Here is a 72,089-nt window from a genome sequence, read left to right on the forward strand (position 1 = left end):
GGAGAAAGGAGTGACATATGTATAAATCAAAGCTGAAAACAAACAATTTTGTTAGCTCCCCAAAGGAACAATGATACATCTGCGAACTTACAACTCGTACAATTGAATTTCGATACCAGTGGTCAGCAGAGCATACAGAGCCCTATGTGTAGCTTTGTGCTTAGTTACAAACAACAACCAGTTTGTTAATACTTCAGATAAATATTTACAATTGTTTTTATTCGTTTTCAAGTTTTTCTTCAGAAAAGAACTAATTGAAAATATCGGGTAGAAAATGTGAAAAACATGTTAACAGACTGTTTTTTCAAAATACGGTAGAGAATAATTTCATATTTTCGCCACCAGTCTTCGCTACTAACAGAATCATCTACTCACAGAACACCCTTTTCATACTTCATCAAAAACAAAGAAAATGGCCCGGCATGGTCAAGTGTGTTAAGGCGTTCGACTCGTAATCCGAGGGTCGGGGGTTCGAATCCCGGCCGCACCAAACGTGCTCGCCCTTTCAACCGTGGGGGCATTATAATATGACGATCAATCCCACTATTCGTTGGTAAAAGAGTAGCCTAAGAGTTGGCGGTGGGTGGTGATAACTAGCTGCCTTCCCTCTAGTCTTACACTGCTAAATTAGAGATGGCAAGCGCAGATAGCCCTCGAGTAGCTTTGCGCGAAATTCAAAAACAAAAACATAGAAACCTAAATACAAATCTCTGATGAGTAGGGATATTTTTTTACCAATAAGATAAAAATAAAATTTTGAACCTCGATCGTTTACTGTCTCACGATGACATTTGATGTTACATCATTAATATTTTCCATGAACCACTAAAGGTTCGTCATCTAAAAACGACACATTATCTACTTTATTTTATATTTCCAGCCCCAGTGACTCTCTTGTAAATCTGAGAGATTATTACGTTAAATATCGGGGTTTGATACCTTCATTAGTCATAGCACTGATAGGCCATTTGTGTAACTTTACGCTAAACAAATAGAAACCAAGAAAATTTGCATGAAAGGTTTTAGTTTTTCTCAGGCATCGTTTATTCTATGGATATCTTCCAGAGAATGTAGATGTCAGATACAGAATGTCTCATAATAATAAAGAAACATTACAAATATTTAAGCCTGACTTAAGCTTCAGAGGACAGAAAATAACAAGTTTATTAATTTTACTTTGAACATTGGATAAAGTTGACTCTAATCAAACAGCAATTTTAATATTAAATATTTTAACAAATCTAATACATGTATTTCGACAAGTGAACATTATAATATTTGTTTCGGTGAGCCTTAACAAAACTTTTGAGTTACAATATACGGTACGTATGGTAAGGAATTCATATAAAACATTCCATAACTGGATTTGTCGCTACAGGTTTTTGTCTACAAATTTTTAATGAGTCCACTCACAGTCAAACTGTAAGTATTTACTTCACAAATATTACAAACTGAATAATCATTACAAAACTTAATGATATATTTCGTGTTTTACATAAAAAGTATGTTATGGAACGTTCTTGATATGAGTGGAGAATCATTTTATATATTAAAAAAGATAGATTCTTGCTTTCAACTCTAACTTAATGTTTAACTTTTATTGTTGTTTTTTTTAATTAAACCCAAAGTAACACAACGGTCTAAATGTGTTCTGCCCACTAGGGGTTTCAAAACCCGGTTTTGAGCGTTGTAAGTCCGCAGACATACCGCTGAGCCACTGGGAGGTTAGTTTTATTGTATTTCGATAATAATATAGAATAAGATTATCCAGTTTTCTGCTTCAGAATATTAAATAACATTTTCTGTTTTAACGAGGAGGATGCTATTTCAAGAAGCTATTTTATGATGTCTTTCAAAGAAATATTACAATTCATACGCTTACTAAAACAATCACCGAACACTTTGCAGATACTGTATATATATAAATATATATATATTCAGAAAAGTGGACAGTTTTATAATCTCTTTTATGAACTCTCAGTTCATCGTAAACAGGAAATATATGAAACAAGTAATAATATAGTTCAAAAAGCGCTAGGGATACTGCGCAGGAATGAACATACGAGGCTCGTGACGTTAATAAAAGATATTCGTTTGTATTTATAGCACGTAATTCAGACGCGTTGTGCAGAATTTCTGTGATAAATATCAGCGTACTATATTTAAACGTTGCAAAATATTTTGCGCTTCGACTTTTATATTTCAATAACAGTAGACATTTGTAGGTCCTCGTGTCTTTCAACTTCAAGAAAATACTTACAAAATGCATACACAAAATATATTAAATTCAATTAATTTTGTTAATGCTCCAATGTATGTGTTTACAAAAAATATTAATTGTTTATTTTTGTTTGTTTATTTTCTGAATTTCGTGTAAAGCTACTCGAAGGCTGGCGAGGTGGTTAAAGCACTGGACTCGTAACCAGAGGGTCGAGGGTTCGAAGCCCCGTCACGCTAAACATACTAGCACTTTCAGCCGTGGGGGCTCTATAATGTTACAGTAAATCCCACTATTCGGTGGTAAAAGAGTAGCCCAAGTTGGCTGTGGGTGGTGATGACTAGCTGCCTTCCCTCTTGTCTTACACTGCTAATTTAGGAACGGCTAGCGTAGATAGCCCTCGTGTAGCTTTGCGCGAAATTCAAAACAAACCAAAATAATAAAAATGATCCATCAAATCTTATTTCAGTCTTTATGTGCTTCCTGGCTTATATTTTGTATAAAATAATACAATGCGATTTAGTTTTAAAGTGTTGTTTTACCGTACAATTATTGCATATTAAAAATGACTTTTGACATTAATAGATGTAGCAATGTTTAATATGTTTATTTTTACCCCTAAAACCAAGATATTAAAGATATTATATGAAGGTCAATTTATTATACTTTTTTTTTTAAACTTGAATCCTGAAAAAAGATATACATAAGAAATGTTAAAATATAAGTCAACACCAACGTATTTATATAAATAAAACAAAAACTAGGAAACAGATAACACCTCAATTATGACATTATGTAAGGTTACGTTGACCATATAAAAACGGCTACGTTTAAAATAATCAAAACTTGTTCGAAAATATACAATATTCAATCGACGTTTTTCTGGCATAAAGTGTTAAATTTTAATTATTTTATTCCACTTTAGCTGTTTATATATTTTATATTTTTGGAAAGTGGTCGTTTCCAAACAATTTGCATTTTGTTCATTCCAAAGATAATACTTTCACACAAAACGTATTTCCCTCTTTTGAAAATGACAACACATATTCTCAGCCTTAAAGGCGAAACACATTGGTTAATGTTTAAGCTTGGTTGAAGTAGTTTAATATATAAAGACTGCGAAACACACCGGTTCACGTTCAGACTCGGTTAAAGTAGCATAATATATATATATACATTACTTCTCACTAAACGTTTGTTCTTTCTGGCTACTTCCCCATTATATCAGAGTACTGGTTGTTTATTGTCTACGCCCAAACATTAAATAGAATACGGTCTACTTTTCTGCAGTTCTATATCCTTTATATTTGAGATTATATAACTACCCTCATCAATATATACGACCAATTATAGAATACGTTTGTTCAGCACAGATCAATATTGCATCTAAGAAAATTAAACTTAGGCTATAAAAACAACAAAATGCAATACTCATTAGGTTCCCGCTCAACAAACTCAAATTTCCCACGTAAATACGTAAACATAAGACCTCTCCATGACAGACTTATAAGCAGATAATTCACGTAATTTACGAAAAACTTATAAAAACGAAATTTTAGCGTATTAGATGACATGTTATCGGCTTAGAGCGGAAATTTTGTTTCTAAAAAAATCTCTTAAAAATTCTATTTGTGACTTAACATTTCATTTGGTTAATTAAAGGTAACGTAAAGTTGGTGGAAACTCGTTTGACGAAGTTAAATAATTTAAGAACTCTGAAAGGAAAACAGAACACCTTTACTAACTTTGTGGGTGAACTGGATAAAGTAATTCACAACGTTTCACTACCTGTAAATCACTCTGTGAAAAGACAGTTAGCTAAAGACCTAAAGTTTTCAATATCCACCAACCAACAAACCAAAACACATCATTAATGCTGTTCATCCATTGAACAAAGTTTTATAAACTTCCTATACTTTCCATTTGCAATTCTAGGCCTAACACACACACAAGAATAATGAATTATTCATTTTGTTCATACACTAAACAATTTTTTTTTTTAAAAGAAACTTTCCATTTACAATTTTTCCGATACTTATACGATCACGTATGGTAATTTCAATTGTTTCCAAGAGTACAATGAAACCTAAACCCCATAATATTACTTGAAGTGAAAAGTGAGTTTTGATAAAATAATAAAGTGAAAAGAAAAATGTAGTTTTTCTGAAAACCTGATAATGGTGCTGTCATACTGAAAAATGATAATAATATTAGAACGGAATTAAATATTTTGAATGATCGAGTTCGTTTAGAATTTCGCGCAAAGCTACACGAGGGCATTGATTGATCGAAGAGATGTTTGTTTGTTTCGAATTTCGCGCAAAGCTACTCGAGGGCTATCTGCGCTAGCTGTCCATAATTTAGCAGGGTAAGACCAGAGGGAAGGCAGATATTCATCATCACTCACCGCCAACTCTTGGGCTACTCTTTTACCAACGAATAGTGGGATTGATCGTTACATTATAACGCCCCCAAGCTGAAAGGGCGAACACGTTTGGCGCGATGGGGATGCGAACCCGCGACCCTCAGATTACAAGTCACACGCCTTAACACACTTGGCCATGCCGGGCCTTCTTTTTATGATCAAGTTGATGATTCTTACCAAGAAGTCAAGATAAGCCACCATTTTGGTTAACTTGTTCCAATGTGAAAATGATAGCATTTGGTTAGAGAACAGTCCGAGCGAATACAAGTCTTTGTTTTACAAAGATTAGTTTATGATACTTTAATACCAGTTAAAAAGCCGTTCTGCGCTAAGTTGATTTTGGGCGATAAGCAACAGCAAATATATTAACAATTTATTTTTTAGACACTAAGATGAGAAACAGAGATATTTTAAGCTAACTGTTATCACGAATTACTTTAATCGGTTTATATTTTAATTTTGAAAGTTTATTTCTCGTAAATTTAAGAACTCAAATTCATTCTAATTCAAAGGGGTTTTCAGTTACTTCCTATCAAAGTTAACTACTGAATAATGCCTTTTCGCTGAACGTTGTAAACAGAGTAATAAGGAAGCGCACCGAGCGAAACAACGTCGCCAATGCTGTCGTTTATGACATCCTATCGCCATCTGCTGGTCCTCATTTCATAACGTTTAGCAAAGATAGACAAATATAGCTCAAAGGAAAAAGAAAGAAATGCTGAAACAAAGTATTATCCACAGAGTGAGGCGATAATTATTTTTAAACCATGACTGAGTATTCCGAGTCGCACTTTTAAACTGAAGGACATAATTACATCTTCAAAACAATCCTATATATGCTTAATTGTCCTCTACTGAACGACACTATGTGGGTACAACAGTTACAAAATTTTCTGTCCAACGTTATTTTTGGGAATGTAGCATACCGCTACATAATCAACAATAGTAAACAATTAGATGTGGTTCCAATGAGGAAGCACTTCGGATTAGAGTCTTTACATTAAACTACTTCCACCAAGCTTGTACACTAATCAGTATCTCTTCGTTGTTATGACTATTAATTAATTATACATTGCTCTAATAAATTATAAATTCAGACAACCCATTAGTTCTGAAAACAGAATAATTTAGTTTTACGGTCGTTCTAAACGTATAAAACAAACAACATTTATGTAAAATTAAAAACACTGGTAACAATCTCAAATAAATCATATAAACATTCACCAACACCCTAAGAATGTTAACTTTTAATTCATAATTGAGTTTGCAACTGTATTTATACACAAATAAAAAAACAACACTATCACACTTCGTAAATATGACAACATGAGAAGCACTTTCTATACTCTTTATAAATCCAAAAAGAAAATAAATCTATTTAATTAGAATCCGATTTTAATCTTTTATCCATGATCTTAGAAAATATTGTTATTTACAGGAATTCGACAAATGTGAAAATATTAAAATAAAAAAAAAGTTTATGAAAATTACATTAAGTTTTTTTCAAACAAGATACTTCTTCGTATACCAGGTTTAAGAACTGTTAACGTGTTAACACCAAAGTATTGACTAGAATCTTAATATACTTAGTTTCACGTGACAAATGTCAGTTGCTAGTTTAGTGTTAACGTTAGTACATATTATGTATTTTCACGAATAACGATATAGGATACTAAAATTCAATGTAATTATGCATTTTAAATAGTCATACCACAAAACGTTTCTTCTCCAAATGTTCACATATACATATACGCTTCCAACACTAAACATTATTTTTTTAAATTTCATAACTCGAGGAAAACTGACAACAAAGTTGATGTCAATGGTTTAATATAATGGATACGTTAAATTTATCTCATGGCATCTTCACACAATGCGCTCATGGGTACCGCGAGAACTGATGCTTACCAAACTCTTCGAAACTGCAGTTGTCACAGGAATCACATTAAACGTTCGAATCACGAAACTATGTGGTTATACACAGAATAAGGTTTTGTTACACTCATTTATTATATTCATCGATTCGTTATTATTTTGAGCTCACCGTTCATAAATTATCCTGGTCTTCATTGTGCCATAACTTATTGTTTCGATTATCGGGTTCTTCAGAGACAATTGTAACAATAAGAGGGTCTTCGTCATTTGCAGAAGCGTTGCTAGTTGCATCACTAGCACATCCAGCCTCCATTTCGTCTTTTTCAATAGCTTCCAAGTCACTAACGCTACCACTGTTACAACTATGGAATTCCTCGACTGGTGAAACGTCCTTCGAGTGAACGTTATCTATAATTGTTGTACTCGCAGCTTCTTCGATCTTTGAAGGCAAAAGTTCTGTTACGACCATGGGTTTTTCGGGTGCATTTTTGACAAAAATAATACGGTTGTAAGATCTCCAACGTTGAAAGAGTTGTGCATACATCTTACATTGTACATACATGAAGAGAACACCACCGGTAAACCCGATAGCTACAACGATCAGCTTGGTCCAAAATGGCCACTCCAGGACACCAGATTTCATTTCTTCTGCAGTTCTATCTAGAAGAACGTAAAGCGACCACACAACACATGTAATGGCAATACCATGAAAAGTAATGGAACATAAGATTTTTCGTCGCTCTACTGGAGACATTCGCAATTTTTCCCACTGAAAAGAAACAATTAACACATTTTCGGTTAACCACACCACTTTCCCTTCAATTCTTAAAAAAGTTACAATATCAATATAAAAATAACTTTCTTATGTATACTTAAAAATAACCCATAATCGACTGTCTCAACACTAGATACATTATCCCTCAGCTAAGATTTCTCAAATGCATTTCTTAAAATGTGGGCCTTTTACATTTTTCAAAATTGCTAAAATACTTAATATAATTAACATTAATCTTTAAAATAGTCCACACATACACGCAACTGGGGATTATTAATAAGAAATAAAAGATGCACAAATATATCATAGAAAATTAACATGTTTAAAGTACATGTTTTGCTGTTGAACATGAAAAACTTGTTAAATGATAAATTAACCAACGTAATAAAACAAAAATCACCCTACAAGGTAGACTACAGACTTTTAACGTTACCTTCAATAAATAAATCAAATCATAGATGGCTGATTGTTTTTGTTAGTTTGTTTTTGAATTTCGCACAAAGCTACACGAGGGCTGTCTGCGCTAGCCATCCCTAATTTAGCAGTGTAAGACTACAGGGAAGGCAGCTAGTTATCACCACTCACCGCCAACTCTTGGACTACTCTTTTACCAACGAATAGTGGAATTGACGGTCACATTATAAAGTCCCCACGGCTGTAATGGAGAGCATATTTGGGGCGACGGAGATTTGAACCTGCGACCCTCAGATTACAAGTCGAACGTCTTAACCACCTGGCCATGCAGAGATGGGTGAAAATAGTATTTCAGAACTATGTTGTGTCTGCCACAAATTATTCTCCAGAGGGTATTTCTTTCAGTACCATAATTCGTCATCTAAGCGGCGGCGAAAAAACGTAACGTTGTGATGTCAGTGTTTAAACAACAACAACAAAAAGTAAGCAATGGAACCCTTAAGCCTGATGTTCGTGATTTGTTTTTTTTTTAAGATTTTTTCACATTAAATACGAATGAGTGTAAGTACATAACCGTTTCTAATTTTGAACCGATCGACTAGAAGAAAAATAGTTAGCCAACAGCATCTACCGTCAATCATTTGGGTACTTTTGCTGAATGACTAGGACATAATCTTCAACGTTACAACACACCCACGGCCATAAACTGCAGTGTACGTTTATACATTGGGATAATTTAAGGACCATGAAACCTTGCATTCACAGTTTGCGCACGCTAACCGCGAGATCACGCTCGACATAATTATTCGTGATGATTATTGTTGGAAAACTTAAGAAAAAAGACATACTAGTCTGCAACTGTGTATATGTACAACCCTTTCGTTACTAGTGTTTAGACCTATAGCTGATAAGGCACCCGACTCGTAATCTGAGGGTCGTAGGTTTGAATCCCCGATACACCAAACATGCTTGCCCTTTCAGCCGAGGAGACGTTATAATGTGACGATCAATCCTATTATTCGCTGATAAAAGAGTAGCCCAAGAGTTAGCGGTGGGTGGCGATGACTAGCTACCTTCCCTCTAGTCTTACACTGCAAAATTAGGGACAACTAGCGCAGATAGCTCTCGTGTAGCTTTGCGCGAAATTCAAACCAAACCAAACCTATAGTTTTAAGGTTCACATTTTTTTTTCAACTAAGCAGTTTACACTGTGGTGTTCTCATGTTCACTGATAACCTCACAGATAAAAGTAGCGCTTGTAATAGAGGTTCGGCAGAAAATGCCTAGTTAAATGTTAAATTTTCTACCCGTCTTAATTGAAAATAAGCACAAGATAATTTGACAGTGAATACAATTTTTTTATTGAGCAAAATAGGTACAAAATACAGTTTAAACATATGTATTTACAGCAAGGTAGATAGCTATTTTCTCTGGTGCTGGAGACAGAGAACTTTGCTAGTTCATAAACTGGAAAAACATCAGAAACCAACTCGCCTTAAAATTTTTGGTAATAATAATATTAACTACAGATGTTTCCCACACGTTTCGCTTAACGTTTCCGTTCTGGATTCAAACCATAGAGTGCGTAAAAATTTGTCTCCTACAAGTCATCACTGCTAAATAAGCGTTTTGTTTATATATCAGAATTTGTCAGTTGGACTGTAAAAACTGTCTACAGTTAATGTAGTTTTTTTTTTTTTTTTTATAACAAACCTTTAGTAAGATACAATTCACTTATATATCAGTAACAGCATTTGACAAAACACAGCAAAAAACCTTTAACAGTAACAGTTTGCAAGACTAGTTGAATTGAAATGTTAGTGGTTGAACGATTGATAAATAAGCCGTTTATCACACTAATGGTCATAAAAACATCAAGAATAGATAGTAAAGACATCAGAAAAAAGAACGGTAAATGTCAAATATGTCACAGATGGACATTCATACACAGTAAATTTAAAACAAAGATGATTATCTCTATTCAAGTCATTAAAAGCAGAAGACAGAAGTATACATCATGTCAAAAGTTTGAAGAAATAATGAGACTGTTACAGATATCTGATGATGAATGGTGAAGTTATTACACACTTTAAAGTAACAAACAAACATTCACAGATTATTTATATTTCTCTCATAAAGTTCTTCTTAATCTTGAACAGATATTCCTAGATTTGGTGACGTTTTACTTATTATACCTGGACTTGATGAGTTTTTCTATCACCTTAAACTCACTGATGTGAAGGGATGACTGATCCTAACTAGATGCTGAAATCCCTGTTAGACATCTATGGCTGCAGTTGTATGTGGCACAGTGACTGACTTGATGTCCCAAGAATTCTCTATTTTTCGTGGTTGTGATTCAGCTCCAGAAAAACAATGCCCTTCATTCTCATATCAAATGCATGTGACTGTGCATATCATTCATGTATTATAGAATTTCCTTGCATTCTCTGATGGAGCACAGAGTGTAACAGCTACATTCCCTCCTCTTTTTGCCTGCTGTTTTGCCCTGATTGACTCCATTGGAATTGAATTCACTATGGTCGACCCCATGGGCTGTGTTGATTGATAAAGTACTATAAAGTGGTGGTGTGACCTTTAGAGAAAGCACCGATGGGACACGCAGAAAAAACAGCTGATGTTATTGGTGTTCCTTCAACCTCTATTGATGTGACTTATTAAACTAACCAGTTGTCTGGTATCTTATCAAAATATTTTGAGAATATGAACAAATACAATAAGTTCACGACATCCCCTAATTCTACTAAAAAGTTATCTTCCTAGAAAAATTATAACATTAAATAAAGTAAGATTTCCCTTCAGAGAATCCATTTTAGTTTTCATTTGTAGTATCGTATTTCACTAAATGATTTTGTAAAACTTCTTTTATCACACTCTCTAGAATATTTTCTCCTACCCAAGGTACGTTAAACAGCTCTATAATTTTTAGGAATAACATTTTTCTACGCTCACCTTTCGGAACGGTTTAACATGAGTTTCCATAATAAATTCGAACTTGCAGAGCTCACAGCATCTTGTATTAGAGCTTTTGATCCACTGTTGAAGACAGGTTTGGTGGACATATCTTAAAGTACCAGAGCAGGGGCAAGGTGAGATTAGGGGCGTATTCACGTCACTCTCACAGTGGCAGATACGACAGATGTCTCGCTCGCTGCTTCCTGACCCAGAAATAATGGACGGTAGAGAAGATGGTCTACGGTCCATCAGAGATATTGCAGGAGATCCTGGAATAAAGACTCCTTCCTAAAAGCAAACAAAGAAAGTACAGTGGTTAAACTGTGCGCTAGTAAGTATTTGTTGAGAATATAAACATTTCTAGTAGTGACATTTGACTCCATAAAAGAAAGAAAAAACAGTTGCCGCTAATTTTCTACAAGGAACACTGCCATATGAATTATATAACGTAAGTAAGGTTGATTTATAGTCTGAAGTATGATTTAGGAATAAAAAATGGTCTGCGTATAACATTAATAAAATAAGTTAGCGTGTGATAATTGAAACTACTTTTAATGTTTACAGAAGAAATGTATTGAATATTTCACAGTAAAACGTATGGAACTGGTTCTGTGATAAAGATTTGATTTTTGGTGCTGACGAGTTTGGTTTTAAGTTCGTGCGACACCATTACTACCTACAATTCCACATTATTCATTCTGCGGAGTGTTATAATAGTGGAAATTTATCAGTAAATCTTTATGGTAAAATAGTGCTAACTGACTAATTTATCTCTGGTCAGTAGTTAAAAGTTAAAAACGGCAGCAGGTGGTATTAGCACCCATGCCAGAAAATACAAAACACGGTGAAGCGTACAATAATTATCAAATAACCTTGGTAATAAATAAAAATTTCATTTTCTAATTTTAAAATCCAAAATGCGTTTTCTCTAGTACTGAAGAAGGTTGAAAGACTACAGTTTTCTCAGGTTGTAGACCTGCAATAAGGAAAATAGACCTAAAACAGTAGGAGCTAATATTTAAAAGCAACTCTTATAGAATCAGTTACAAACTAAAATATTCTGTTCCAGATGATGAAGCCATTCACAAAAATGTGGGGGTTGATGCTATGATAAATAAAACAAAAATCCTAACTTTCACAAAATATAACATATTATTACAGTGTATTTTATTACCTGACCAAACTTTTTGTATAAGCTTTAAGGATTCAGTATGAACACACTTAAAACATGGTATATATACACTGTGTGATGGTCAGGGTGAATTTGTAGAAGATGTAATGGTCAAAGTTAAAGCACAACCAGTGTTTTCCGTTACCCGTTTTCATTGTCTACAGTATATCACATGATTAATTAATTGAGGTCACTGGCCCCAAAATTGTATTCTTGGTCAAAGTTTAAAGGTCACGTGTTAATGTGGAAAGTGGGTATAACTAAAAAAACGATTCTTCATATTAGTCTTTTGGTAGCTGTTGAAGTAGAGACTTCAAAATAATTCATGCATTATTACAACAGTGGTGGTTAATTATTAACACACGCTCTGAAATATGCACAAAAAGTTTAACAAATTTTTAATAGGACGTAGCGCCATCTATGAATGTAGATAACGTTATTTTACGATCAAATATATAAAATGCTTTGGCCCGGCATGGCCAGGTAGATTAAGGCTTTGCACTCAAAATCTGAAAGTCGCGGGTTCGAATCCCCGTCACATCACACATGCTCGAACTTACAGGCCTGGGGGCGTTAAAATATGACGGTCAATCCCAGTATTCGTTGGCAAAAGAGTAGCCCAAGAGTTGGCGGTGGATGGTGATGACTAGCTGCCTTCTCTCTAGACTTACACTGCAAAATTAGGAACAACTAGCTCAGATAACCCTCGTGTAGCTTTGCGCGAAATTCAAAAAAACAAACAAATCAATTTACCATTGGAAAAGGCTAATCAGTATTTTCAACTTGTTGGATTACTCAATACGCTTTCAGAATTGACAGCATTTGATAAACCTCAGTATGATTTTATTTAAAGTAATATTTGGAATTGAAATTATATGTAATGAACGCTAATTAAAGATTTAACTGCTTATAACTGGTATTGAGGAACTGTTAAAAACTTACACGGAACACAGATCGGTCAACAATCTGTTTCTACACCTTAGAATATTAGTTGTAGATTAATAGCTCATACTTTAAAATATTATTTTGTTTTCTTAGTGCACTATTCACTAATTTTGTGGCACTTTCTTGCCCTCTGGATCAGATCTTTCTTGCAAGATTGATTAAAATGCACGATTCATTTTATTTACACTATTTAACAACATTTTTACTTGTTCTTGAATAAAAGTGTTATTTCCCAGTTGCTTATACCTAAAGTATATGGAAAAGACCTATTTTTCTCTTCAAACTTTCCTTTTGTGACCTGGGAGCGTATAACGAAAACATGATGGGAGACTATATTTGGGAGCTGATACGTGAAAGTGATTTACATTACAGTCGCAAATCTCGAAAAACTACTCACTTCTAAACATATTTGTTCATTTTTGTATAACTTTAATATAAAATACATGTAAATCTTGATTCATATGTTGTTTTATTCAGACTTTATGTAAATGAAACTGCAAATTTGCCCGTTTTTATATATCCAGGTCACAAAAGCAAAGTTTGAAGGGAATAATGACCATTTTCTGTACTTTTACAACATAAGCAATTAAGAAATAACACATACTATTCAGGAACAAAATGTGTTACATTGTGTTATTCCTTTACCAGTAACAAAAAGCTAACCTGTTTAGACTGTCAGTAGCAGCATTAAAGTAAAAAGAAGACGCCCGACTGCCTGGGGCCCTGTGCTATTTCATCTTTCTTTTTTTTAAACATGTTTTTATTTTGCTATTGCAGTATCTCAAGGCTCGCAGCCTGTGCGACACCTTACGACTGCACTGGTGAACATTAGTTTTTATCCTTCATTTTTGCGAGTTTCTTTGTTCGAGTTCATAAAACGGTATTGTACATTGAAGCTCACACTTGTTTCATACTCTGCATATTATTATAAATAATTACTTTATTTTGTTTATTATTCTTTATGAAGTTTTATTAATTAAAGTTTTGTACGTGTGATTTTGTTAAATAAAGTTAAGCCTACTTAAGTTTCTTTGTCTGCCTACCTTTTTTTTTTTAATAGACCAAGATTTATAGATTCGAGATGCAATGCGTTCAAGAAAGCGTAGTTTAAATGGCGTGCATGCAAATGATAGACGGCCCAGCATGGCCAGGTGGGTTAAGGCGTTAGTCTCGTAATTAGAGGGTCCAGGGTTCGAATCCCTGTCGCATCAAACATGTTCGCCCTTTCAGCTGTGAGGGCGTTATAATGTGACGCTTAATCCACTATTCCTTCGTAAGAAGAGTAGCCCAAGAGTTGGCGATGGGTGGTGATGACTAGCTGCCTTCCCTCTGGTCTTACGCTGTTAAATTAGGAACGACTAGCGCAGATAACCTTTGAGTAGCTTTGCGCGAAATTAAAAAAACAAACAAACTCTCTCATTATGAAGCCATGAAATTAGTTGGTAAGAACAATGGTACGTAAAACGCCCTTTATCCGATACACATGACAGTGACACTTCAACAGAACAATCGTGGAATCAATTTTTTAGGCAGTATATACTTTGTGAAGTCGACAACAGCCGAATAAGTTCACGTATTAAAACAAAACAAAACACGTGCTTCAATACTCCAATACTTCCATATCAATGATTCCATGTCCGACTTATATTCATGTTACGGTTAAAGTGTTTCGTGATTTGTTCCAGCATTTTTCTTCTTATTTATACTGCTATATATTCTGTATTCGGTTTTTCCATTTCTTAACTGGTTACCGAATTTAGAACCAATACAAATGCTAATAACTAATTCTGTTTTCCATAAAATACACTCTTCAAAAAACAAGAAACGCAAAAGGGATATTTTTTTTATTTTAAAGAGAAATATATGTAATAACGTTACAAGCTCAGAGTATGTGATGTTACACGTGTTAAAGCAATGATTGTCAGACCAAAAAGACAATAAAAGTTGTGCACTTTGAAAACGGAGGAAAACATAGGATTTTTCGCCAAAACGCAATTGTGTCCAATAAATTTGTTTGAGAGATCTGCATGTTCTGTAAGTGCAACATGTGCAAAATCCCTATAAAAGTGACGAGTTCTCGGTTTCCATAGCTCAGTGTTAAGCCACCGACACGCAATACAGTTACGCCAAGACTGACTGAAGCACAACGCAACAACGCCATTGGTCGCTTGGAAGCAGGCGAATCTCGATCAGATGTTGCCAGAGCTGTGAATGTCCACCCAAGCACCATCACAAGGCTATGGAATCGTCACCAACAACATGGATCAACTCGTGACCGTCCACCATCTGGCAGACCTCGTGTGACCACGCCCGCACAAAATCGCTACATCCGGTTACGTCACCTTCGGGATAGGACTACCACTGCGACGTCTACTGCCTCAACCCTACCAGGGCTGCGTAGGATTTCCGATCAGACCGTACGCAACCGTCGACGAGATTCTTAGGCCCCATGTGCAACCCATCATGGTGAACGTCAACGACGTTTTTCAACATGACAACGCCCGTCCTCACACAGCCCGACTCACCACTGTCTTCTTGAGACACCACAACATCAACGTTCTTCCCTGGCCCTCCAGATCACTAGATTTAGGGACGAGTTGGACCGACGTCTGCGACGGCGACAACTTTAACCGCAGACTCCACCTCAGCTTGCAGCAGCTTTGCAGGCTGAGTAGACAGCCATTCCACAGGATGTAATTCGTCATCTCATTGCTTCCATGGGCAGGAGATGCCAATCAGTTATTGATGCTCACGGGGGACATACTCGTTATTGACGTTGAGTGACGTTAAACTTCAACTAGTGAGCGTGGACTTGCCTTTGCAGACTTTGGATGTTCAGCAGTGAATGTGCAAAGTTTCACACATGTCATACAGAACTACCCGGAATAAACTTGTTAACAATATGTCTCAAATTTTGCCTTTTGCGTTTCTTTTTTTGAAGACTATATTTCCCAATTGCATATCAAGCATAAAAATGACCAAACATGAATTACATCGGCATATATTATTACAATAATTATTAAGTTACAAACCGGGTTATTAGTTTTGTTTGTTGTTAAGCGCAAACTACACAATAAGCTAACTGTCAAAACTAGGTTTTAGTGTTACAAGTCTTCATTTTTACCATTTAGTTACTGAGGGCCGACTAATTTGGCTATAGAAGGTTCTTACACTTCCTAAAATCTACACATGTCGATTTATTTTATTTGCAGAGCGATAAAAATTAACAATTCATTTTAACATCTCTATCTTTCTATTGAATACGGAAATTCTTATAAATCACCAAATTCATCATTGGTCGACAACAAAACGTCAACATTAGTGGTAAGATTATATAGAAAAATCACTAAACAGTCTGTAAAATAAAATATTTCGAATTTCCGTCGCACCATACATGCTCGCCCTTTCAGCCGTGGGAGCGTTATAATTTTACGATCAATCCCACTATTCGTTGGTAAAAGAATAGCCCAAGAGTTGGCGGTGGGTGGTGATGACTAGCTGCCTTCCCTCTAGTTTTACACTGCTAAATTAGACACAGGACGGCTAACAAATTGTTAATTACTATATGCAGAACGCATGCCCTGTACATGAGTAGCTTTTACGAAATAGATGTGTTTGCAAGAGGAAAATTATTTTAAATTATAATGCAGCAAAACCGAAGACAAAACAAACCAAGACCAAACAAACCAAAAAATAAGATAACCTAGTAAACTATATTGCTCGATGGGTCTGTACAAAGTGTTCAGGTTTAGTTACCCCTTTTTATAAACTTCTGGTCAGAACAAAAGTCGCCGTTCAGTTTACCTTCCATACACAAAAGATTTGTACGATTTGAGGCTAAATAATGAGATTGACTGTCACGCTTATAATGCGTTCGCAACTGAAAAGGGTGCGGAACTTCAAATCTTCTAATATTCAAATATTTAAGCTAACCAATAATAAACTTCATTCAAGACTTTCCAATAATTCGGTTCTCCTAAATCAAATACATGTAGACGATAGTTAAAGATTTTACGATTTCCTACTCCTATATTTCCTTGTTGTATTTTCTAATATCATCAGATTGTGAATATTAGACTAATATTTCAAAATAAAACAATATTTTGAGGTATTTGTTACTACAATAACTAAACATTGCAGGCAAATGCCATTAACTCTCCTAATAATTTTGCTCGTGTGGGACCTTAACTGATTCATGCGGCATTCTAAGTTAGGTGGACAGATGTTTAGCCAGTTAACCTACCACACACATCTCGAGCATCACAAATTCTAATTCAACTTTCACTTTGTTCGTTACTGCATCTTTTTCTAGCAAAATGTCACAGAACAGCGTGCCGTCCTTCAACTTTCCAAGGATAAGATAAACTTAAATTTAACACGATGTTAGCGTTTCACATCGATTTTGTATTGTTAAAATGAATTGCGTTTCACGAACAGCGTGTACAGACTCCAATAAAACTACGTCATTATCGTTCCGTTAAGCGTTGGGGCCTGGCATGGCCAAGCGCGTAAGGCGTGCGACTCGTAATCCGAGGGTCGCGGGTTCGCGCCCGCGTCGCGCTAAACATGCTCGCCCTCCCAGCCGTGGGGGCGTATAATATGACCGTCAATCCCACTATTCGTTGGTAAAAGAGTAGCCCAAGAGTTGGCGGTGGATGGTGATGACTAGCTGCCTTCCCTCTAGTCTTACACTGCTAAATTAGGAACGGCTAGCACAGATAGCCCTCGAGTAGCTTTGTGCGAAATTCCAAAAAAAAACAAACAAACAAAACGTTAAGCGTTGTGAAATGAAAGACGAATTTTTACGAAAATGAAAAAAATATTTTACGGCGAGTAAAAGAACAAACTTCATTACCTTAAACCCATGAAACAACGAGGACAACAATCCTACCAACATTTTTGTAACATGTCAAACTGATACAACGGCATTGTGTGGGTGTGTGTAATATGCATAAGTCACATTAAAAATTACGGAATAATATTAGAGCTAGAGCTACGTATTTCTAAAGTCTCAAAGACTCTTTCAGACCTCCAGTAACATGAAAGTATTGTTTTCTGCCTACACATCAGTGTTTTTTCTGGTAAAGTGAGCACTTTTAGATATTTCATCCTTAGTTTAATTTACACCGTAGAAAACAATTAACGGATAACTGAAATACGTAGTATTATAGTTTTAACAAACTAGAGCCTGTTATAAAACAGTGTGAATCACCTTATAACTTCAGTAGGCACGTAAAATAGCCATTTAAGGATGAATCACGTCATCTGGAATGCAAGTATTACTTAGCGTATGTGACATATATAAGTGACAAGTATAGCAAAGCCACATCGGGCTACCTGCTGAGTCCACTGAGAGGAATCGAACCCCTGATTTTAGCGTAAGATAGGTGAAAATAAGCACAGAAAACTTTATTACCTCGACAATATCACTTTTGACTTACCTTATCATACATTACCCAACACTATACAGCTGTTGACATAGTTTTTTATATCTCTTTTTATTTGCACAGTAATGTGCAAAAGTGTTAAAGTGAATTTTACAGAAAAAGAAAAAACTTTGCAGTCAAAAGAACTACTCATACTGATTAATTTTGCAGGTTCACATTTTTTATAAAAATATGTGCTAATGATTGAAACATAGAACTTGGTGCAGAAAGAGCCTTTTCCGAGCGGCAATCCGAACGTTTTAATTTTAAGTTTGCCGCTAGAAAAAGTACTGTGACGTAATAGTTGCCAAACAAACCGCCAACGCCAAAGCGCTGAATGTAAATAAACATGGCCAGTGCATATGGAGAAACAGAGGCTGAGTCTGTTGTGACTTTGTGTTCTGAACAGTGTCGAATAGCGTCATATCAATTCGAACCTACTCTGAACGAACCTAGAACAGTTACTTTTGACACAGATCTGACAAGTTCTAGTGATGAGGACAGTTCCACGAGTGAGAGTAGCGGAACTGTGAGTGATACTGATAGCGCCCAGGCCGGTTGCGAGTCAGTCATACCTCCAGTGGAAGAATGATAAGTCTAAGTCATGACAACAAATATGGTCTGTATTATTTCACGTGCAATTTTAAGCATTTTGAAACCTATCTGGTGTTTATAACTTATTGGTATGACAGACTGGGGTTCATTTGTTTATACTTTGCCGACTATGGTAACTAATACTCGGCCCTTCCACTATCATTGTACCGGGTATTTTGATTTGAATAATATTATTTTGCAAGCTGATTGATTTGAAAATATTCTCCTCATATTTATGAAATGGTCATGATTCAAAACAATATTTATAGAATTTCAAAATAGCTAGGAGAGAAGAGTGACCTTCTACTAAGGTTATAAGTTTGTAATTTTGTATTTTCAGGCTGTATAGATACTTAGCTTATCGCAGATATGTTAGGTGGATATGGAAAAGACTAGAAAAACTGAGTAGAGTCATTTTGCCAGCCTGTGTCGGCGGCGCAACGAAGCGTGTTTGGCAACTATTACGTCATAGTTGTAAAAGGTTACGGAAACAGCCGAACGACCGAGAGGAACTTGAGTTCAGGGAGCCACATATTTCGTTTCATTTTTTACTCAAAAACTAAAGTGCTTAAAAATATGGCAACCACACAGGAATAATACCAAGCCAAAGTACAGTTTCTAAGGCACTTATTAAGTTAGTTGAAAATTCACCTTTAAGTTTTGTTGTTATGCCATAGCCCAAACAACGCAGAAGATTGTCCGTATAGCAGAGAGTTCGCATAAAAGCTTTACGTGATGCTGGTTGGAAACTCTGACAAATGGTCGCAGATTTAAAATGCTCCCCAAACACTGTCAATAGTACACCCTCGGTCGTGAGACCAAGACAAGTAAGTTTGAAATTAGAAAATAAAGAGGCAGAACACCTAAACTCTATGATACTGATGTTAAGTGTCTTTGTTTATGCAGCCTTCTAGTCAAAAGGAAGGCTGCCACTGATCTTAACCATAAGATAAACAATCATGTACCAAACGGCAGAAAAGTATTCAGATCTATAGTATCATGAAGACTCAAGAAAAATGGAATGTTTGATCTTGTACCACTTAAGAAACCTTCACTTTGATCTTCAAGTATTATCAAAAGACTAAAACTTGCTAAAAAAACTGGACTTTGTTTTGATGATTGGAAAAGGGTGTTATGGACGAACGAAACCAAGTTTGAAATATTCAGTTCACAGCGTAGGCCGTACGTCCAGCAGAATAAAGGTGAAAGATACTTATTAATGGTATTATTGATAAATGATTCTACTATCAAGAAGATAATGACCCCAAACACTCATCCAATCTAAGTAGAAATTAGTTAGCTAAGAAAGAAGCTATTCGAGTTATTCAAATGATGCAATGGCCCTACAGAGCTCATCTCAACCCAACTGAGCAGATGCGAGATTTCTTAAATCAAAATTTAACAAATCAAAAGTTGCTTTGTGGGTGAATGTCAGACATGAGGTATAACATTCCAAGGAATTACATATGTTGCAGCAACGCCTGAAAAACTGTCTGTAGTTATTAAATAAAAGAGAACACAGCTGTTTGCTGAACTCGACCATTTTCACCGAGTTTCTGTTGTACTAAATATAAAAGATTAATAACATTTTGATGTTCCGCTGTCATTTACCTTCCGTTGTTCTTTTAAAGTAGCCTGAAATATATTTTATCTTATCCTAACACTTTTATGCAGTACTGTATAAAACAACACTATACAGCTGTTGGCGTAGTCAGATTTTCTGTACCACTTTTAGTTTACCTTATCATATATTAAATCAACACTATATAGCTATTGACTTAGTCAGGTTTTTTGATCTATTATTAACTTATCATATATTAGCCAACACTATACAGCTAATAATATTTAGAAGGTATAATATTTGATCTATTTTTACCTTATATATTAACCAACAATATACAGCTATTAACATAGTCAGGTTTCCTGTACAAGTTTTGGTTAACCTCGCTATCTTTAATGAGAATTCTAATGAGCAATAGCTCCTGACATGCTAAACACTTCACTGTATACTTTAGGGTTTACTAAATGGAGTGAGCTACACACTCACGAGACTTCAACGCCATCGAACACGTACTAGATGCTTTGGGAAGATACATTACATTCCGTAAAGTGCCTCCAGGTACTTAATATGTTCCAGAAACAGCTCTTTCAAAGGATTGGTCGAGAATACTTAAGAGACTTATCAGTACTGATTACAAGAATTTGTTATTAGTCCTAGACGTTTCTTAGTGTTTATGATAATTGTATTCCATGCCGAGCTCGCATCCTTAAACTTTAATTATAAAAAAACAAACTGCTATTAAATGCTCATTCTAATGCACAGTATAGATTATTAATCGATTGCATTTTAGGTGACGCTGTGGATTATCACTGTTCGTTTTTCCCATAAACAGTTTGTCTGTTTTGAATTTCGCGCAAAGCTACACGAGGGCTATTAGCGCTAGCAGTCTCTAATTTAGCAGTGTAAGAAAAGAGGGAAGACAGCTAGTCATCACCGCTCACCGCCAACTCTTGAGCTACTCTTTTGCCAACGAGTAGTGGGATTGACCGTCACATTATAACGGCTGAAAGGGCAAGCATGTTTGTTGCGACGGGGATACAAACCCGCGACCTTCAGATTACGAGTCGAATGCCTCAACCACCTGACCATGTCGAGCCCCAAAAACACTGTTTGTTTTTTAATTTCGTGCAAAGCTACACGAGGGCTATGTGTAAAAAAATGTGCTGCTCACTTTGGTTAATACAGCATGACTAGCTATAGACAGAGTTAAACAAACATCAAACAAATGGTATAAACCGGATCAGAAGAACTTGTAGAAAAAAAATGCCAACTGTATAAAGATATAATGGATATGAAAGAGCTGAATGAAAGCATAAACGATAACAAAATATAAAATTGGCGAGGACAGGAGCAGTAAAAAATATAATTTAACGTGTTATAAATATTTAATGGAAACGTTAAATTATTTGAGAATTTAAAAAAATCTCTAACCTCCTTCCCTATAATATATTATTATTCTGTAAGTACACCTAATTGCCTTCCGGAAAAAAATAACGTTGTGAAATTATATATGCATTATGGGTATTTAAATTGGTCCTACTTTAGGGCTTTTTTTTTTTTTTTTTCTGCAGCGCATCACATCCGGGAATGGTATTTAAATTTTTGGAAAATGGAAAAGAACATCAAGTGTCGAGTATAGATAAAGGATACAAAAGCCAAGTTAGTTTGAAGTTTGATAAACGTAATGCGACACTTGGTTCACGTACTTTTTGTTCAAACAATAACTGAACTAAATCTATTGAAACGGCATTGAAACCACCTGAAGAAAACAAGGCGAAATATTCTGTCGTTATACATGACAATTATTATGATCGTGCTTGGTCAACTTGTAAGCGGTGTTCCACACCATAACAATTGTAATTGTAGCAAATGGCCTATATAAACAGTGTTCCCACAACGACTGTGTTCGTTGTACCCCAGCCGGCCTGAAGAGCTCTGGAATAAGAGAAACGCGTCGTTAGCAATCATTTTGAAAAACCTTGTGTGGTTGAAATATTATTATTATACACACTTCTAATTCAAGTTTGGCACCCACTTCCATTTCACCACCCTAACGCACCACAGGAGGGCTCAACTACGAAAGGCAGCTGACAACTAACCAAAATGGCGTTTAATACCACACGTAGCATGGATACTTTTGAGTAGAATAAACGGAGCATGCGATAGACAACAAAATAAAAGGTTAAAATACATGACCCTTAAAGTGAACTTAAAAACATTTGATTTCTTCCACTAATTCGTTACATATTCAACTAAAATATTTTACAATTTATAAAACGGAAAGAATTATAGCTTGGACTCATCATGAGAGTTTAGCCTACAATAGTTATGAAATGATAATAATAAAGAGTCTACATGAAAAGTAAATCGAAAAAGAGAAAACTAATAAAAATAAACTAAACAATGTTCAGAAATAGTGCTTCGAAAGTAAGCATCACGAAACTTGAGAGACTGAACCTTTCTGAAGTCTCCAATCAACGCCCCTGGAACAAATCAAGATTATTTTCTTAAATAAAACGCAGCGGATTTTTACTGACTACGCGTCTTTTCCCATTATCAAATGTTCGATATTTTGTCACCAATATGTATGTACGCCTTTTTCTGCTAACAATATGAATTTCAAAATTCTTGACAGATTACTAACGCCATATTGTGCGTGTGGGTGTGTATGATTGTTTGTCTTTGAATTTCGCGCTAGCCCTACCTAATTTAGCAGTCTAAACCTAGAGGGAAGGCAGCTAGTCATTACCACCCACCGCCAACTCTTGGGCTACTCTTGATGCCCCCACGGCTGAAAGAGAGCGGATGTTTGGTGCGACGGACCGCTATGCGTGTGTATAACATATGCGTCATACATACACGTACAAGGCGATTATAAAAAAAGGCTTCTGAGCTCAGCAGGTCAACATATGGTATGGCATACTTAGATATAACTGTACAGATATCACGTGCATGCAAGTACCTGCCACAGTTATATATATATATATATATATGCTCGCGCGTGTGTATATATGTATTATATGAAATTGTTTTAAAAGTTAATCAATTAATTAGCATGTTCAGTAGCGCTAATCGCCGTGTTTTTTCACATAAAGCAAAGTTAAATTTACAAAATGCAAAGGAATCGTACATCTGAGCTAACACCTTAACGAACACCAATTGTCAAGATTGTTTAAAAAATATTCTATGATTTAGTGGTCCAATCTTGTACAATTAATACTTTTTATCACCGGTTTTTCTATTCGGTTCTCCTTTCCGAGTTTAATTTTAAAATACTTGTATCTTGGAGAGTCTTCTTGAATTGGGGTCCGGAGCAAAATGCTCCAGGTGTTCCCATTTTGCCAACTCTGTCAAAATAAGCGCCACGTTTTAATTTATATTACTTTTTAATTCGAGTATTAATATAACACAAGCTGATCTACTCGTCCTTTTTCAAGTTTTACGCTTACAAAAACGTGGAGGGAGATGCTATGATAAATAAAACAAAAAATCCTAACTTTAAGACAATTTATTTATAACACATCACAGTGGTCATTATTACCTTGCCAAAGGTTTTGTATTAAGCTTTAAGGACTCAATACGTATATGTTTAAGACATGGTAAACACTATGCGATGGTCAATATGAATTTCTGGAAGAGTTAGCGGCCAAAACAGTAGGGGTAAAAAGGTGCTTTCTATTAGCCGATTTCAATATTCAGCTCGTAATATTCTACCGCAGTGTATCACATGATTACTTAATTGTGGGTCATTTGCCGCAGAAATGTATTACTGGCCGAAGTTAAAAGGTCACGTGTTAATGTAAAAAGTTGGTACAACTCAAGGAATAGCTCTTCATATGAGGCCTTAGGGAAAATGAGTAAAAACTTTAAATAAGTTTATGTAGTATTCCAATTATGGCGACCATTTTTTCATTGCATTCCTCCATTGAGAATGCTAGCGCACATTCTCAGATGTAAAGGACCTATTTATGCCCTTCTCCGCACAATGTTTATATATGTTGTTTTATATAAAATTTAATCATGTTTTTTTTCTGTTTTTGAGTAAGAAGGTGGCGCCATTCATGAATGTTATTAACGTAGTCAAAGCTAATCAATACCCAATAACAGCAATAATGGAGGTGACAGGATGTATGGATGACAGGATGCATAAATATCATCTCGTTCAGTTTGGTTGAGATTAGCCCAGCGAACAAGTAGTAGTTAGACAACAGACAAAAAGACAGACACAGATTTTTGTGCTTTTTATATATATGTGTGTTTCGTCTGGTAATAACCTACACCGCATTGAGAGAAATACATCACAGAACTACAAGATAAATTTAGAAGGAGATTTACTGGAAACGTTGGGAAAAAATACGAAATATATTACAAATAAGTCAATAATAAAATCCTTTTATCAATAATGTTCAAATTCACTATTATAAGGATGAGCTTGATAAGTTATCACTCTGTATGCTATTTACCCTTCTAAATGAATTAAAGACGCCCTTTCAAGTTATAAAAACTTTCTTCCTACTACTTCTACACATTTCCATAACTCTCATTGCTAAAGAATACAAGGAGGTCAAATTTCTCGTTGCTTGTTTGTTCGTTTTTAAATTTTGCGCAAAGCTTCTCGAGGGCTATCTACGCTAGCCATACCTAATTTTGCAGTGTAAGACTAGGGGAAAGGCAGCTAGTCATCACCACCCATCGCCAACTCTTGGGCTACTCTTTTACCGACGATTAGTGGGATTGACCGTCACATTATAACGCACATACAGCTGAAAAGGCGAGCATGTTTGGTACGACGGGGATGCGAACTCGCGACCCTCAGATTACGAGTCTCACGCCTTAACCCATCTGGCCATGCCGGGCCTTCACGTAGCTTTCGTCATAGTTTTCCCAAATTATTAGAACTGAAAAGGGTACAAAATGATTCACGAAACTACATTAAACATTTCCAGCCATTCATGGTTAATATTTTATCCTAAACAGGTTACAGTCACATTAACAATCTTTAAAATAAATCATTTTTCTATATAAATTTGAATTCCTAAGAAAATAAATTAGAATATTTCAAACTACAACTAAAACTGACCTTGATTAAACTATGATTGGTAAATGTTCGTGTTACTAAATTCAAAACAGTGCAAATATTAATTACGCTATAACTAAGCACTCTGTCGTTGCTATTGTTATCCCTAAACAACATGGATTCATCATTGGAAAATTTGTATAACTATTAAACTAATAGTTATACAAATTGTTCAGAAATAAATGTCGGAATTCTCACGATGACTTATAGACGTTGGTTGCTTACAATGTGTCTTAATTGTCTGCGGTTTCATCTCTAGTCAGAGTAAGTTTCGCAACCCCCAGAGCAGCATGGACAAGAAGGGCTTTCGTCTGATTTTCCTGTACGACTTCAAACTTGGACGAAAAGCTACCAAAACTACACGGAACATCAACCAAGCATCCGTTCATGTATCTGTTACTGAATGTACAGTTCAATTGGTTCCAAAAGTTTTGATGTGGAAATGAAAGTCTTGAAGACCACGACCATTTCCTTAAGATGATTTGGTATTGTTGAAATTGAAAGATAATTCCTGTGCCATTTCTCGAACAGTAAGTTGTAAATCTTCTTCCACTAACACACCCCAAGTTCTCGTTGTCAACAGCGGAATGACGCCCTCTACCATCCTCATCTTGGAGACTGAAGTCTCCCTTTCTGAACTTGGAAAATGTAGGATGAACTGTTCTGTCAGAAGTGGCTACATCTCCTTATGTTTGCTCTATATTGCGAGTTGCCTGAGCAGCAATATGACTAAGTTGGAATTCATATAGAAAAATGACTCTCAAATGCATTTTTTTCCATCTTGACAAAAGGGCTCTAGAATATTGATAATGAACACCGTAAAAAAAAGTGAATAACTGATGAACAGAAAACACATTCAAGCTTCCCGTGATATGAAAGTCATCACATAAAGCAATCTCTGTGACAATCGCATGTTAAATTACACAAGTGAAATCCGCCGTTATTTTTCGAACAACCTACTAGATTGTGCCAGTAACTACTTAATAACAAATTACTTCGTTAGTTATTTTTTAAAAAATTGTTTATTTCCTCTAACGTAACACTGCATTCGCGCGCAATCTTCTGTGCGGAATCTAACCTCGGACTTAAACGCTGAAAGTACGTAAACTTTCTCTGTTCAGGCAAGAAACAAGTATTAATAATGAAGTTCATTAAAATTATATATTTATGTATGTATAAATAAAATATTTTATTTTATTGAATGTTAGTATGTTTTTAAGTATCAAAAGCTCATTTTAAAGTTTTTAACAAAGCTAGCAGGTGAAGTGTTTCCAATGTCTCAGAATACTTTTTAAAAACCATTATTTCATAAATTTCTGTTTAAAAAATACAAGTAAAATATATTAATACAACAGAAACTGTAATAAACAAGAGTTTTTAACTCATTTGGTTAATTATTTAGTATTTTATCTAATTTAACTACATTTAAAGTTTAAAAACAATTAAATATATTACCTTAAAATTGTCTTACAATAAGCTACAAGTTATATTATTTCCTACTTGTCATGAAAGATAAATTAGTTAAAACATTTTCTTGTTAAGTAACAATTTCTGATACATAATCTATATTTATAACAACTCCAGTTTTAATTTTAATTTCTGTAATTTATTAGGATTAACATAATTTTTTAATTATAAGTAATAATAACATTTATTCTTTATAAATAATAATATTTATTTCAATAAATATCTCATAGAAAATATTTTAACAAAATGTGTCCGGTATATATTTTGTTTTTGTTTTTACCATTATATTATATTATTCTGTATCGAGGCCATAGGCTTTTGTATAGTTAGAAAAATTCCTCTCTATACAAAGATGTCCCTCTGTGGGAAAGCGATAAGCCTTCGGATCTACAACGCTAAATTTAAAGGGTTTCAAATCTCCTCGGTGAACACAGCAGACAGTTTGATGTGGCTTTGTTATAAATACACATACACACACCATAAGAAAAATTCATAATTACTGATTGTATGAATGGGAAATGAAGAACTCGCAACATCTGGATGCTTAACAATTTTCCCAAATGATAGGTTTTAATTAACATATATCTCAGTGTTTTGCCAATTTCTGGATATGTTGTTTACAGCTTAAAATTTTATCAATTTGTAAGCCCGGCATGGCCAAGCGTGATAAGGTGTTCAACTCGTAATCAGAAAGTCGCGGGTTCGAATCCCGGTCGCACCAAACATGCCCGTCCTTTCAGCCGTCAATCTCACTATTCCTTGGTAAAAGAGTCGCCCAAGAGTTGGCGGTGGGTGGTGATGACTAGTTGCCTTCCCTCTAGTATTACACTGCTAAATTAGGGACGGCTAGCGCAGATAGCCATCGAGTAGCTTTGCGCGAAATTCAAGACAAAATATTTTATATCATCTACCCTTTAAATATGTACATATTTACAACTATTATTACTTGCACACTATTAATTCAATTTAAAATCATGTTAATTTATATAATCATAAATTTTCATTCACATTTTTTTTGTTTTAGTTACATTAATAAATAATTTATTGAAAAAACATTTTAATTGGAAATTCAATTCTGCATTAGCAGAATTAAATGTTAATGCTGTATCGACAGCAAATACATAAATTTTAATTGTGATAAATTTATACATTGATTGAATTTTTTTTATATAAAAAGACAATAATGTGCGTTTTATTGTAGTTTTAAACAACACGTACTTTATTCGGCCCTTTAGGGCTTTCCGATAATGAATGCATATAAAAGTACTTTATCCACTCAGAGAATAACTTCGAATATCTCTCCCGTGGCTTAATGAAAAAGTTGAGGAAGGGCTTTTAACACTAAAAGTTGAATTTCGATACCCACGTTGTGCAGAGCACAAAAACTAACTCATTGCGTAATTTTACGGTTGGTCCGGCACAGCCAGGTGGTTAAGGGCGCTCGATTTGTAATCTGAGGGCCGCGGGGTCGAATCCCTGTCGCAACAAACATGCCTGCCCTTTCAGCCGTGGGGGCGTTATAATGTAACGATCAATCCCACTTTTCATTGGTAAAAGAATAGCCCTAGAGTTGGCGGTGGGTGGTGATGACTAGCTGCCTTCCCTTCAGTCTTACACTGCTAGATCAGGAACGGCTATCGCAGATAGCCCTCGTGTAGCTCTGCGCGAAATTCAAGTAAACAAACTTTGCGCTCAACAACAAATAGAAGTCGAACAGCTATATCCACTGTCGATTATGAATTTTGCGCATTACAACACTTATTCTCATATCTATTGAAAGATAACAAACCCTACGGCGTCCTAAATTCTGTTTGTGTAATCTATTTATTAGAATAATTGTTACAGAACGAACATCACGAGAAATCAAGTATAGACAGTAATGTTCAAAATAAGCCTAATATTTATTGTTACAGTGTGAAAACATCACGCAAAATCAAAGGTCGTAGTGTTCGAAACAAGCCTAAAATAATATTGTTTTATACAAAATATAATTGATTGAATTTATGCTTTACTAGAAAAAGGTTTTCACGCAATAACTTTTTTTTGTGCCAAACTTATGTGTCCAGAAAATTCTGCTTGACATTGCACAGTGACAGCTCATAACACAATTAAATAATAAGTTACAAACTTTAGCTAGGAACTAACAGCCACTATTTTTGAATTATCATATCTACAAAGACCTGGCAGCATAAAAAATGCGTGTTATGTTCATGTATCATAACACTTTTTATTTAAATACAGCTTGGACAATGATAGTCTGAAAAACTATTGTTTGATAACACTGATTGTGGATGTTTGCAGAGAAGCACCCAGTAACATTATACAACTGGTATCGATTTTGTTGTTGGCTACATGGACAATAAAACCGAAACGATAGGTAAAAGGCTGTATCGGAAGTCGATACCGATACGCATCGGTAAAACGCTACAAACTAACATGCAATCGGGTACGGCACGTGACAGGCGAATGTGTGTACCTGTTTTTATTGCAGTAAAGCCACATCGGGCTATCTGTTGAGTCTACCAAGGGGAATCGAGCCCCTGATTTTAGCGTTGTAACTCTGTAGACTTAGCACTGTACCAGCGGGGAACGACAGGCGAATGAATATTAAAGTTACTTCTTATTTCGTATTTATACTGATAAATGCTGTTTAAATTTCAAAGCCGTATCATAATACGGCAAAAGGGATGGAAGTAAATAACAAGCAAGTGTTTAAGAGTACCTAAACACGGGGAACGAGTACCTTTCACATTTTCGGATTTTGTAAGCATCATTTTATAACAGTCGTTATGTTTTATATTGTGCAAAGCTACAAACACAAACGCCGCGGAGAATCAACCCCCGATTTTAGTACCACAAACCATCAAGTTTACAGTAACGCATTGGAGTGGTAAAGTAAGTTCCTAACGAGAACAACTTATACAAGTTCGCCAGATATACAAACGGAGATAGAGCGAGTTTTGCTCAGGCAAGTTGTATGTAAACTAGGTGAAGGTAATTGTTAACAAAACAGTAACTACATAAAGGACAAATTTTAGATAATGTTCTCCTTACATCTTTCTTTTGTTGTTAAATCCATAAAGATCTTATTAGATCTTAATTAAATACCCTGCTTTATTAAAATTAATAATTCATTTATTTTAATTAAGTAATTAATTGATTGTATCTTTAAATTCACAACCAAAAATCTACAAAAAAAAAAAAATGGAAGCGTGCCAGTATCATTGTATTTTTATCCTTCTTCTGTAGTAGAAAACCTAAAACAAACTAGCCCATACACACCTTTGGATAATTTCTAATTAATTACCATATAAAACATTATGGTTACCATGAGAACCAACTCACGGGGAATGGTGCTATTATACAAATATAAAATGAATCATCTTCGTAGAGTGAGGTTCTGGAGTCGTTATGACGAATTTAGTTGCTTATCATAGGGATAGGTAAACGCGAAAGAATTGTGTTTAAGAAGCTTGAATAGAAACGTAAAACAAAACGTTTGTTAGAGAAAAAAAATCTCGGATTAGATGAGTGATTAAGGTGAGTTACACATACATACATGTATACACATCTGTTAGCATCAGACATGTTTCCATTCTGTTCCTTGTTTGGTACAGGTCTTGAAAATGGATTTTTTCTGTAAAAGAAATGTACAACGTCACCCATCCGTATCCTGAAGCTTGTCGTTTCGCTTTCATTTTTTTTCAGATATTGTCACAAACTGACACAGAATTGTTTAAAATATACATGTATACACATCTGTTAGCATCAGACATGTTTCCATTCTGTTCCTTGTTTGGTTTATCCTCTTCAGATATTGCCACAGACTGAGACAGAATTATTTAAAATATACATGTATACACATCTGTTAGCATCAGACATGTTTCATTTTGTTCCTTGTTTGGTTTATCCTCTTCATATATTGCTACAGACTGAGACAGAATTGTTTAAAATACGCAGTATGTTACTGTTCTTATTCGATAATCTGGCTTTGTTGTCATGGGGGGTGGGATGGGGGGGGGGCAGAATATTTCTGAAACAACTGAAATTAAATTTTACCTAATTAATCAGATACTTCATTTCTAAAGAATAATGTAATAATGATTATAAATGGACTGAAGCTATAGGAGGGTGAAACATCATTGGAAAATAACCTTTACGGGAAACTTGTTCAATGTCGTCTTGATTTTGAGAGGAAGATACCTTACAAAACCGCGCATATCCTAAAGTTAGATGAGTTATAGCTGAAGTGTCGTTGTTTGAAAATAAAATAGAAAACTAAACACGCAAATCTTTTTGTGTACATGTGGTTGATGTTCATTTTTATCCATGATAATTGTCTGTAATAGCCTGTATCTGTTAAATACTGTACCCTAATTAGTGTTTTTTAAGTCCTTTAAGTTAAAGGTTCTCGTGTTTTTTCTTCTAAACTTACAGATACAATGCTAAACTCTGGGGCAGAATCTCTCGCGATGTACAATACATAAAGCCCATGGCATGGATTACAGCATACAAAAAAAAACATTCGTTCAAAACACAGTTTCTTTAAACAGAAAAATATACTCGAAATTCAAAAACAGCTTACTGGTAACTTACTGGAATTCACTCGAAGGACAAGCTTTATGGTTGTCAAACTACATTCATAGAGAGGTTTTTAACCCTGTATATTGACATACGTTTCAATTTATCACTTAGCTATTTGTAGTCAATGATGAGTAGACCATTTATAACAAAGAAAACTCAGTACGCACATTTTTTTTTTTTTTTTAATTTCGCGCAAAGCTACTCAAGGGCTATCTGTGCTAGCCTTCCCTAATTTAGCCGTGTAAGACTAGAGGGAAGGCAGCTAGTCATCACCACCCACCGCAGACGTTTGAGCTACTCTTTTACCAACGAATAGTGGGACTGACCCACACATTATAACGCCCCCATGGCTGAAATGGCGAGCATGTTTGGTGCGACCGGGATTCGAACCCGCGATCCTCAGATTACGAGTCGAAAGTCTTAACCCATCTGGCCATGCCAGGCCAGTAGAAACATTTAAAATTACTCAAGTATTACTCGAGAATCGGTCAAATATAATTCACTTCGTTTGAGTTACATAACAATAAGTGCAAAATAAGGTTTTTCTTTTATGCAGCCGGTGACAATGGTTTTAAGGTTATCACATTTATATATAATTTAACTGATTTTAATGATACAGTTGTGAACACGACCACAACTGGTTTACTGACAGTTTTTAGAGCACATTATACTGTCTGTTCTGGATACTGTGGAGAATTGAACCTCGCTATTTAGCAATGTAAGTCAGTAAACATAACTGGAGACTTAACTCGTAGAATGCTAGAATGCTTGTTAAAAGTCTTATGAATTTTTTTTCCTCTTTATAATGAAACTTTTCACTTATGATGTTTACGAACAGTTAATTTCTTTCACGAAAGAGGCTTCATCACAATAAACAGTCATGCCACACAAACTAGTAATGTCAACACGACAGACATTAAAAGCCTTCGCTGAAGATAATGTGAATATACTGAAAGCCTCTGGCGTAGAGATGGAACTTGTAAGCCTTATATATTAGATAACAAATAAGACAAATCTAAAGGATAAACAAGCACAGGTTACATAATAAATATTTAATTCTGCCTTTATGAGCTCACATTCATGAGTTAACAGTACATATTTTACCTAGTCAAAATATTTCTATAGGCCAGTCTTCTACTGACACCGTTGCCTATTCTAAACCACTAACAATGTCAGTAACGTGCATTATACTTTTTATTTCTAATTCTCATTTAAGTCTTTTAATGGTTGATATTGGTGTTTAAACTTTCTATCCATACTGAAGCAAAAAAATGCAAAGTTACTCTTTTTCAACATTGTTTAAGTTATATTGTTTAATCGTTCAACTACACGAAATTATACCAATTTATTTTATCCTGTATTTTGTACTTATTACCGTTAGCAGTAGGTAAACATAAATCATTTTATAAAATGTTTTTAAATCGTGTTTCCACAGAGTATCTTCTTCTTCACATAATATTACAGTCACGTGTTATAAAAAGTAACTTGAATAAATCTTCAATTATATACTCTATGTAGTTAACAATTATACCAATTACACTCTTAAAACTCCGTACCAACTGAAAAGCTTTACTTCTAATTAATGTTATTAATAACACTGACACTTGCACTTCGATTATTTATTTACACACGTTCCTTCAGTTTCTATTTATTAATATCTTAACACCTCGACTTTAATTAATATTATTAATAACACTGACACTTGCACTTCGATTATTTCTCTACACACGTTCCTTCAGTTTCTATTTATTAATACCTTAACACCTTGCCTTCCTGACACTTGCACTTCGATTATTTCTCTACACACGTTCCTTCAGTTTCTATTTATTAATACCTTAACACCTCGACTTCCAATTAATGTTATTAATAACACTGACACTTGCACTTCGATTATTTCTCTACACACGTTCCTTCAGTTTCTATTTATTAATACCTTAACACCTCGACTTCCAATTAATGTTATTAATAACACTGACACTTGCACTTCGATTATTTCTCTACACACGTTCCTTCGGTTTCTATTTATTAATACCTTAACACCTCGACTTCCATTAATGTTATTAATAACACTGACACTTGCACTTCGATTATTTCTCTACACACGTTCCTTCGGTTTCTATTTATTAATACCTTAACACCTCGACTTCCAATTAATGTTATTAATAACACTGACACTTGCACTTCGATTATTTCTCTACACACGTTCCTTCAGTTTCTATTTATTAATACCTTAACACCTCGACTTCCAATTAATGTTATTAATAACACTGACACTTGCACTTCGATTATTTCTCTACACACGTTCCTTCAGTTTCTATTTATTAATACCTTAACACCTCGACTTCCAATTAATGTTATTAATAACACTGACACTTGCACTTCGATTATTTCTCTACACACGTTCCTTCAGTTTCTATTTATTAATACCTTAACACCTCGACTTCCATTAATGTTATTAATAACACTGACACTTGCACTTCGATTATTTCTCTACACACGTTCCTTCGGTTTCTATTTATTAATACCTTAACACCTCGACTTCCAATTAATGTTATTAATAACACTGACACTTGCACTTCGATTATTTCTCTACACACGTTCCTTCAGTTTCTATTTATTAATACCTTAACACCTCGACTTCCAATTAATGTTATTAATAACACTGACACTTGCACTTCGATTATTTCTCTACACACGTTCCTTCAGTTTCTATTTATTAATACCTTAACACCTCGACTTCCAATTAATGTTATTAATAACACTGACACTTGCACTTCGATTATTTCTCTACACACGTTCCTTCGGTTTCTATTTATTAATACCTTAACACCTCGACTTCCAATTAATGTTATTAATAACACTGACACTTGCACTTCGATTATTTCTCTACACACGTTCCTTCGGTTTCTATTTATTAATACCTTAACACCTCGACTTCCAATTAATGTTATTAATAACACTGACACTTGCACTTCGATTATTTCTCTACACACGTTCCTTCGGTTTCTATTTATTAATACCTTAACACCTCGACTTCCAATTAATGTTATTAATAACACTGACACTTGCACTTCGATTATTTCTCTACACACGTTCCTTCGGTTTCTATTTATTAATACCTTAACACCTCGACTTCCAAATAATGTTATTAATAACACTGACACTTGCACTTCGATTATTTCTCTACACACGTTCCTTCGGTTTCTATTTATTAATACCTTAACACCTCGACTTCCAATTAATGTTATTAATAACACTGACACTTGCACTTCGATTATTTCTCTACACACGTTCCTTCGGTTTCTATTTATTAATACCTTAACACCTCGACTTCCAATTAATGTTATTAATAACACTGACACTTGCACTTCGATTATTTCTCTACACACGTTCCTTCGGTTTCTATTTATTAATACCTTAACACCTCGACTTCCAATTAATGTTATTAATAACACTGACACTTGCACTTCGATTATTTCTCTACACACGTTCCTTCAGTTTCTATTTATTAATACCTTAACACCTCGACTTCCAATTAATGTTATTAATAACACTGACACTTGCACTTCGATTATTTCTCTACACACGTTCCTTCAGTTTCTATTTATTAATACCTTAACACCTCGACTTCCAATTAATGTTATTAATAACACTGACACTTGCACTTCGATTATTTCTCTACACACGTTCCTTCAGTTTCTATTTATTAATACCTTAACACCTCGACTTCCAATTAATGTTATTAATAACACTGACACTTGCACTTCGATTATTTCTCTACACACGTTCCTTCAGTTTCTATTTATTAATACCTTAACACCTTGCCTTCCAATTAATGTTATTAATAACACTGACACTTGCACTTCGATTATTTCTCTACACACGTTCCTTCAGTTTCTATTTATTAATACCTTAACACCTTGCCTTCCAATTAATGTTATTAATAACACTGACACTTGCACTTCGATTATTTCTCTACACACGTTCCTTCAGTTTCTATTTATTAACACCTCATAAAATTATCATTTCTTATTAACATATACATAACCTGATCTACATTTGCTACTGTTGATCTTTCATCTTCAGGTTTTCATGCAAGATTTTGTTTGTTAGTGAGCTATCTGCATTGCATCCATTACAGTAATCAAATTCCAGTTTGTAGCATTAAATGTTCTCAAGTTTATCGGTCAGTCACTAAGAGGGGTACGGCGGTGGTGGAAATACAAGAAAAACAGTTTGGTTATGAAACACATTTTTTTCTTGATGCCAATTTCTGTAAGAAAAATCTGTTATTTATATACGTTTCGTTCTCCACCCTCACCGTGTTGGATAAGCAGTAAATTTAAAGTATACAATGATTAAACTTCAAGATTCCATTCCAGTGGGTAAGTAACAGATAACCTATTGTACAGCAAACAGAGTTATTATTTTCAAATCCTAACTTTTTATGACAGTAAACAATTTTCACCAAATGTTTTTCTCTTTTTACATAAACGTGGCCTTAATGTATTTTTCACAACTATATAATCAAGCGTATAGATGGTTCTTCTCGTGACGTGTGGTAGCTACGATTTATCACAATAAATAAATTAATATACTTATGAATATTCATTCATGAATGTTATGAATCATTCATGAATATTTAAGATTTTCAGGAGAGCGAAATTACAATTCCCGCGTACTTAAAGCCAATATCAAAGCTTGAAATGTCAAATGACCAAATCCTGAACCTAAGCCATAATTGTTTCACTTTATGTCCGAACTTGAGTCGGTTAAATAAAATAATAATCCGTGTTTACATAATTAGCTATTACCTCTGACGTTCATTGATCCAACATGGGGGCTGCTACTGCTAACAGCACGAAGCTGTTGTTACTTTAATAAAAGCATGCGTTTATAGGTTAAGCTTCAAATGACGTTATATTGTAATATTGCATACTTATAAATAGCACTCAGTATATCATTTTAAAATGATTTAAATCATCACCAGTGGCGTTATGTTCCACTGGAGATTTACGCAGTAAAAGAATGTTTAAAAAAGGAATAACAATTCTGAGTGACAAAAGTTAAAATTCCTTTCAATTATTATTCCTCTGTTCATTACTGCTTCATTTTAGGAATAAGAGATGCGTAAGTGTATGAATCTTGCAGCACTTCGTTTTCCGTTTTGTACTATTTATAATTTTACACAAAGTGAACTCTGGTTGCTATAATTCATTTTTGAGTTCAAGTTGGTTTTCGTCTTCACAACTTCATGTGCAATAAAGTGTGAAAACATGTTCCGAAACCTATCGTCATCAAATTAGCAGCATCTACTTAAATTAAATATCTGAATTCTTACTCTCATTAACTATGTTATACACTTCATAAGGCAAACTAGCACAATATAAATGACCCTGGGGTTGGTTAAAATGCTGTTAATAACGCTATTATATTTATCTTTCACTCTGAAAATTACCCACTGAGTTAGAACTTCTAGCGTTATTTTAATCCTATTTTTAAAACACCATTTATCCGCAATTATTTGGGTTATAAAGTACCATTGAACACTTACCTTTACAGTGTCAAATTTGACTTTATCTTTCTCGAGAACATTTACTTTTTCGTTTGTATTTATCGTACCCATCTGCGGCATATCCATCCTTTCAGACTCAAACGCCAAGGTTCTTCCAATTGTGATTGCTATTCTTGCTGAAGCAGTTTACTATCTCTGTATATGTTATCCTCCAAAGATCAGATTTCATCCTACTGTTACATGTTACGAGAAGTTTAAGATGGATAATAGGTGTTTCAAAATTCGCAATTAATGTTCTATTATCGTCTTTCTACTGAACGCATCGACTTTGCTACGACCATATCTAACATTTCCTAGGCTGTATATGTTGGCATCCTGCCAACGTGCAGTTCAGCTGACGACAAGCTAACTCATGACGTTGTAAAAGGAAAGTTCATACGTTGCAGCTAGGGGAAGATTTTTCCATTACCGAGATGCGTGGGTGAATATACGTCTTCAAAATATAAGTATCCTCCAAACAGTGCACACTATCATAATTTACATACATAAAACCTTTTTAATGTGCACATTAAAATATCAATACTCAAGTTAAAAAGTGTTATTAAGATACATAACTCGTCTAAATATTGAAATAATATTAAAATCACGACTGTTATTAGTGGTGTACGTCAACATTGGATACGTATCGCAAATAAACATAAAAGGCTTTATGATGAGTCGAAGATGTGTTTTCAGTACTTACTCAAATTTTACACATCACGGCGTTGTTAGCAGGAGAAAATCAAAAGGAATCGAGACTCCTTAAAAGTCCATACGGACTACAAACTAATGCTATCCATTAATCTAATTTTATACTTGGTTACATTAGATGCCACATTGCCTATCCCCCCCCTTCAGTTAAGGAAAGCTGAAATATGTTCCCTCTTTTTCACAAATTTTCAGTTTAATTGTATACATGCGGAACGTGCATTCTTTACTTCCGGTGATATTAACCTTGTTAAAAATGACACCACTTTGTCCATTTAGGATGGTTGCAACTTGCAGTATACCGCAAATTTATAGCATAAAATGCTGTTCCGGTTAATACTTTAAATGCTGTTTATCTGTTGCGATATGTTTCTTAATAAGATAATATTGACATCACTGAACGATGAACAAGGTAAGTACGTATCACAATAATTATTTATATGTTGTTGTTGTTTTTTACTATTAAGGGTTAGCTTCACTCTGAAATTATATAGAGTGCATTTTATGTAGATGGCGCCTTTAATACCTTCAGCATTTTTACATAATAACATCACGCTCGCATACAGTTAGTTGTCTTAGAAACAAACTCATCTTTAAAGTTTGTTCGTTTTGGGATATACGCGCAAAGTTACAAAAGAACTAGGACGCGGCACGGCCAGGTGGTTGAGGCGCTCAACTCGTAATCCGAGGGTCGCGCTTCGAATCACTATCACACCAAACATGCTTGCCTGTTCAGCCGTGGGGGCGTTATAAGGTACAGTCAATCGCACTGTTCGTTAGAAAAGAGTATTCCAAGAGTGAAATTTGAACTAGCCATTTCTTATTTTGAGATTACAGACAAGAAGGTTTATTTGCTTGTCTTGATTTTCGCGATAAGCTACCTGCGCTAACCGTCACTAATTTAGCAGTGCAAGGCTAGAGGAAAAGCAGCTAATCATCACCACCCACCGCCAACTCTCTTATCAATGAATAGTGGGATTAACCGTAACATTATAACGCCCCCACGGTTGAAAGGGCGAACATGTTTTGTGTCATGGGGATTCTAACCAGCGACCCTCAGATTACGAGTCGAGCGCCCTAACCACATAGCCGACTAAACTGTGCAACCGACCTCAAAACGGTAATTGGAAAAATAACGCTTATTTTCAAGGTTTTTGACTTTCAAATCCATGTTGAGGAAATCTTCTGTTGTGAAAACTTTTTTTTTTAAATATTCATTTGCTCAAAGCTAAAAAATAATTCATTTATCAACTAATTGCTGGTAGATTCAGAAACACACATCTCAACAAAAACCGGTTTAATGTTTCCCTGAAGGCATTGCACGAAACAGGAAGACATTCTAGCGCAATGACCTTATGAAAAAAAAATTTAATTCAGATAAAAATGATGTAACTTTAAAGAAAAAAATTTAAAATACTTTAAATTAAAGATGAAATTGTCTTTACACAAGTGTGTCTACATTTTGTTTTACATAAAACAAATCTGAAATGGAATATGATTTTACTTTGTAATTCGACTCAGCGCAAACAAGCGCCAGTGAAATATCTGAAACAGTTACCTGTTGGTTTCGAATTCTTGTTTGAAGTTCATTCAGAAAAGTAAAAATTTAGTTTTACACTAATATTCTTTCATATATAATAACACATGAGTGTAATGCTTATCATACGCGTGTCAAATATACCTTTGTGAATTGTACCCGATTATCCTGTGGAAGTTAGATATGTATGTTCCTTATGATACGAACATTCTTACAATCTGGTTCGTAAAGTAACACGTGTAAATTGTTTGAACGTGTACTAAGAAAGTACAAACTGGCTCATTTCCATGTAGCTGTAACATCCGTGTTTCTACCTCTTTGTCCTGTTCTTTCGAGCGTGTTACGTCCTGACCTGACCTAACACACATAAAATTATTTTGATTTTGTTCCCCATGCCCTCATACCCCTCTCCCCAGTTCTGCCAATTTAGAAAGGTAAACGGAACAGCCTAAATTAGCAGTTTTATATTCTAAATACATTCTACACTTAGTTTATAGGTTTGTTTTGAATTTCGCGCAAAGCTACTCGAGGGCTATCTGTGCTAGCCTAGTTTATAGGTTTCCGTTAAAATCGTATCCATGAAACAAGACCGTCTTATTCTAATCACATAACGTTTTCTTCTTTTTATTCACCTATACAGTTTCAATAATTTATGTTTTCAACTGATACTGTAGTAAGTTAATTATTAGCTACCATTGTGGAAGTGATTATATAAATCTGTTAATTATCAATAAAAATCATTAAAATAATAAACAGTTCGGTAGTAGAAATCTTTACACATTCGAAACATTACTCCCGGTCTCAAATATTACGGATACAATTTTCCGAGAAATACAGAGATTTGTTATTAATGCCTGTTACAGTGTACGATTAGTTGCTATTTATTTGGTGATATTTCTCAAGTATTACGTAAAACATTTTGCGTTTTGTTACGTATTTTTGTGGAAGTTTGAAGATCGATATAGATACTGTATTGTTAGATACCTATAATACTACACGCGATTTGTTCGTTCGTACTGAGCGTCAAAATATTAGCTCTTGTTACAAATCAATGTGAAACTACCCAAAACGTTTTAACGACATGGTTATTAATAACACCTGTTTAAAGTTAAAATATTCTATAGAATTTAATGTTCTTTACGTATTTTTAAAGTATGCATAGTTAACACTTTAAATTCTATTTTCAAAATTCTCATAACTTTTAAGGGCAAGTGGCCTCACTTAGATTCAGAATTAGCTATCAAAACGTGCATGTTTAATTACATGCAATTTTTTAAAAATATAAACATAACAATAAGATGTCAGTTTTGTGGTTGTACTTTTATCTTGGTTAATAATATTTAGAATGTCTGGTGGTTTAAAATTTTGAGGTTAAGACAGACCAGTGAATGTGGTTTCCCCATGTATTGGCATATTTTCCAGGAAAGTGTTTTATAGAAAGTATTACCCAGCTTTCACTGTACAGAATTTGGCAAAGAAAAACCTAGAAACCATTAGAATATACTTTCTTTTTTGGTTTTCTCAGATTTCAAGCAGTTCTAGGAAGCAGCAACTCCACTAGTACTGAACAGATTATATATTATGCCCTAAAAAAAATATTTTGTGTCTACTTAATTTTGTTCTGTTTAGGTTTTACTGATGCGAGCTGAGAGTATTAGTTAAGGAACAAAAACTGTACAAAAGATAATAGTAGTTAAAGTTCCTTTTCCTTTATTGTTAAATATTAAATAATCTCATTAGGTACGAATCACATACTTTACTGAGTGGAAAGTGAAGACTGACTCATTTAAATAATTCAGTGTCTGTCTGTGTCTTTAAACTTAAAAGTCTATAAAAACATTTGAAAATGTTTCCTACTTTAAGGGAGAGCTATTTATCCTCTGTTTTGGACAAAAATCCTAACACAAAATAGCTCATTCACATTGGGTAGTGTTCAGTTATCATATAAAAAATTACCATGATTGAGACAGCCAACTCTGCACAATGCAAGTCAAAAGTCTATTAAACAAAAAGTGTCCTATTTCAAGGGAATTTCTTATCCTCTTTTTTTGGGAAAAAAGCCTGAAACAAAACTGTTCTTGTACAGTATCCAATTATCCATTTGAAAAATTAAAATAATCAAGCTAGCCAACTCTGAACAATGTATGCTAAAATATACACAAAACACATCAAAAGAATCATATTTATTGTAAGAAGCCTCTTATTACTGATAACTTCTTCAAGTACCAAACTGTATAGTGCACACTCTTTTATTAACCTCTGAAAACATCAGTCAATGATACAAAATTCGTTATTCTAAAAGTACAGTAATAACATTTCTATTAACACAAACACTTGTGTTTGTGTAACATCTTCACACCAATATCAACAGCTTTGATTCTCTAAAAATTATAAATAATTCTATTGTACACATTTATAAATACCTTTACTTAGATGGATTAAGTATTTACAAAATATTTTACACAGAAAATGATCCAGGAGTTAAAAACTAAAATTAAAGTTTGTAGTTTTTGCTTTTTCTTTGAAATTTAGAATGTTATTTACTTCAAAGGTTTAACACAGTATTACTTTTGTACACTTATACCACTTTCTGCAGATAGCAGCAATAAAAACATATTAAAAACATTCATGTCTGTCAAAATGTTTGGTGAGATGTAAGAATTACAAAATTCAATCAACATAAACCAAATAAACAACAGTCTTTCTCATTATCACAGCACAATTTTATAAGACGGTAAGCACTAAGCACAAGCAAGAGAAAATAAACTGAGAATATTATTAATGCAGGAAGTTTATGGACAATGCATGGCACGTAATCGGGCATGAAAAATGTGAAAAGGTACATACACCTATCGACGAAAAGAAATAGAAAAATCCTAATCTGGTAACAACTAGTTGCTGTTATCTCAAAGTATATTATGCTAGAAGTGTACCAATAGTTAACACTACTACAATTTTAAAACTTTCTAATGTCAGACTCCTGATGTACAGACTGATTTTTCAATATAAAATGTTGACTTCTGATTGGGTAAAAGTTTGTCTATAACTGGGATGATTTTCACAAAATAGTTCATTTATATTCTCATTCAAAACTTTAATGGCAGGTGACAGCACTGAAAAGTACTCGATTGTGAAACTAACTGAGGTAACAGACAAAGGAGGCAGTCAGGCCATAAGTTCAAAACGGTTATTCACTCTGAGTAGCCAATGTAATGTTTTTCACTATTAACAGAAAAAATAATTAAAACAGGAAACTCTTATCTCTTATTTAAAATGGTGATTTAGAACAAAACATACAATGGAGAAAACTGAACTACACAGAATAAAACAAATACAGAAAGATTAATATTGTTTTTTCTAACAAAACACTTAACTATGATGTAGTTTTCAACAATTTTTATAACTGGAAAAATTTTAACTTTTCTTAAAATAAACTTGACTAATTAAAATAAATGCTTCATCTAAGCCTTATTATTCATGTTCTGGACATCTTGAATCAAAGTAATTTATTTGAAACATACACTTCAACCTGAAACTAATATTTGTTTTAAAACTTTACAGCTGATAACAAAAATGGAAACTTTGGGTTTATTTTTATTCATTTATGCATCAAACAAATTACTACTTTTCCAAAACAAAAACTACAGCATCAAACAGATTTTGGCAATTATAGGTTTTTTTATATAATGTATACATCAAAATACTTTAACCACTTAGAACACCAGAGATATAAACTTGAGTCTTAGAGTTGTATTGTGAATATTTTATCACTTTATACTCAAAATTATTTTCTATAATTACATATATTTTAAATCTATTGTGAAAAACTAATGAGCATTTGAAATTATACTTGAAAAACTGTACAATAAGCCCCAGTCTCCAGAAACCTGAATATCTCCCTCTAAGTATGCTTGCCTAGGACTTGTTTTGAGAGATAAAATCTTTGAAAGAGTTTCTTTTGAAAGGGTGATTCCTAGATTTGGATCACTGGGAGAGCTTTTTCCTGTAGTCACTTGTACAATACCTGGAAATAATTGTTTCCATTAGAATATTTCTAACTATTTAGCAAGTTGATAAAGTCATTCCATTCTAAGCATAAGCTATACTGTATGTTTAGGTCCAATAAAGCTTTATTTAATTTTTTTATTAAATGTATCTTCTTATTATGATGAAATACAGCTTAGAAAAAACATCTAAAAGATATATTTGAATATTATAAAATGTGTTATCACTGCATATAAAGTTAACTGCAATGTAAACATTTTTATTTGATCCAAGATTTTCAGTGCTTACTCTCATGTTGGAAACTACTTAGAACTATTTATGTGTTACATCTATTAGTACTAATCTTTCATCACATCACAATGTTATCCAAAAACTTCTATGGCAGATTCAGTTCATAGAAACTTGTAATCATTTATGATCTTCTCTATTTGAGCTTTCTCAAACAAGAATGTATTGTTTTAAAATCATATTCACAACTTTATATACACAGGTAAATAGGCATCAGAACAAATGATTTAACCATTAAACAGCAGCCATTATCAATTGATGCTTCTACCTACAACATTCCTGCTGTTTAAGGGTTAATAAAACCTCTCAACTACCATTCGTCTTCAGTGTCTACTACACCTCACAAAGTTTTTAATGTTATAATTAGTCCTGTCCTGCTGGTTTGGATAGAGCTAAGAGCATAAATTAATATACATGTGCTAATCCAAAATTTTAATGTAGTGTATAGTACTGTAGGTAAATGACTCAGAATCCAATACAAAATTTTAATGTAGTGTATAGTACTGTAGGTAAATGACTCAGAATCCAATACTCAGGTAAATGACTCCAATACAAAATTTTAATGTAGTGTATAGTACTGTAGGTAAATGACTCAGAATCCAATACAAAATTTTAATGTAGTGTATAGTACTGTAGGTAAATGACTCAGAATCCAATACAAAATTTTAATGTAGTGTATAGTACTGTAGGTAAATGACTCAGAATCCAATACAAAATTTTAATGTAGTGTATGGTACTGTAGGTAAATGACTCAGAATCCAATACAAAATTTTAATGTAGTGTATGGTATTGTAGGTAAATATCTTAGAATCCAATACAAAATTTTAATGTAGTGTATGGTACTATAGGTAAATGTCTTAGAATCCAAGACAAAAATGTGTTTCAATATTTTATAGTATGAATGAAACATAGGAGGCAGACTTTTACAGTTAATGGATAATTCCCTCCTTGAAATTACATATGAAAATATACAAACAGCATAAACAGTGATTATGTCTCACCTCTTTTTAAGGAGTCTATTAATAAACACCTTATTACTACAAATACAACATGTGAATTTGTGAGTTTCAAAAGTATGCTTTGTATATAGTTTATAGTTTTCAGAGGAGTAAGGATACATTTAAAATATTTTTATCAGAACAAACTTTATAAAATACACTGTTACTTACAAACCACCTCACTAAATATATTTTATCTGTTTCTCAACAAGGATAACATAAGCTTAATTACTGCAATTAGTTCTTAGTACTGAGCATTTTAATAGGACATTACCAGAAGTAAACAGTACAAATAACAAACTGATAACAGAAAAGGCAAAACCTGCAATGTTTTATTTCAACAACTTGAAATGGGATTTACACAGCATATAGAAGATTCAATCAAACACAAAATGTCATTATACGAGACTATTTTTGTTTTGAAAACTAAATTTTCTCTTTTTTGTCATACTAATTATAATATTCCATCATAAATGAATGCATAATACAAAATTATCAGAATATGATATTTCCAAATAATACACATATCTTACAATGATGATTGTTATATAATGGAACAAACCAGAGACCAACGAAAACATATTACATGTAAATGTATAAATGACGGTATAAAACTTAGAACATTAGCAAAACACAAAGAAAGATGGTTTTGTTTATCATCTTATGATATTACACACATCTATATGGCAGTATTTTATCAACTCATACGAACATTGCACAATACTGTGGTTTTGTTTATCATCTTATGATATTACACACATCTATATGGCAGTATTTTATCAACTCATACGAACATTGCACAATACTGTGGTTTTGTTTATCATCTTATGATATTACACACATCTATATGGCAGTATTTTATCAACTCATACGAACATTGCACAATACTGTGGTTTTGTTTATCATCTTATGATATTACACACATCTATATGGCAGTATTTTATCAACTCATATGAACATTGCACAATACTGTGGTTTTGTTTATCATCTTATGATATTACACACATCTATATGGCAGTATTTTATCAACTCATACGAACATTGCACAATACTGTGGTTTTGTTTATCATCTTATGATATTACACACATTTATATGGCAGTATTTTATCAACTCATACGAACATTGCACAATACTGTGGTTTTGTTTATCATCTTATGATATTACACACATTTATGTGGCAGTATTTTATCAACTGATATGAACATTGCACAATACTGTGGTACCAGCAGAGGAACAAGTAACTGTAGTAAAGCTCAAGAGTTTAAATAATTGAGTTATGTATGCAGTAACCAAATACGAACTTGCAGAGGAAATGTTATTACACTGTCTCCAAATCAATTTGTTTCCTTTTCCTACTTAACAAGTACATTTTAAAACACTTATGAAACAAGTTAAAGTGTACATGAAAAAGAAAAAAGAACAGCTAATGAATAGCTTTACCATTTGATAAAATGATGTTTATAACTCCTCCATCAGGACCTTCAACATCTAGTCTAATAACAGCATTTTCTTTGAATTCTTTCTCAGAGAGTGATACTTGAACCAGTTGTTCAATCATTTTGACTAAGTTGTTAAAGTCTTGAGGCATTGTTTCAGAAAATGAGTTAGAGACAGGATCAGCTGCTGTTTTCAACTCCAAGTTGCTCATATCTGTAATGCCAATGAGAAATAATAAGTTTACAGTCCAAACTAAACAAACCTTCACTGATAACATTAGCACCATCTGAGATTTAACTTAATTCTTGGATTTTCTAAATTAAAAATTCAATAGCATATAATATGTATAATAATATTAACACTGCCATGAAAAAGAAAGTATCTAAGTGTAATGGTTGATCAGTTTCTTAAGCCATCCAAGGAATGTGTTGTTGCTAGTGGTAAGGTAAATAGGAGTTTAGATTGTATCTAGAGAAATATTGAATACAAGTCTAAATAGGTTATAATTTCATTATAAAGGTCACTAGTTAAGCCACACTTGTATACATTGCTTACAGTCTTAGGCTCCTTACCTTAAAAAAGAGAATGACTTGTTAGAAATGGTTCAGAGGAGGATTACTAAAATGGTATCTGAGATAGAGAGGGTGACATAAGAGGACACATTAAGATCCTTGAAATTGTTTTCTCTTGAAAAAATAAAAACAGTTAGTGGGATCTGGCTGAAGTGTCTTGATTGTAAAAGGAATTAATAATGTTGATGCATCAATATTTTTCATACTTAACAGCAAGAAGTGAGATATAAACAAATAAAGATTAAGGCAAAGTAGAAGTTGTCTTCAGCTAGAAAAGTTTTATTTTTCAAATAAGGTGGTTGGTTGATGGAATGGGTAACCTTTGGATGTGTGGGGGCAGTCAATTTAAGTAAGTTTTAAAAAAAGCTTGACAGATATATGAATAATACAGACGAGCTTTAATTTTTTTTTTCTTCAGTTTGTCTGAGAGAATGGAACAGCAGAGATGGGCCAATAGGTTCGCTGTTGTCCCAAAACATCATGTTTTGCTATGTTATAACAAATGTATTAGATTCTGCATACTCTGATTGGATCCTTATTGGATTCACTTAACAAGAAAAGTCATTGTGTTTTTATACTTGTTTTCATAACTTAGTTCTTTAAACACTAAGGTTTCTAACTTCCTTCTAGATATGTTTTGAAGTCTTCTCATTAAAATATCACATTATTTTAAAACTAATTTTACTTCCTTATTTTAATCTCCCAGATAATGCAAATGTTTCATCTGAATGCAATAAATCTTGTTAACCCTATGATGCTCTGCACGATTTTTAAGTTTCTTTCTACATTACATTCAAAATTTAACAAAACCAACTTACCATCAACATATATGTCAATGAAATTAACATCGTAATCTATAATTTTAATTTTTATATGATCTTAGTTTTAATTCCTTTCTGTCAAAATGAAACATAAAAGAAGAAACCTGAATTGCAATTTTATTATCACATGCAATTTGAAAAAAATTCAACTTAAGCAGCAATTAACTCTTACCCACACAAGCTGGAAGTGTATACCAGCATCTGGTTGAACTACTAACAAATAAGATTCAAAGTCTTATAGTTGCATTCACTGAAAAACAGATAGAAGTTTTGTCAACTCTTGACAGGTGCCATGCCCATCTTGTATACTTTGCCATGAGATTTACAATATACGTGTAGTTAGTTTACATCTGTATACAGTAATTACTTTGAAACTGATGAGTAGTTTTCCTAATGGGGTACATGTAACTGTTGTTAGTATTGTTGCCTGCCTGATCAACTATAGCTATTCTGGTGGTTTCATACCTAAATATGCTATAGTCAGAGAAACAGTTACAAATATTTAAGTCTTATATTTTAGTTAATTATGCATTATTTGTGTTTAAAAAAAACATATTCGAAAGGATTTATGATTTTTGTAAATTTAACTTGTTATTACTTAGATTGGGAAAGCTTATAAACACAGTGCTATTCTAAGCACCATCTTGTTAAGGCAACATGTCTCTGCCTGGAATCTGCTGAAATAACTTGATAAAACCCTGCAAGCAACAGTGATATATCTGAATAAATAATAAAATATAAAGAATTTAAATGGAAAACTATAAGTAACCCATAAGTGAAAAATAAAGATATAAAATTGTGCACATGAGAAAAAGGAGGTTATTCTAATAAGTTACTATGAAGTGTCGAAAGATATCTATATATTTCCATTTGTTAGTATTAAACGTGTCATTGCACTGTGTATCAATGACAATAGATAGACAGTGATATAGTACAGAAAATGCAGAATAAAATATAAAAATGTACCTTAAATAAAAACTCCATATTCACTTATGAGGTTCTAAAGATTACCCAAATGAAATGTGAAAACTGTAAGATTAGGAACAGTATTTTTATAATTTACATAAAAATTACCTTACAGGTGAACTATTGGGAGTATGAATGCAAATAACCACATGAAATAATGAAGTTTTATTAGAAATTAAAAACAAGCAAAAATCAAATATTTTATTTTTTTCTGAAACTAAATAATTTTGAGAACTTGTCAAATTGCAAACAATTTCATCCACTAGCCAGGTAGTCTTCAGGATAAATGGAAAATGTTATTATTATGAATCATTATATTCACATTGGTAATACGTGTGTGTTTTGAAGTCATTCTAAGATATAAATTAAGGTCAAATTTCAGGTTTTTGGGTGTTCTGGTTCACTTCTGTAACTACCTCTACACACAACATTAAAAAGAACATAAACTTTAAAATGTGTCCCACCTTCAGTTCCAGAATGCATTCCAAATGCTGTTTTCAAGCTTGCTATAACAGAATTGATAGCATTGGAAGGTTCTGCAGCTTTTATCACTTTTATTGGTCCTCTATAATGGAATAACTTAAGTTTAAATGTAGTTATTATGAATTATGTAATCAAAATAAAGTCTTGTTATTGAATCTTCTGTATGGAAAATGAGAACATAAAAGTTTAAAATGTTGATTACATAACACAAGGTAACAGATATAGACCTTTATAAGTTCAATAAATAACTTAAAAATTTTCATTGTTGTAATAAATAATATGTGTCTACCTATGTACAAAATAATTATATACACAAAACATATCAATTGGAAATACACCCTGTAAATAAGTTTACATAGTGCTCTATCTGAGCTGTCAGAAATGATAAATTGGAAAGAAATCTTTACTAAATATTGAAAATAATTACATTAAAGATAATGAGAAGCCACAAACACTTAAGTCTGTCACAGATGATAGGTTTTCTTAGTGGAAAACAGATTAACATCCATATCTAAATAATAATTGGTGAAATGGCAAATGTATTTGTTAAATGTAACAAACACTAAACTTAATCTTTGACTAATTATTCATTCATCACATCATTATGTAATGACAATTTTTTATGGATGGTTATTCAACGTTAATATAACATAAGTCTATCTCCGTAATAGCTAAGGTAGTAGAGCACTTAATTATTTCAAAAAGAAGATAAGTATATCAGCTTAATTTTTTTATATAAGATGGAAAACAATGACCATGAAAACAGATTCTGTTTAATAATAATTAATATTTCATTTAGTTTAACAATTTATAGATACATTTCAAAAACATAATATTAGTAGCAATCAGAGAGATCATCAGGAGAGGTGTCACTCATTAACTCTAACTGAATTAATAGTTAGCAACACTTTTTGCTGTACAGTTGTGATAACCATACAAAGAATGTAATAAAAAACACAAGTTTGTCTGTAAATTATAATTGCAATCTCATGAAGTAGTTTTAACTTTCAAAGATAACAAAATGTGACAGTGTATACTTTTATTCATGTTATGGCATAGCTCTAGAAAGTGAATAGATTGAATATATGTAATCAGATTATAAAAAGTGGGCACCTTATGAATGTCTGGTCTAGTTTGTTTAGTAATATTTAAAATTTTGTAAGAGAGTCAGCATGGTTTGACAAGAGGAAAATACTGCCCTACTAACTTTTTGACATTCTTTGAAGAGACCAAAGGGAATGTTTATGGATTTGGTGTAATGTATATCAATATTCAAAAATTATCTGACAAGGTAAAGTTAGACAATTACCTTTATATATGCGGGAAAAAAGTTGGATCATTGGATAGAAAAATGACTGGGTGGAAAAAAACCCAAAGGGTTGTTATAAATGTAGTTTAGTCAAACAGGATTAATATCTGAGCAAGGTACCACAGGGCTCAATGTTAAAACCTTTACTTGTTTGATTTACATAAATGACATATATAAACAATCAATATCTTGAGTGTTGTTGGCTGTAAGGAGGAGGGTGCTTGTTGCTTCACAAAACAATTAAATTTCCTGAGTCAGGCAAAATTGCTTTTAAACATAAAAAAATGTAAGAGTTGTCAAAACTTGAATTATAAGTATGATTTTGATCAAAATAACCTTCACAGTGTCACAGAGAAAAATGATCTTGGTGTACTTACTACCTGATCAGTCTCTAAAGTGACCTAAGTAATGTGGTGTTGCTAGTGGCAAGGCAAATTGAATTTCAGTTTGTTCTTACATAAGTATTAAATCTAAATCTAAAGAAGTTACAATTTCACTGAGTAAATTACTAATTAGATCACATTTGAAATATTGTATTTAGTCAGAGAATCTTCACATCAAGAATAAGTGAATTACTGAAAAGAGTTCAGTGCAGAGTTGCTAGGATAATATCTGGAATGGAAAGGTTTTCATACAAGAACAGATTAATATACCTGAAATGATCTTTTCTTGAAAAACAGAAAATTCAGAAATCTGAATGGTGTATTTAATATTGTTAAGAGAACTGATAGTGTCAATGCACCATATTTTTTGTACTAGGATGAAGGAATCTGAATATTTGAATGACAAGGACTGTCAGGGAGTTTCTTTCTAAAGTTTACTTTAATTCATTGGACAGTTTAACCAAACAAATAGGTTCATTGTTGTTCTTAAATTTTACTTTAACTGTTACAGTTAAAAAACAACTACTCAAAAATCTAATTAGATCATTCTTATTTGGTATGTGCAAGCTGAAAGTTCTGCCACACTTTGTAAAGTTTGGCTTTAGGCTTAGGACTAATTCATGTCATCATGTTACTTGGAGTGTTAAAAACTTTTATCTTTAATGTGCCCTTGTATAAACTGGCTAAAAACGTTTTTCCTTCATGAGATATTAATACAGCTAATTCACACAACCTCCTACAAAAAGCATTTCCATCTTTATTTACACCAAAAATTTCATGTTAAGTAGTGACCACTTTAATTTGGTTGGTACAAATAAGCAGACCTAGTCAAGATGGGTCAGTATTCTGTTATTTGTATGATAATAGTATTAACATAAGGTGATGAATGGCATAAACATTTGTAACAATAATAGGCTTACTTCACATTACATTTATAAATAAATTTGTTTTTGGTGGCATATTTCAAACAGACAGAATAGACTGCAAGCCAAATTTTGCCTAGTAAGCCTAATAAAAGTGGTATGTTTATAGCTCACGCTACAAAATATTGTTAATTAATTCATATTACAGCATTTCATGTAGACTGTGCATTACAACTTTGACTCCTTAGTGGCATCTAACAATATAGTAAAACTAAATATGAAATTAATATGAACTTTCAATCAGAGAAAGTTACGTAATTAAAGAGAAAACTAAAACTCAATGTGGTTATAAGTATATATAAATAATCACATTTTCATTACTTTTAAAGATTAAAATGTATTATTTCATCAGTTAGGTACACTCACTGTTAACATTTTATGGATTAGTAAACACAATTTTATAATATCCCAAAAGTTTTGATTAGGCTCAGTAAAGCAAGTCTGTACCCAACATAGTGCAATACTGTTACAAACTTCAAATTCACTTATACTTAAAATAGGATTTGGTATGAATAGAAATACTTGATAAGCTTTAAATATTACAAAAAATAACTACTACATATATAAAACCATAATTCTGAAAGTGTTCTTATCATATCATGTATCTAACATATTTCATTACTGGGCTTGTCTTGTTGCAAATTCAAACAGTTATTCCATTAATATCAAAAAAAAAACAAAAAAATCTGCTTTCTAGCTTCTCATCTCAAATTATTTTGGCCTAACTATGACAAAGAATACCTTTTTCAGCTATACAGATAACATTGGCCAATCAGACATTCTAATAAACAAAATTCTGCAAATAAATAAAGATCACAGTAGGAGAAGGCTTTTCTCTTATTGTATAAAGAAGTTTATTCCTTCACATACCAAAATAAACCAAGTAAATCATCTAATCAAACCTAGATGTAACTTTTATACCTAGCACTATATATATATATATATATATATATTTATCCATCTAACAGCCCTTAACTCATCACTCTGAGTTATACATAAAACATTAAAAATAATAATAATTACATTTTTTTCTGGGAGTCAGCCTCTTTAATTTAAAGACAAAATAAACATGATGTACAGATGGATGTTATACATAGGCTGTTACACAATCTTTTTCATGTGTAATATTATTTTTTAACACTGTTATGATAAGTAAGAAACAAGTATTTAACTCAAACTGTTTTATTAATTAACTTCCCATGATTCAAGTGTAAATTGTATTAAATGCACATATACAGCCCTAGTTTTTCTATTTAATAAAATTTTGTAAGTGGTTTCTTTAGGGTTACTGATGAGAAATGGAATTCTCTGAAATTAATACAATCCAATAACAAGCATATATTAAACTGGATCACCCTTGAACTTAGACCTTGGGATTAAACATTTTTGGAATACTAAGTTTGTTTTAAGTATGAAACATAATGTCACAACAATTGTAACTTATAATACAACATACAAATAAAACTTACATGTTTACATCCATCAGTTCTAATCCCCACTGCAATGTTGTCTTATTTATATCTGCCTGAAATGTACAATTTCAACCACAACATTATTTCAATTATGAGAAAAAACATTAATACACAACATCATTATGATACATTTATTTTCCAAAGTTTCTGAAAGAGAAATTTTCTGAAGATGTCCTACAAATTATGCTAAAATTTAGCAGAACTAAAAGACAGAAAATAATACATTTGCCTCTCCCAAAGGAACAAAAGTTGTAACAAAGAACATTAAAGTGAAACCAATAAAACAGAGACTTTTAAAGTTAGTAAACAGAAGCAAGCCACAAAAACTTTACTTCTCAAAATACACAATCTTGGTATGTTTGCTGCAAATAAGCTAGAGGATTCAATAAACCAAGAACTGAAAACCAAAATTACATCTTTAAAGTTAACATTTTTCTACACTGACAAGGCATTTCTCACAGATACTTACCTCCACTCATAAAATAGCTTTTCCTCAATTAGTACTGGCTTCTACTGGTGCAAATTCTCAATTCTCACCACTAGCCATCCACCTCCTGCTTCTGCATATCCACATAAATGATGCAGTAGTTCTACACTAATAGGAGTAAGATTCAACCTTATTATAACTAGTGCTCTTTTCACATTTCCACTCATTAATTATTCTGAGATTGGTCAGAAGACCTATGTCATATACCACCAGCTTCCAGTAGAAATGTTGGGTGGAAAATGTGAGAGGAGGTGTATCTATACAAAATACATATTCAGTGTAGGAAAATATTAACTTCTGATACAATATCTTACCTTCACTAATGAAATATATAGAATCTCACAATGAACAAGTGGAGGGCCAGTGAAAAATGATTTCCCTCTAGAATACACCCAAAAAGAGACCAGAAGGTATGGAACCAAAAGATAAAACATTACACTACAACTGAAGACTGCATCACATCTGATCCAGGTACTCTCTTTGCTCTCTTATGATTATGTAGCAAACATAAAAGATGGAAAAACATGAAAGAATCCTGGAATATGTATGACTGATTACTGGGACTCCTGAGTGTCACATAGTGAGGGGCAAGATTGTAGTAGTAGGCCTTCTTATCTGACACCAGGTAACATCTGTAATGGTACATCAGATCTGAAATAGATAAAGAATCACTTACCTCTTCACCTCTAAACAAGAACTGGTAGGATAGACAAACTACTGCACCAAAATTCATCTCCACTTGTGTACATTTCCAACACCATCAACACCAGATAAGACAGAAATGGATAGCCAACAGATAGTAAGAAGAAGGTATGCAAACCTGGGGTGCATCTAGTAAGAAGAAGGTATGCAAACCTGGGGTGCATCTCCAGCCTGAAACCTGACAGCAGTGGACATGTGTCATCTAGTCAATGGTAGGAGGAGAGATACCAGCCAATACATGTGAGAACTTATCAAGTTGGAGCATCACCAACCAGCACCAGATTTACCAGGAATGTACATTCAGAGAATGACATATTGGAGAAATATGTCAGCCTAAGAACAAACTGCAATTATAGATATATATGTTTATGACATTGTGGAGTGTTTCAACCTAAACCTGATGATATCTGGAATTGTGCATCAGGTCCATGGAAATAAAGGGGTCACAATATTGACACATGACTCTAATCATGATTAGGTCATCTCCAACCAACACCAGACCAATTTGGAATGTACCTCCAGATGACTGCAGAAAGGACGAATACCAGGAGATATGGCAGTAATTTTCTGGAAGACACTGTTGTAAATGGCACCACAGTAAAAATATGCAAATTATACTTGTACATAGGTTTATACAAAACTTCATACGTACTTTGTGGTTTATTCTCCTGAATATGGTAGAATTATTTCTCTTAAAACATGCACAGTTTTAAAATTCTTTGAATTTATATTTTTTAAACTTTATAAATGAATTACTGTGCAAGTAAATAAATGCTGGTCTTGTTTGATTAATTTTATTCAAAAGAATTGCCTGTTTTACATATTGACAATTATATGATGTCATCTCACAGCTGAATGGTAAAGCATGTTTGTCACTAGGTACTGATCCCACAACCCAAAGATTGTAAGTAAAGTAGTCTAACTACCAGACCATGTCAGGCCCAAATATGTTGAAATTTGTTTGAATCTAGTTTTTTAAACTCAAAAGTTATTATGTTCTATTATTATTGCCAAGTAATTTTTAGGATTTTTTAAATGCATTATAACATTCATTAGTCAATGAAATATTTTTATATTTACTAACCACAGGAGAAGACTTGGAAGAATACTACTGATGACTGAATAAACTGACACAATACTGGCTAACTTTTCAGTAATAGATTATCTGCTTGTTTTATTTATTTTTAATGGAATAAATATGATAATAATAATTTTCACCACACACAAAATGGCTTACATACTGATATCATGGATAAAACATTCTTCTAAGTATGCAAATACATGGCAGAGAAATGCTGGACAGAGGACTGTCCTAAACATAGTCCAAGATAATATCTTATGACTTGACAAAGTAATGAATATGACTGTAAAGAGTTCTGCTTTGAAAATGTCAAAGTGCTGGAGAAAGCTATTTTCACATATAAAGTTAGAATATTTCACATTAAATAAATTAAACAACTGTTAGAATGAAGAGAAAAGGTTATGCAGAATATTGTTGATTTAAATGTGACTTCAGGCTTGTAAAGTGTACTCTAAGTATTTTTCATATTAAATGAATGGTCCTAAAGTATGCTTATTTTAAAATTAAAACACTTAGACACATAGCTATAAGACATTGTCAATCTAGAGGGCAACAGTTGGGTAATTATCAAAAGACCAAACTAAAAGTATACAATGACTTTATCTTGTAAAGACTGAAAAACAAATATTCTAAGAGTGAACATAAAGAATTTATAAGTCCATTTTCATGCTTAACTTTCAAACCAATTGAAATGTTATATCAAACCAAAATAAACTGTTACCTTAACAGCTGTTTCTAAACATTTCTTCTGTTTTGTGATGTCAGTCATGTCTTTTTGACTAAGTAAATTGATAAGTCCTTGTTTAGCCAATTGCTCCATCGCTCTGTGTAGTTCTTGAACTCTTAGCACACACCTTTGAACATCGATCACACAATACTGGAAAACAACACTTGCTTCTAATATTCCACCATCAGCTGTAAGTAACTACCAGAAGAAAGCGGATTTTTGTGTTTATGTTAATAGCAAATAAAAAGCAACATGATAACAATAATTCTTTCTTGTTTAGTATTTGCTTAAAGAAAACATTAGTAATTTAAATATGAAAATTTGGAACTTTCATCACCAGATACATATAATGAGGGAGTTTATTTTTCAACACTTCCTTTATCACTTGTAAAGTATATACTAAAACCCTGCAGGATTGTTGATTGGTTAAACCATTCAGTCTCTTTGTCATACTGATGACATTGACCAGAAAAGTGTAATGTGTTTCGGGCATTTAATAAACCAAGGCAAACTATGTATATTGACATGTGAGTTTTGCTCCAACAAGCAAACTTCACATCAACTATTTAACTCTTTTGCTACCAACGGGCACATGCAAAGTATGTAATACTTATAATACTTCTAAAGTAATAGTGCCACGCAATTTAAGAATTTTGTACCAACACGATGAACGGGTTTTCCCTTCACACTTACCAAAATTTAGTAGTTTAAAGTTTCAAATAAATAATGAAACATTAAAATGTCTCTTTTTTATTTTTTATAGTGTACTTAGATATAAACCTAGCACCGGAAAAGAAATCCTCATGTGTATACATGAAACAGAAATAGCTAACACAAACATAATGATATGCTGTTGAAATTACTACAAGACTAATAAACATATAACCTCTTGAGAATAAAACAAATTTATTTTGGTTGTTTACTTCTGTTATATGTAAAAATTTTTTTTTAGTTTTATTGTATGATATCAACATGTATAATTAAAATCAGAGAGAAACATTTGTGTTTGAGTAGTTCACTAAACAGAATTTAGTACTGTACCACACATATATGTGTTATTTATCTAACTTTAAATATCAAAAGTAACTGAAGAAATAGCATGGCAATTTAGATATAAATGCAAAGTAAAAGTTAAACCACATATTAATGGTTGTGTACCACATATCCAAACTACATAATTTTGTAAAAGAAGTCATATATTGCAGATGTTAAAAAGAACAAGGAGAGAGAGCACTGTTATAAAGGAATTGACAAACCAGAGGTGGCTGTATATTTCTAAATAAACTATACTTCACAATGGGTACTTTTTCTGCAGTAATCAAACTATTAGACCAATGATATAAGTGAAGAAAACAATGGTAAACAACTAATCAGTGATGTTGAGAAAACCCACTTGTAGAGAAATATATATATATACGTAAAAACGGCTCGTTTGGGTCGAGAAAATGTTTTATGTAGAGAAGAAAACAACATTTTGACCTTCTTCGGTCATTGTCAGGTTCACCACAATGACCGAAGAAGGTCAAAACGTTGTTCGCTCCTCTATGTAAAAACTTTTCTCAACCAAAACGAGCCTATTTTATATATATAATGGTAAACAACTGCATTTACATATACAATAGGTACAGTAGTGACAAGTAATGTCTAATGTTTACATGTATAAAATCACATATTTTTTTTCCTTAACATTTAAGGTACAAGAAACTGATGAATTAAAAAAAAAAGAAAAAAAAGAAAATCTCAAATCTAGTCCTAATCATTTAAATATTAATTAAGCTTTCTCTTGACATCCCTTAATATTATTGCTTCAACCATATCTGAAAGTAACCCATTCCAAACCAGTTTCAATGGTTCTTTACACAATACCTTTATTGAAGATACCAACTTTAAAAAGTATTGTAAACATATCTCACTTGAGCTCTGTGTCAGTAACTATTGCTATCTCTCTAAGTTGAATAATGTAGTTAGAAAATGGAAGTATATTCTTTAGTATTAAGAAAAGTTTATAAAGTAAATTATAACTGAGTATATTTCACTCAATGTGATAACTGATAACTTATTAGTGATAATAAGAAACTTGATGAGTATTATTGAAAATTTAATTAAAGGAGAGTTACATATTTACAGAACAATTAGTAATTTTAACAATGAAACTTTCAAGATACCTTTGATAATCTCTATGTAGACAAGTATCTTAATATATTAATTAAAATATTTGTTTTTGAATTTCTCACAAAGCTACATGAGGGCTATTTGTGCTAGGTGTCCCTAATTTAGCAGTTTAAGACTAGAGGAAAGGCAGCTAGTCATCACCATCCACCTTGGGCTACTCTTTTACCAACAAACAGTGGGAATGGCCATCACATTATAACGTCCCCACAGCTGAAAGGGCGAGCATGATTGGTGTGATGGGGATTCGAACCAGCAACCCTTGGATTACGAGTCAAGCACCTTAACCATCAAGCCACGCCAGGCTTAATTAAAGTGTTTTTTTGTATTTGGAATTGCAGCTTCTGAGTCAATTCTTTATTCTAAGTGTAAATTTACTTGGGTTGGTAAATTGTATACTCCACTCAAAACGGTAAACCTGGATTTCCAATAAATCTATTCATAACTGGATTTAAGTCTGATTCCAAATAAGTAGCCTAAATGTTGTCCCATGACAAATTGGTACAGTATTCCAGGATTTTTTGAGTAACTAATAACAGGCTGGTTAGAGTAAAGAAGAGTAGAAACACGTCAGTCAATAAAATAATATAAGTAGGAAGTACATGCCATTAAAAGTAAATAAATATAACCACTGCTGGCATAGACACTACAACAGAAGAGGGTGTAAGATCCAGAATTAATAGAAAGGTTAGTTCAAATTTTGAGGCTATGGCATATCAATCCATGCAAGTAGGTCCACATGGCACTATGCATATAATGGACACTATAACATTATACCACAGTAAACTTGACAAAGACATCAAGAGTTTTATCTATGCATTAACTGAAGCTGCCAGAATTTCAGTTACACTAATGCTCACAAAGCAATATTTTGAGACTGAGAACTGAAGGAGAAGCAGTCGGCTTTTAATATCAACAATAATAGGATGAGAACTAACATGAAGCAATTCCAGTAAAGTAGAGAGTTAAGCAAGTCAGTGTAAATAGTACAGTTTGTGTACTGCATACCTTCTATGTAATTCAGGCAAGAGAAATGGTGTACAACTTAGCAGTGCACAGAGAAACTGTAGAGGGGATCCTGTGTGCAACAACCGAATTACGACAAACCATGGCAGCGCCCGCAGAGTCAGCTGATTTTGAATAATCTGTATAAATGAAAATGGAAGGATGGTTCAAAAGATGTTTGGCAAACAGAAGATGGTACTTCCAATTAGGAGTATCTGCCTTCTTCAGATGACTCAAAGAAACATCACGCTTGGGGTTGATAATAAACCATGGAGACAGCAACGTCACCAAAGGACAGACCTAATGCAGCCAATTGCACCCGGATACGATGGCCAAAAGAACAATGGTACATCATCTACTCTGAAAAACAATGATCAACTGAGGAATGAAAACACAGCCCCAAGTGCAATTCTCTGGTAAGAATCCAAGTTTTCAAGCATATAGTAGAGACAGTTGCAAACTGCAGAGGTTTAGAGAAGGTTCAAGAGATTCATGCACAAACTCTGGACTGGAGAAGTGCAGAAAGCCCCTGTGCACAGTCAAAGCCCCAGATGGTGAACAAGGTCCACCATCTTCAAGACCAAGGTTCTAACAGAACCATAGACCAGAAACCCATTGTTTAGTTAAGATCAAACAAGGGCATGATAGATCTTGAGCATAGAACATTGATCTGCTCCCCAAGAGGTAGAAGACAGGATGAAGGATATTCAGTGACTACACTTGATATGTAGCTGCCTCATGTGTGGAATGAAAGTCAGCTTACAATAATAAATAGAGAAGCCCTAAGCCTAGCAGAAGTTATTATTAATAGTAACTGTAGTACAGAGAAAACTGAGAATATAATAAGTGCCAGCTATATTAAATAATCTCTTTAAACTTACATATAATATCTATGCAAGTACAACCTAAAATCATATTTGCCCTTCCACATGCAACAGCAAATTGCTTGGATAATAGCTTAAGAGGCAGATCTATCAAAACACCAAGATTCATTTTTCATACCATCATTAAGGTTATTCCTACCAAAATTAAAACTTGTAATTAAAATTATGATAACCCAAATGCATTACCTTGCACTTATATTAACAAAAAGCCTCTGCCAGTTATATGTCCAACTTATCAAATGATGTAAATCCTTTGGTAATACAGGTGCACTCAAGATCTTAATGTTAGTAAATTTACCCAATTTACTGGCAATTCCTTTATCTATGTAAATCAAAAAGATGAAACATCCTAACAATAAGCCTTGAAGTACCTCGCCTATGTCATTAATCCATTTTAACTGAACTCCACTTATAACAGCCCTCTGCTTTCTTTCCTCCTTTCATTTCTCAACCTAGTGGACTAGCTTACATCCCATATCCATAGAATCAATGTTATAGCGCTTTTTAAAATGCTTTCTGAAAGTTACAATTTTTTTCTACTGAAAAGGTGTTTATAATAGATATTTACGTCCTATCAAATAAACAGCTATTCTTGTTCAGCACTCACTTCTACGTGCAGAATTTTTTATGGATGCCACAAGCCTTTTACCCTCCCTTCATTGGAGTTGATTTATTCCAATATGCCCCTCATGCTAAATCCTCCACCAATAAGAGTCAATATGCTCTTGTTACACATGCAATTTCCTCTGTTTGATTCTACCTAACTATAACTTTGAGTTTTGGCAGAAATTAGAAACACCAAAGTTCAGTGGGGAGGAAGTAAGTACCTATTAAAAATACATTTTCAGTATAGGAAAATATAACTTTTGATGTATGCATTACCTCCTCTCACAGAAATAGCTAGAATCCCACAATTAACAGGTAGAGAAACCAATATAAGGGAATGAAAAAAGCATCTTTTGAAAGCATGTGAAGGAAATTCTTTGAGATAAGAGAATCAGATTTGAAGATCTGATGTGAGACACCACACCACTTCTGAACCAAGTGTACCACTGCCCCATCTGATAAAGGTGTCACATTTACACAAAGAAGCACATCCAAGTGGGAAAGAACTATGACAGGAGAGTGATCTGAACCATGCAATATTTATGAAACTCAATCCCATAAAATATAAAAGAGGGTAAAAGCAATGGATGTGTCCCTTGGTGTAAAGTGGCTAGGGTGTGACAGACTGTTTGTGGCAAGTCAACTATAATTCAAAGCCCATGCTACTGGGAACTGATATACATGTAAGGGTAGGAAAGAGGATCATACTAATAATAAGTCAACTACAGTCCAAAACCCAGTCAAAAGGTGGGGGTAGGAAAGAGGATCATACTAGTAATAAGTCAACTACAGTCTAAAACCCAGTCAACAGGTGGGGGTAGGAAAGAGGATCATACTGTCATAACCTAAATTTCAAGAGCCCAGAGGGAATCTAGAGACACCCCTGCTCCTGAATAGGGTGCATATAAATAAGATAACTTGTTATATAGATCTGAGAACCTGACATGTGGTATCAAAATGATGTTTGTATAATATAAATAAACTCTCAAGAGTGAAACTGACTGTAACCAACCCAAGAGTAATAACATTCTTGAAACAAGATACATCAAGGGATAAGGAGGAAAAAGAACCTTAATAACCCCCAGCACCTCCACCATGAACCACAACACTGATGGAGTATAACTGAAAGAGGAATACAGACATCTGTAATACATGTGTGAGGATTTATGTTGACTGGTTCTACTTTAAACCCAAAACCCAGCCACTGAGAACTAACTTCCACAAAGATGAAGGATCACATTCAAAGGAGTGAACTGCAATTTTGATGTCTCTCTCCATTGTTTCTTTATGTTTCATATTGGAGGATATCATATCAGATATACCAACAGAGCACCATTGCCCTACACTTAACTAAGTGGTTTTATAATTACTTCTATATTCTGTTTATATTTCATTATCATATTCAGGAGGACGTCTTTACAGTCCTCCACCCCAGTAACTTTAAACTGAAAAGCGATAAGGAGTGTCCAACTCCATAAGAAGAAAATGGGAGGCAATAAAATGTAGTGGAAAGTCTGAGGAATGTCAACCTCCTGAGACAGTGCAATAGATGGCCATGAAACCTCATTTTTAAAAGCAGACCATAATGACTGATTAACTACAAGGCATAGCAGGGATGAGTAGCTATCCATTTCAGCTTTATCAATGTAGTAAATGTAGTCCATGGGTAAACATAATATGGAAAAGGCAAACTTATGAAGCAATTTTATTACAAGGAAAAAACCTATTAGTGATCTTATGGAACACCCCAACTCAGTGGTATGTGCTGCATGTAGTCCTAGATTACCCAATAATCAGATTAAGCACAACGTTAGGGGACCAACAAAGAAGGAACATCAACAAAAATTAGAATTTTTTTGGAAAAAATTTGATATTTCAAAGAAAGTGTGGAAGTAGTCATCATTGCAATCAGAAAATCAAGAAAGAAGCTATTTTAATCCAAACATACAACTAAATTTTGTTTCATTAAAAAAACCTTTTTATTTTAAATCACACATATATATATGGGGTACCATAATCTTTTCGGTGCTTAGGGCCTATAAAAGTCTTAATCTGGCCCTGGTTGCATGACCAAGTAATCATGCTATACAAAGCAACATTGCTAACAGTGCAGATTAGAATAGTCAAAGAATATTTCGTCAAGCTCCACTTGCTTTAGAGCAGGATCTAAGTGATAAGGAATAACAACAAAAAGGGAAATAAAGCCCCTGGAAAGAAGATAAAGAAAAATAAGAAATAGCTTACCCAGTTGCACTGAAGTTTGAAGTAAGGCTACAGGTAGAAGATAATAGCCTGAAGAGGAAGAAACTGCAATTTTATGTAAATAGTGAGAAATGAATGTATTAGTAGTAGTCCACATGCCAATTTAAGATTTTCTTACAAGGGACAATGAAGATAAAATACCAGGGAAAAGGTAAGATATTGAATTTGATGATAAGAGATGTGAAACAAAGAAAGGGAGGAAGAAGATATAGAGGAATAAGCCAATCAACTCAAAAGCCAAACCCATTTGATGAAGGTGAAACAAGAAAGATAAAGAACAAAAGATGGTTACCAAGAGATAAAGAGGCAGAGGTGGGCACTATGGGAGGAAGCCATGCAGGAAATATAACAGCACAGAGTATGTACAGGACATAGAAGTCTATCTTGATCAGTCATAGGATAAAGGTGGAAATGGGTGGAAAGGAAATTGGCAAAATAGGAGGATTTATCCTTCCTAACTGCCAAAATTTTAGAAAGGAAATTAATCCTGATAAAGGATAATATATGTAGCATAAGTAGTACACAAAACATTGATAGCAAATAAATTAACCACTGATGTCCATAGGTTAAGAGGGGAAAAGTGAAACAAGGAGAATGTGAAAAGTGGTTTGAACAGAGGCAAAGTGAGGCAGTGAAAGACCAAAGTAACATCTCAGTTTGGAAGGGCAGGCTGCCACAGATGGTGAAGAACCTGGAAGGAACACACCAAGAGGGAAAGTGTAGGAGAGATAAACACACTACCATACTGGGAGAAATGGAAGATGTGGGACAAAACCATCCTAAGTTCCAGGAGACAAAAACCTCCAATCAAAGATCCAAATAAGAATATCCACAATATAAAGAGCAGTAGGCCAATCGGCTAAAAACCCTCAGCCCATAGACCAGTGGTAGAAAAACGTTTGATTTATGATAATAAATTTTCTTGGAGGACCAGCAAATGTAATAAGCCAGAAATGAAGTTAATCATTGGAATAAGTCTGATTTCCTCATAAAGGACTAGATAAAACCAAACATGGAGACAGAAAACACAAGTACCAGTAACCAAGACTGACAAAGATGGGTAGAGACAGAAGAAAAGATAATGGAGGGGTAAGCCAGAGTTGGAGAAGCTGGAGAAAACATAGTTTAAATGCACAGGAAAACCAGGCATTGCTCCCCAAATAAGTAAAATATACTTCAACTGTTGAGAGTCTCGAAATGAACAGTCTACTTGATTGTACGCCAAAACAAACTGGTCCATAACCTGTGGGGTGAGGCATGCTAATGCACTCTACCACTTGTGAAGTAAAATGCTCAGCATGAACCCTAATATCCAGGAAAAGTGGGATAACTAAATAATGATAGGAAGAACTATCAAGTAAAAAAAGATGAACAAGGAAATGAATGAAGCATCATATAACTAAGAAATAATGTCTAAAAATGCTATATTAGGTCCAGCTGTTTCAACACATAGGACATAGGAAGACAGAAAAATCTGGTGGTAGAAAAAAGTCAATAAAAATTTTCCTCTGCCCAAATAGGTTTGGCTTATTCAGAAGGTAGTTGACCAATATAATGATTAATCTCACAGCAGATAATTGCTGATAAATACAATAACAGGTCACCCCCACCTGTGAAAACATGCTTGTTGGAGATGTTATACTTGAGGTGGTAACATTAACTTCAGAATTCCTTTCAAATTTTGAATAAAAAAATGTTTGATAGACAAACAAATGTGTAAGAAAAAAATTAATAAATACTGGAAGATAAATTTGAAGTAAAAGAAGTCAGCAATATAACCATAAATTATTAATAACGAAATCCACTTCAGGATTAGAAATATTAAATGAGAAGCACGTGAAAATCGTGAAATGTCTAAACACAAGCACTGTCAAACTAGATGTGATAAATAGGTATAACTGACTAGAGGAAGTCACATGTGTAACGAGTGTTCACACTCTAACTGGCAGAGAATTGTCACATGATGAGTTGCATGAGAGATGTCCTGGAATCAGCCAATTCCAATGGAGAGGAAATAAGATGCCTGTGGCATGTGCAGCTTGTTTTTTTTCTGCATACAGAGAGCAGGACTGAATAAATACAGTATTTATGTCGCAGGAGGTAATGTACCATACTAGAAATCCAAATATACCAAATCCACACTTTACAGTTTCAATTACCCTTATCAACATAACTAACAACCTGTTACAAACATTTCAAAATATAATAGTATGGTAATATTTTCCCCATACAAAAACATGCTGTTTTTTACATAAATTTTAAGCTTTGTTAAATTATGTGGCAAAACATCTCATTTCTCAGATCCTTAAGCTTAAATTAAAAAATGTCATCATATTGGAAACTGTTTGGTAATATAGATAAAAAGTAAATATTACAAGATTACTCACAGAAATTTCACTTACAATTACCTGTTATTTCAGAAATATACAAATTACTTTCCAAAAATAAGGAATAAAACCAGTATTTAATACATTTTTTTACAAATCAGACAACTACCAGTAAATTCACAAGTTATTACTGTATGGAAACAATACATAAATGAACCAACAGTGTGTAATATTTTGTAATATAACAAAATCCTGGTAACTAAAATTTTTTCTACAGTTACAGGTAGTACTGTGATAGTTAATCAAAATAATTAGAGATCAACACTGATTAAAATGTTATTTTTCTGAATATGTTGTTTTTTTGACCATGTTACAAGAAACCTAGATGTTTATCTAGTAAATCAAACATATGTGGTTAATAGTTGTTAAACCTAGATAAGCTGAGCTTTAAGCTTTTGTTTGGTAATTAAATGCCTGAAAAAAATTAATGTAATTTGTTATTTTGTCTGAAATGAAATCAAGATGAAACTGATCATTTGAAAATAATATTGTAGAAAATAACAGTAGATAATTTTATCAAGATATTCATGCATAAATTTGAAGCCATGAATTTTTCTCACATTTGTTTATTGATAATTTGTCTTGGACAGTAATGTGTATATGTGAGTGTGAAAAAAAGTCCACACAAACAAAATTAATTTGCAATGTTTTTATTTCATATTCTTGTATAATAAAAAAAATATTCTAACCAATTATAATTAATAATTAATCAGTAGAGATGATTATACTTTTATAATACCATAGTTTTGTAAGAAGTATGAAAATATAATAACTATAGTTGATTCTACAATGTCTTTTAAAGGTCAATCTGTGAAATAGATTCAAATATATATACAGCTAATCATAAAATGTAAGATAAAAAAGGGCAAATATTGATATCAATATTGTAGCCCATTAAGGATAAAATCTAGGTTTAGCAAATTCAATACAACAAATTTTGTTGTGGAAATTGCTTATACACTTATTCACTGAGCAATTTGTTTTTGTTTGTTTTTGAATTTTACACAAAGTTAAATGAGGGCTTTCTGCTCTAGCTGTCCTTAATTTTGTAGTGTAAGACTAGAGGGAAGGCAGCTATTCATCACCACCCACCACCAACTGTTGGGATACTCTTTTACCAATGGATAGTGGGATTCACTGTCACATTATAACACCCCCATGGCTGAAAGAGCAAGCATATTTGGTTGGTGGAATGGGAATCACTGAACAATTACATTCATGTTACAACAAAAGAACAACTTTGCTGGACAAGAGGAAAGAAATAACACATGGACAGTTATTAATTTAACATTCAAATAACCACTCTGTGAATGAAATACTAATTCTCATTTTCTGCCAACTTTATACTTTCCCAAATAACACACAAAAAAATGATATATTATTATGCAACATTAACATATACCCAATATTAAGCCACATAATATGCAAAACAAATTCACTGTAGCAATATTTTCACAAGTTTTTTCAAAATAATTTGACAGTTATTAAACAGCTTTATGTTTGTTCTAACATTATTATTAACTTTTATAAACAATACAATATGATGTTAATTTTTGAGAATATTACACTATCTGCATATTATTCTCACAACAACTGTGAATCTAAACATATTAGAAATACTCTAAGATACATTTACCTGTATTTTGTTTTATAATATTCCATCCATTGATTTTTTTTATCTATTCTTTCAAAAATTAGTAATAGTAGCACATAATTAACAAAGTTGATAATAAAAGAACTTATAAACTGAGCTATGAAAATAATACAAAAACACAGACCTGTTGTTGGTCTATGTTGAATGATCGAGGCTTAAGATCAACTTTCATCCAATGATCCATGCAGGGTAGGATAATGACATATCCTTAATAAAAGATTTCTTATTAGCAACATGACAATTTCTACATTTTATATACACAGTTTTCCTTTCATAAGTTTTATTTGCAACAGTTTAATGGACAGAAGCACTGCTTCTATCTGATGTAACAAAAACTGCATGATTCATCCTTATTATTCTACACTCATCACAATAAAATATTTAGTAACAAAATGAATTTATGAAAAACCTGCTTTTAATAGAAGTATATCTTATATTGGTGAATTCCAAGATTCTGGATAATATGTGTGAATGAAATGTCTAACCCATACTTCCCCACTTAGCTAAAATGTAGTATTTGCTCTTATTCAGATTTTACAAATATTGATCATGTAGGACAGTCATCACACGCAAAATCCTGTAAGAACAGAAATTTACGTCAAAATAGGAAAAGGTACCACTATAACTCATAATAACAGTTTCTAAAACAATATATTATCTTCATATTTTTGGATATAACAGTACAATTCAATAATATGAGGACAACAAAACTTACCAGGCCCCTTTACTGGAAGCATTTTTCCCATTCTGAAAATAACCACTCTCTCTAAAGCTGGAACTTTCTGAAGGGGAAATAAGAGACCTTTACAGTATGATACATCCTTTGGTTATTCAAGCAGTAATATTTAGGTTCACATGTGTTTCACATCATATTTTAATGCAGCCTTGGAAACCTTACACACACCAACTACCTACACAGAATGCAAGGTTTGGAGGTAGAGATATTGTATTTTTATAACTGTAGATAAGTTTCATGAATTTATGTAAAATGAGAGCATCTGACAAACAGCGGTTGCTTTCCTGGATGTGGGCTTAAAAAAACAAGTTATTTTGTGTAATATTAAATTCTATGTTTGTATAGTTATGTCATAGTTGAAAATGAATTGTAAAATTTACAATTTAAATGCAGAAAGTTAGCCTAATAAACAAGTTTTGGAATTGAGTAAAAATCCAATTGAGTAGTGGTTATCTTTAATCCTCAACGTCAGAAGCTCGAAACGTTGTTCGCTCCTCTAAGTAAAATATTTTCTCAACCCAAACGAACTGTTTTTACATATAAATAAGAGAAATGTAGCAAAAATACCAAGTGCAATTGTACTGCTGTTTATTGCAAGATGATATACGGTATGTTATATGCTAACTTAAAACTATTAACCCTAACTGCACAGGTGAGAGTGAAAATGTGAATGCCCTGACTTTGAACAGGGTGTCATTCAAATGAAGGACAAAAGTATTTTTATTTTTCACATGATTACTACCTTGCACTACTAGTCAGTTTGAATCTGACAGACTTCAGCATTTCACAAACATATCTTAAGTAATGCAGTTGACTGTTTGTATACAACAGACTCGTATTACTGACTGAAAGATTTCCACATATCATGAGGATATACTTTATAAATTTAAAACTATAGTCAATGCAGATTTGATCACTGTACAGCACCAGTGCACATTCTGTTAATGTAAATTAAGAGCAAAAACGTTTACAGGAAATTATTACAATTAGGATAAAATGTTAACAAAGCCATAAAAAAAAATGTTAAGTTATTTTGAGATAGTAGGGAATTTATCACGAATGTACACTTTAAACAATATGCACATAATCATTTTTCACACACACATAATACACAAACACATATAATTATGCTCAAAGTACTGTGTTTAGTCTTGGATTCCTTACCTTGAAAAGGACATTGAATTGTTGGAAGGAGTTCAGAAAAGGGTTTTAGAGTGGTGCCTGGGATGGTAGGTTAACTTATAAGGAAAGATTCAGGTCTATGAACTTGTTTTCTCTTGAATAAAGAAGAGTTAGAGGGGATCTAATTGAGATATTTAAGGCTGTAAAGGGAACTGATCATGCTAATGTATCATCTTTTTTATAACTAAAGGCAAGATTAACAGGATAAGGAAACACAAGTATAAATTTCAGCAATGTATGAGTCATCTTCAGCTGAGAAGGTTTTAATTTGTCAACAGAGTTGAATGGATTGCCTTTGGTGTTGGGGAAGCAGTAACTTTAAGTGAACTTGAGAGAAAACTTGGTAACTATATGAGTGATAAGGGCTGGCTTTAAGATTTTCATTTTATTTATGTTTTTGATAGTTTTAGTTCAGAGGATTGGATAACTGAGATGCATCGATAGGTCCTTCATTGTGATATAATCAATATTACGCTATGTGATATAATTTATTTTTTTGTCTTTGCATAACATGGTTTTAAAGCATTTTACTATTTCAAATCTACAATTTATATTAGTATGATCATTAGAGCATTATTACACTACTATACAACTTGCATTTAGTAGTTGTTTTTGTTATATGATTTGCAGAAATACATCAGACTTTCAGCATAAAAACATATTATCATCTCACTTTAATGAATGCAAAAAACATTGTTTGCCTATCTATATACAACTACTATCACTGTGAAATAAGTACAAAAGATTATGAATTCAATAACTGATAGATATTTCTTCCCCATATTTGTGAACATAGTCAAAATAAATTTTCGTTCACTTCAATAGCAGAACTGATTTAAAATATTATGAGCCTTTCTATCAGTAAAACACATATAATATTGTACACATAACAGAAACAATGCAAAACTGAATATATATACACATAGCATTCTTCATTCTACAGGGTGGCCCGTAAGTCTCTACCCATCCATATATCTTATGTATCCAGTGTATCTGTGTGCTGTCACTCATTCTCGCTGCATTATATTATGCGACGCAATGTTCTCTAAGACATTTTCCTCAACATAGCAGGGGTTGTTGTTCCAAATGCCTCAGTAACAGCTGTCTTCAACTCATCATTAGTATTACTGAATATAACATAATAACATATGGATGGGTAGGGACTTACGGGCCACCCTGTATATGTGTCATCTCAACTAAAGAAACTCTACTGATAGATTGTCACCTTAGAGAAAGGTAGCTACAACAGAATGAAAAACAAAATATTTTAAGGTGATAACAATTACATCCAATAGGAAAGACTGTTCTTTACAATGGATAAATTCTCATAAATGAAGATGTTTTACATTTTTTAAAAACTTTCATTTCTAAAAACATCCTTTTATATATAATATTTTTGTATATATACTTTTTAGACACAGCCACAACTTGCAAGACATAAAAAAAACATTAAACATGTGACAATGTAAAGAACAAAATATTTAAAATCATATTTTGTATACATCTTATATAATTTACTCTATCATGCCTTTAAGAATACTGAAGTTTATTCAAAATCATTTTAGGCATCTTAGGTCAAACTACTGGAAAAAAGATTAAAATAGCCCATGCAGAATAATAATGTAGAAACCCAATATTGTGAAAGTAATTTTTTTTTTTTGTGACATCCTTTAGACAAAATTGAATGATGAAAATTTGAGATTGTTCTGTGTGCATGTTTATTGTTTTATAACTAATTTTTTACTTTCTTTTCTACAGCACTACAGATTGCAAAATTCTGGTTAACATGAGATGCTCATGATACTGTTCACTGTAATAATTTTTCCCTCACTCAGTTTTTCCATTAAATTTCAACCACCAAATGGATGTAATATTGAATACTATTTGTCAAAATTTTGAATGTAACGTATTACTTATTCTTTCCACAGAAAAATTATAATTCATGCAGACTGACCTTTATACTTAACCAACCAGTCAGAGGAAGTGTGACAAACACCATCACATAGCAGATTACTGTCAAAATGTTTCGGAGAATCCTTGACATCACCGATTCATTTTTGGACTTTTCTATGAAAGATAATAAAAAAAAAGTAATTTAACATAGATTTTAAACCTAAAAAATACTTTTATATGAATTGTTGTAAGTTATGTCTTATGCTGTAATTAAGACATTAGGTAGAAAGTATGTGAGATTAAGACCAAGCAAGTCCTAGAAATGTCTAGAACAAGTGTAAATTATAAATACTATATTCTTTGAGGCATTGAAAGGTTAGTTAGAAACTCAGTTGTTTAAGTTATAATGGTTACTTTGCACAAATTGAATTATGTTAGCTAACACCATTTTTAATGAAGAGCAGTTATACAAGAAATACTAGAGGAGGAAGTAATTCACCATATTGTGTACAGACAAACTGTTACCAAATAATTTAAAAGAGCCTATCACTGAAAGAATAATACTTCAATAGTAATTTTTAAGTGACACAATACAAGTCAGAAATGAAATTGAGCATACTGTACAATTAAGTTTCATTCAGTGTTATGCAGTACTTGTGTGTACATTTATAAAAGTAAACAGAATTAAAAAAACAAACAAACCTGGAGATGAGAATTGTGGTTCTGATTCATGAAGTACACCTTGGCTGTAACTATAAATGGATTTATAATTCTGACTATTTATCAAAGATGAAGATGTTTTCATTAGAGACTGCCCATAATCAAAAGTTGACTGATAGTCAAACACGAAGGTTTGGGTGCCGTCTTTATAAGATATGTCCTTAGAAGAAAACATTCCAGCACTTCTGTTTGATAAGTAGTGACTATGGGAAAAATGAATAATCGATAATAACAGAATTTTTTTTTCAAATTCTTATATCACTATAGTCTTTTGTTATAAATACTACATTATATACTATATAAAAAAATAGTACACAGAAGCTACCAAATGTTGTGTATGTATCTGTATATATCAAAAATAACACAATTTGTCTTAAGCTCATGAAAACAATCAGATACTTAAATTCTCAAGTCCAATAAAAACTATAACTTAATATCTTTTCCTGAGTATCTTGTCATATATATATATATATATATATATATATATAAAGGAAGAAAATAACTACCTTATTAATGCCATTCTGCCAATATAAAAAAACAACCAAAAAGAGCATGTAAGCAACTACTAAATGCAGATTTCACATCTATATAGTTTTATGTATTCAACAACTATTGAAATAATTGCACTA

General features: G+C 33.2%; 2 protein-coding genes across 5 annotated transcripts in view; both read right to left on the reverse strand.

The window, feature by feature from the left end:
* Positions 1 to 2,859: 2,859 nt before the first annotated feature.
* LOC143234164 (E3 ubiquitin-protein ligase MARCHF8-like) lies at positions 2,860 to 37,389 on the reverse strand. Its single transcript, XM_076471292.1, has 3 exons — positions 37,063 to 37,389; positions 10,681 to 10,971; positions 2,860 to 7,287 (listed from the first exon to the last, which is right to left on the reverse strand). Exons 1-3 carry the CDS (start codon positions 37,147 to 37,149, stop codon positions 6,691 to 6,693), a joined length of 975 nt encoding a protein of 324 aa, XP_076327407.1. The 5' UTR covers positions 37,150 to 37,389; the 3' UTR covers positions 2,860 to 6,690.
* Positions 37,390 to 41,540: 4,151 nt separating this feature from the next.
* The window catches only part of LOC143234165 (stomatin-4-like), a 32,855-nt gene continuing 2,306 nt past the window's right edge, over positions 41,541 to 72,089 (reverse strand). For 3 of the 4 annotated variants that reach the window (XM_076471295.1, XM_076471294.1, XM_076471293.1), the window contains exons 2-10: positions 71,443 to 71,663; positions 70,802 to 70,914; positions 67,645 to 67,711; positions 67,054 to 67,136; positions 55,957 to 56,160; positions 52,963 to 53,018; positions 48,860 to 48,960; positions 46,040 to 46,249; positions 41,541 to 43,331 (exon numbers count right to left, since the gene is read on the reverse strand). In XM_076471295.1, coding sequence (XP_076327410.1) covers positions 43,135 to 43,331; positions 46,040 to 46,249; positions 48,860 to 48,960; positions 52,963 to 53,018; positions 55,957 to 56,160; positions 67,054 to 67,136; positions 67,645 to 67,711; positions 70,802 to 70,914; positions 71,443 to 71,635 — 1,224 coding nt within the window. In that variant the 5' untranslated portion in view covers positions 71,636 to 71,663 and the 3' untranslated portion in view covers positions 41,541 to 43,134. The remainder of the gene's footprint in view (positions 43,332 to 46,039; positions 46,250 to 48,859; positions 48,961 to 52,962; positions 53,019 to 55,956; positions 56,161 to 67,053; positions 67,137 to 67,644; positions 67,712 to 70,801; positions 70,915 to 71,442; positions 71,664 to 72,089) is intronic. The other variant, XM_076471296.1, reaches the window with a different exon arrangement.

Source organism: Tachypleus tridentatus, chromosome 12, assembly GCF_004210375.1.
Source record: "Tachypleus tridentatus isolate NWPU-2018 chromosome 12, ASM421037v1, whole genome shotgun sequence".
NCBI classification, from domain to species: Eukaryota; Metazoa; Arthropoda; class Merostomata; order Xiphosura; family Limulidae; genus Tachypleus; species Tachypleus tridentatus.

Bases quoted from the DNA above. Each gene is read 5' to 3' on its own strand.
- LOC143234164 (XM_076471292.1), bottom strand. From the start codon at position 37,149: ATGGATATGCCGCAGATGGGTACGATAAATACAAACGAAAAAGTAAAT. The intron at 10,972-37,062 runs GTAAGTGTTCAA...GTTTGCTTTTAG, and splicing joins TCAAATTTGACACTGTAAAG to GAAGGAGTCTTTATTCCAGG. The intron at 7,288-10,680 runs GTGAGCGTAGAA...GTTTCTTTTCAG, and splicing joins ATGTTAAACCGTTCCGAAAG to TGGGAAAAATTGCGAATGTC.